The sequence below is a fragment of the Furipterus horrens genome, unplaced genomic scaffold, assembly GCF_987537825.1.
Source record: "Furipterus horrens unplaced genomic scaffold, mFurHor1.1.pri manual_scaffold_5, whole genome shotgun sequence".
In the NCBI taxonomy this organism is placed as follows: Eukaryota; Metazoa; Chordata; class Mammalia; order Chiroptera; family Furipteridae; genus Furipterus; species Furipterus horrens.
In genome coordinates, this window is record NW_028327175.1 from 67,694,127 (window position 1) to 67,766,215 (window position 72,089).

Here is a 72,089-nt window from a genome sequence, read left to right on the forward strand (position 1 = left end):
TTGTAGCTTCTACCTACTCAACTGCCATCTTTGTTCCCTTCCAAATTTTATAGTCAGAGTTTGCTCCATGAGATCTCAACTAACCAGCAGTTCTGAGATGCCCACATGTGATGCTGTATGATCCTCAAGACAGGGGCTACAGACAGGCAGCCTGGATGAAGGCAAAATACTGTGACCAGATCTAGAAGGTACCCAGAGCTACTAAGTGCAGAGGCCCCTTGTCCCCAATCCCCTTACATCAGGATGTAGTAGCATCTGCAGCAAAATGGCTCTACCACCCTAAGCCGTTGTCAAGACTGCTTTTGCAGAACCACAAGGCAGGTGCATAGACCTAATGTGACACAAAATTGTTATATCTGTCTGTCTTAAACCATCCTATTTCACCAGTGTCACATTTAAGTTAAATAATAACTGTGAACTCAACACAAAAATGTTTAACTTCCTTAATACCTTCTTCCATATTAATAAAATGTTTTTAAAGTTTTTATTTTTCTGTTCTTTCTCCCTATATTCTCCCTCAAACTTGAGTACTTTTGGAGGAGCAACACTTTTTTTCGATGTCTCTTTGGTTTGCCTAACCTTTGTATTACAAATTCTAAGCACATAATTATCCTAATATTAATGTGTGCAATTTCAATATTAATACTAAAATTAATAGTACTTTATAATTTAATTTCTTTATTGCCTAATATTAATTTCTATTTCAGATTTCACTTGTTTGGAGCATTTTCTCAAGCACTTTCCTCAAACTGGGTATGTGAAGGTATTGGGTATGTGTTGTTTCTTTTATATTGTCTGTATCTCAGTAAGCTTTTTCAAATGAAAAGTCTACTTTATTTTGGAGAATTTTTAAAATTATTTTTTTATTGTTCTTTCTTATTCAGCTTTTATAACTTCAATTATTCACACACAAGCTCTCTGAATCTAGCTTTTGAATCAGAATTCCCAACCTCTTTGATTTTTCTTTCACGGCATCAGTGGCAAAAGGAGTAGACTTCTCATTATACTAATTGGAATATTGGCCACCAAACATCCTTCACAGTGACCCAGTGCTTGTGGGGAATCAATGTTTTGGCAAGTGTGTACCCCATCAGCTTCTCAACAATCTTACATAGTATCACAATTGGGAAATTCTGCTCTAAAGTTCATAATTTTCATGTTTTATATTTTTTTCACATTGGTGACATTTCTTTCTTGACAGTGCTCATGGTCTCTCTCTCTCTCTCTCTCTCTCTCTTTTTTTTTTGGTATAGTGATTTCTTTTAATTTGAAAATCATTTTCTGATTTCTCAAGAATTTTGGAGAAGGGGTTGACTATAACTGCCTCTCTTTGAACACTATTAATATTTTTCTGGGAATTCTCCCATGTTTCCGTCATCGCATCTGCCTTAGCCGATTCCATTTGCCTAGGTTTTTGGCTTATGCTTTATCTCTCAAGTTAATTTTTTATAATTGGTAATTGTTCTTTATCCACAATTTGTGTTCCCACAGCACTCATTCAGATTGGATGGTTCAGTTCTCTTAAGCAGCAGCAAACCAACAAGTGGAGGGAGCCACATTATTTTGTTCTCATTTGTTAGGAAAGCTGTAAGAAGCACAGAGAGAAGGCCTCTCCAACCTCTCAGGCCCTCCCGTTGCAGTCAGTGCACAGGCAGCTCTCTCCCAGTGGATTGGACCAATTCATGCCAGAGAGCTAGGCAGGCCTCTCTTCTGACCACATTCAGCAAGTTCATGCAAATATCTGCAGCCCCTCAAAGCTTAAAACACACCCATTTATCTCAACTTTTATCTCCTACTCCCGTGATCAGTTTAACTTTTTCTAATGCAGTTGCCTTTTGGGGGCAGTGCCATTGCTAGTGTTTTGTTTCAAGAAGTCCTGGCCCAAATAACTAATAGGTTCTTCCCCACATAAGGATGATGGACAGATACTTTCTGTAAGTTCAGGATCTCAAAAGGGAATCTATATGTAAACAAATAATTCAATTATATGGGGAAAATTACAGTAGAAACATACATAAGAAACAGAGAAGTACTTAAATTTTGTTGTGGATGAACCAGAATACTTCTCTTAATAAAATGACATCTAAATTGGGTTTAGAAGAAAACTAGAGTTTTTGGAGAACAATTAAATGATATTAATATTATGAATTAGTTAGTGATACGTAATATTAAATGATATGTTTTAGATGACAAGAAATTATCAAATATAGGTATCATTTGTGTAACAAATAGTATGGAAAATAATATAATCTGTCTCATTTAAGGTATATTCTCTTTCATAATATATTTTTAAAAGTTACTACATTTCTATTTATTGACTAACACAGTAAATACTTCTATAGTAAGTAACAAATCACTATAAAGTTGACTTAATTCATATTTCTTATATCTCTCTGTGTGGAAATTTTTATGGTAGTCAGGAATACTCTAAATATCCTCCTGTAGAATTCTGTATAATCTATACAATAATAATTATATCAATTATAATAATAAATGAACCATTATCCTTCTATAATAATATCCTGACTGATACAGATAATGAGTTGTTCCCTTTTTTAGGTTATTTTGACTGTTCACTAAATATCTTAATATATTTTAGTTGTTTGGCCTTAAGTAACTACATTAACTTGGAAAACTTATTCTTACACTTAATAGTTAAGTAGATAAGGCATAGTTTAAGTGCACAGAGCAAATTTGATTGCTAGCTTCTCCTCTTATTTCCTCTTACCATTTGGTTTTTGATTCCTTGCTCATTCTGATAATGAGAAAGTATTTCTGCAAACTTAGCAACTGATCCTATTCTTTCTTTAATACAGTGTGGTTCTGGATAAAGTAAATAACCATAGTAAAAATACTCGGGAGGAGCAATAGTGGCATAGGGTGACCTACTTTTGTATATGTTTATGGACCTATAATGTTTAGGATGTAGTTTCTTGGTTATTTTCATTATTACAGACTAGACAGGGGAGAAATTATCTTTAGTGCACAGTTTCAGAGCATGAATAACACTTTACAAGCCATTTTTGTCAGTCTATAATGTAAACTAATCTAATAAGACACTGTGTCCTTCCATATATTTCAGTGAAGTGCATACTTGTTTGAGCATTAATAGGAAATGATTATCTTTTCTTGAGGTAACCTTTTAACCCAAGTAATAGCCCAACTTGATCTGTATTTTTACTTTTATGTCTATTAATGTTGTTTTAAAGGAATAAATAATATTAAACAAAGCATTATTGTGCCAGATTTCCATTATAAAATACCCACAAACAATATTTACAAGTCTTTGACTGCCTTATAGAGCTAACATGAATGACCGAGGGTGAGGTAGCATCTGTCACACCCAGAACACCTGTCTATGCTGTATAGATGCAATAAATAAGACTTTATATTTCCCTTAGTTTTCTATTTTTAAGAAGTAAGCCATTGTAGTTTCTTGAAAATGATGACACTACCCCTCAATATATATGACAAAATATTACCTGTACTCACATATTCTAATTTTGTCTTTTATCTTTTCATTAATCCAATTTGTTATAGGTTGCAGAGCTTTTATTTACAGGAAGTGTAATTTCAGTCAATGTACACACAGACACTTACATGACATTCAAACTCAGCTACACACAGTAGCAGGGAATAGGATATGTAAACAGCATTTAGGAAACATAAAATTTAATTCCTAATTAACACTGAAATGAAATGAAAATAAGTTTCTCAAGTGTTTGATATAGTTTATTCTCTGAAATATTTTAACATATTCTTTAAATTTTTACGTGAATTATTACTGTTATTTAAATCCCATATCCTTAAGTACGGGACTCGTGCCCTGATGTCCAGACCTTTCTGTTATACTAAAAAATTCCCAATTAAGAGTGTGTAAATGATCTTCAGTGGATACTTTGGGGCTGATATGTCACAATATGTATTAGATGACTCCTTTATCTGTTGAAGTTCCAATTTTCTTTATCAGGAACACAGAGAATAGCATGAGAAAAAAGAAAACGACAATAATATAATCTTAAATACTATATAAAGTTTTCACAAAAAATTTACTGTGACTTATTGATTATTTACAACTCAACTTTAGAGAGGCTTTCCTCTTAGGCTTTTATATTTGTTTAAAAAGAAGAATTCTCATTATTGCTGATTGACCTCTGACTACATGTCCCACAGTGATGAGATTTTACTCCTAAATAAATTGCTGGGTGTGTTATAACGAGAGCCTACTTTAAAACAATTAGTTGGCAGAGGATTTAGTGTATCTAATTATAAATAATAGATAAATTAGATTATTTCACTAAAATAACAGACTTTTTTTCTTATAAAAATGCTGATTCTCATATACAGTTGTAAAATAGCTTTGACTGCTTATATTGTTCACTCTGTATACATTTCTTCATTTTAGTTGCCATTGAAGTTGTATTATGTCTGCTCAATACATCTCCTATATCGTGCTATAATTGTTTGAGAAACTCATACCAAAAGAAAAAAGACTCTCTCTGCATAATCTATGCCAATGTAGCTTGATAATCAGACCAATCACCTAATTACAAGTTTGTATTTCTGTTCCCACTGAGATGTGCCAATTAAAGGGATTTGGCTTTAATTACAAACAACATATTAGTCCTAATTACCTGATGCATGAATTGCCTGCTTGAATTTTTTAACCCTTTGTATATTTGCATGTGTGCATGTATGGTTGTGTGTGTGTACATATACCATGGACTGTAAAGTATTGTGAATTACAAAGCATATCTATAGCTTCAGCTGTAGACCATGGTTTTATTTTATTTTTTTTTAAATATATTTTATTGATTATGCTGTTACAGTAGTTCCAATTTTTTCCCCTTTACTCCCCTCCACCCAGTATCTCCCTCCCCCAGCATCCCCCCCCAATTCCATACCCATGGTTCGTAAAAAATAACTATCCCTCCCTCTCAGATATTAAGACCCTTTGTAATCTTGTAAAGGACAATGGGCGAAGGTCTCAAGCTCCTCTAGCTGCTTCAAGCTGGACATGGTCGTCGTCCTACCTAGCCTTGGGTCCAGAAATCCCTAATAAGAGTGGGGGTGTGGAGGGGAGGGTGGCCTTCCCACATGGGGAAGGATCGTGCAGACTCCAGGTCAGTTGGCTGTCTCCGGACAACGGCGTGCTTGGTTTAGCAGGCTGGCATCCTTGTTGTGTTCTGGGGGCAACAGATTTGGCAAAAAGGGTTAAAAAGCATCATTCAATCCATAACTACTAGGTGGCAAAAGGCAGGGATTAATTTTTCAATGTTCCACATTAGGAGAAAAAAAAAAAAAAAAAAAAAAAAAGGGCTTCTTTGGAGGAAGGTGTGCTAGGCACATCTCTCCTGTCCAAAACCCTTTTGCCCATTTTATTTGGTTTGGGCTGAGGGAAATAGTTTCTGTTTCCCCCATCTCAGACCTCTGGGCCCTTTCTGTCCAAGCCATTAGGATAGAAAAGAGAATTCAGTTTTAAAGTGAAGCCCACAGACCACCCCATTCTTCACCAACTCAGCCATTTAGTTCAGCCAAACTGTTGAGTCTCCGGAGGCAGCGCTGCAGAGAGGATTAAGTGAGGCTTATGCATACAGACAATCACTCAGGTAATGCGGTCATAGGCTTATGCCCTTTGAAAACAGAAAACACATGTTAATTTATGTAACATAACCAACAAAAAAGTCTCTAAATCTGTAAGACTGTCTTATTGGGAAGACATACAGTTGCAAGGCACTTGACATTCTACTTGCCTGCAACTTGAATCTCTTTGGTGATATCACAGATATGGTTTAATTTTCAAGTGAAACCATTTTTTAAATGAGAAGAAACTTTTAAGACGGTTAGCTGCCCTACTTTACAGTCTGCCACTGATCATTGTGATTTTCCTTGAATACTGATTTTTCTCCCTAAGATTACTCTCCTTGTCTTTAAAGGGACTACATTAAGTCCATTTTTAATTTATCCTGTTCATTTGCATAAGCATAACAAGAGCAGCAAATGATCACTTATGATCTTTAGTTCTGTTTTGCTGGAACTTACCCAAGGAACATTTAGGGTGGCCCTCAGTCTGCTCTTCAGTGCACAGAAGCTGGGCCACATACCTGGCATTCATCCTTGCCTGTACACACCTGTCCTTTCCAAGTCTTTCTGGTTTTCCATTGTGCCTTAAGGTCCCTTCTAGCCATCTTTCAGGAAAACAACCTTCGTTCCTTCCCTGGAGAGATTGCTGTGGACCGCACAACCAACCATGGCAGCAGGCCTTTTATTTCGCGGGCTTTTATTACCTTTGAAAGTCATTCCCAGTTCCTTAGGGCTTTTTGGTAACAACATGAGCCCAAGCATGTCTCCTTTAGGCTTGACATTCCCGTCAAAGGCTTGTTCAGAAAAAGGAACCTCTATTAACAACTGGTATTATTAGGTCTATGCAAAGAAACTTAAGTCATTACTTACTTGTTTAGAATGCCAAACTCTGGAGAGATCAAATAGGGAGAAAAATATACAATGTGAAGGAAAATCTTTGTCCTAATATTCACTGAACTGGCATTTCCATTCTTCATATTTTCATTTTCCCCCACTAAAAAAAATTTTTTTTTTTTTGTTTTTCCATTACAGTTGACTCTCTCTTTTTTTTTTTTTTTTCCCCTCTTGCTTCCCTGTATCCTGCCCCTCCCTTCCCCCACATTCAGTCCCCACTCAGTTGCCCATGTCTGTGGGTCATTTATACATGTTCTTTGATTTTACACTTCCCCTTCTTACCCCCTTTTCTCCCTCCCCCCTCCCCCCTTGTTACTGTTAGTCTACTCCTTGTTTACATACCTCTGGTTCAATTTTGCTCATTTGTTTGTGTTGTTCATTAGTTTCCTGTAATAGGTGACAGCATAACGTATTTTTCTTTCGTTGCCTGGCTTATTTCGCTAAGCATAATTCTCTCTAGTTCCATCCGTGTTGTTGCAAATGGTAGAAGTTCCTTCTTTCTTTCTGCTACATAGAACTCCATTGTGTAAATGTACCACAGTTTTTTGATCCACTCATCTACAGATGGGCATTTAGGTTGTTTCCAGCACTTGGCTATTGTAAATAGTGCTGCTTTGAACATTGTAGACCATGGTTTTAAAAAGAAAGCTGTTTTTACCTTTTCAAGACAAGCTTGCTTCATTATGCAGGTAACTTGTATTATAAAAATAATTGTCACAGTTCATTGGTCTTGAAGGAATTACTCATTTTCACATGTTAAACAAAATACATAAAACTCTGTTTCAATTCAGGATTGATATCATTGCCTGAAGTAAATTAAGTCATTTGAAATACTAACAAGGTGATTGATGTACATAATGACTACACTCATTTCTCAGCATATTGCAAATTAGTCCCATCACTGCAGAAACTGTCTGTGGGCTTTATTTAGTTTCACACTGAGAAGTGATTGGCAAGTCAAAGTCTAATGGGCAAGTATAAGAAATTTAACTATTAGTTTTATAAGATAGTACTCAAATAAGAACTCCTAGCTTTTCAATTTTCCATTGAATTTAAAATTTGGAAACTTTTCTCTTTGGCTTAGAAATCAGAAAGTGACAACATGTAAGAAATGAAAACAGTGAAAGGAAAGGCAAAGTTTCAAGCAAAGACATATCTCTTGGAGACCTAGTGTCAAAGTTTAGAAAAAATTTAACTATGGGGCAGAGAAGAATAAAGGCCTTAATCAAATGAAATAATGGCTCTAGGATGTGAGAACTAATGACAATTGTAGAAATCAGAGCTGATATTCAGAAGCTGTTAAAAAAAATAATAAAGAAAATGGCATCTCTCCTTTTTCCAGCTGTAGACTTTGAAAAATGAATTTTAAGAGAGAAGACACTGCTCTCTAACATGCTTAATATCCAAGTGTAATTAGATTTTACTCTTTAAGACATTTGCCTTTCCTATTTGACACTTTATTAGATAGTATTGGGTATCATCTTATAAAATGGTTGAATGCAGTTAAAATTTAAAATAAAGAATGCTAAGGAATGGGAAGAAAAGAGAACTGGAAATTATATAAATTTAAACACTGATCATTGAATTAGAAACAGAAATAATAATACATGACAAAAAATACCACAGAGGGAATAAGATACAGAAAAGAAAAAAAAATCTACCTGTTACCACTGCAGATTCTCCCTCTTATCAAGAGATTTGGAAGAAACTCAAGTCCTTCTCCTCTCTGTAATATAGCAGATAAAAACAGTAACTTTTATTTTCCAAGGCAGAGAGCCTCAAGACCAGGTTTGTTATATTTACTCATTTTTATTTATTATTAAAGACTTGGTTTTAGACATCTCAGTACCAGAACACTATAGATAAAAGATATATAAAGGAAGTTCAGAGAAGCATAACAGAAATGATTATGAGAATATAGTCCTTGACACATGAAAGAAGATTAAAGAATCAAAGTCTCTATAACTATGCAACAGGATGACTAAGAGGTGAGATGACAAAATCCTACAAATATTTGAAGTGTGTAAGAACAGGGAGAACAAAGAGTTAATGAATATTTTACTGAGATTATTAAGGTATATAATGAACAAATGGATTGAGTAAAAAATGAGAAAATCTGGGCAACACATCATAAAAATATAATTTCTCAAGTGTGGAATACTTCCTCAAGTCCAGAGAGAATGACATTTACTCGTCGTCGGCAGCCGTCCGTCTCGAGAGACGATGGCGTAGCTTCTTGAGAGTCTATCTGCACCGCCGAGAATGGCTGTGCAGTCCGACTCGGGAGTGACAATCCCTGCCACACTTGTTACAGGTGAAGGCAGATGGCCGTTGTTGCTGCTGCTGACGCTGCTTCTGCCTCGATCTTTTCTGGACCGCCTCCTCGTTGCGCGCAGCCTCTGCACGTGACGTACCTTGCCTGACCACGAGCCTCCAGGCTAGGCGGTCGTCTGCTTGAACTTCCCATGTGTTGAGATTGATGGAGCATTGTGTCATATCCTTTTTGCAGATATCTTTGAACCGCAGTTTTGGGCGCCCTGTCATCCTCTGGCCTTCTGCTAGCTCGCCGTAGAGGAGGTCTTTGGGAATACGGCCTGCATCCATTCTTTTGACATGGCCGAGTCACCTGAGGCGTCTCTCACTAAGAACTGCATGCAAACTGCTCATGTTGGCTCGCTTCAGCACCTCGGTGTTGGGAACCTTATCCTGCCAGGCGACATGCAGGACGCGGCGCAGGCACCTCATGTGGAAGCTGTTGAGTTTCCTTTCGTGCCTTGCGTAGGTGGTCCACGTCTCGCTGCCATAGAGGAGAGTGCTGAGTACGCAGGCTTGGTAGATGCGCAGTCTGGTTTTCTCAGTGAGGCTGGAATTGTTCCACACTCGCCGGTTCAGTTTGGCCATAACTGTGGCTGCCCTGGCGATTCTCCGGTTGACCTCCAAGTTGACTGACAGAGAGCTCGAGATGGTGGACCCGAGGTAAGTGAAGTCGTTGACAACCTCCAGGGTGTATCCGTCGATGGTGATGCATGGGGGAGTCCCTGTGCCTTGAGCCATAACGTTCGTCTTTGTCAGGCTGATGGCTAATCCGAACTCCTTGCATGCGTGGGAAAGGCAAGTGACTAGCTGCTGGAGTCCCTCTTCGGAGTGTGATGTCAAGGCTGCGTCGTCGGCGAAGAGCATCTCACGGATGAGCACCTCTTTGACTTTGGTCTTGGCTCGTAGACGGGCCAGGTTGTAGAGCTTGCCATCGGATCTGGTGTGAATGAAGACACCCTCGCTGCAGTCCTTAAAGGCGTATTGGAGGAGCATGGAGAAGAAGATTCCGAACAACGTAGGCGCGAGGACGCAGCCCTGCTTTACTCCGCTGCTGACTGGGAAGGCCTCAGAGGTTGCGCCGTCGTAGGACACCGTGCTGTGCATGTTGTCGTGAAAGGACATGACCACAGCAAGCAGATGTGGTGGACAGCCAATCTTCCGTAGCAAGCTGAAGAGTCCGCTTCGACTGACCAGATCAAACGCCTTCGTGAGGTCAATAAAGGCGAGGTAGAGTGTTTTATGCTGCTCGTGACACTTCTCCTGCAGCTGGCGTAGGGAGAAGATCATGTCCACTGTTGATCGGCCAGCTCTGAAGCCACACTGGGACTCTGGGTAGACGCGGGAAGCAAGGGTCTGCAGGCGGGCAAGAGCGACCCGGGCGAATACTTTGCCGACGACGCTGAGGAGAGAGATGCCCCGGTAGTTGTTGCAGTCGCTGCGGTCTCCTTTGTTCTTGTACATGGTGATAATGTTGGCGTCTCTCATATCCTGGGGGATGTAACCCTCCTTCCAGCAGAGACAGAGTAGATGGTGGAGCGGCTGTAGCAGGACTGGTTTCCCGCTCTTTAGGATTTCTGGAGGGATTCTGTCGCTTCCTGGTGCTTTCCCGCAAGCGAGGCGGTCGATGGCTTTGCCGAGCTCTGCCGCAGTAGGTGGGGTGTCTAGCTCCTCCATGACTGGTAGGTCTGGGATGGCGTTAAGAGCAGTGTCTGTTACGGTGTTCCTCGTCGCGTACAGCTCGAGGTAGTGCTCGGTCCACCGCCGCATTTGCTGTTCCTGGTCAGTGATGACCTCACCTGTCTTGGACTTAAGGGGGGCGATCTTGGAGGGGATTGGGCCTGTTGCCTTCTTGATACCCTCATACATTCCTCGTGCGTTGCCTATATCGGCGGCTTCCTGGATGCTTCTGCACAGGTTTAGCCAATAGGTGTTGGCACAGTGGCGGGCGGTCTTCTGGACTTTGTTCCTGGCAGCCCGTAGAGCTTGAAGTGTACTGGGAGTTGGCGTGGCCTTGTAAGCCAGTAGGGCCTTCCTCTTAGCCTCGATCACGGGTTCCATTTCTTCCCAGTGAGCCTCGTACCAGTCAGCGTTCTTCCGCTCTTTCTTCCCGTAAGCAATAATGGCGGAGTTGTACATGGCGTCGCGGAGACGTGGCCAATTGGATTCAATAATGTCATCTGCCGCCATTCCCTCGCCGAGTGCATCTTCCATCCTGTTAATGAATTGCTGGGTCTTAACTGGGTTGCTGGCACAACTGGTGTTGATGCGTGGGCGACCCTTCATCTTGGAGTGGTGCAACCTCTTCGGCATTATCCGCACCTTGCTTACCACAAGGGCATGGTCCGTGTTGCAGTCTGTACTGTGGTAGCTGCGGGTGAGGAGGGTGCTGCCAATACCCGTTCTTCTGGTGATGACGAGGTCAAGCTGGTGCCAGGGGCAGAAGCGGGGGTGCCTCCATGACACCTGGTGGATCTCTTTGCACTTGAAGAATGTGTTTGTCACGCACAGGCCGTGGTGACACAAAAGCTCAAGCAGTCGCTGACCATTCTCATTGATCTTTCCTCTCCCAAAGTTTCCGAGGCAGGTGAGCCAGGCCATGTGGTCAGCTCCTACTCTTGCGTTGAAGTCTCCAAGGAGATAAAGAGCGTTACTTCTGGGGATCTTGGATAACGCTTCGTCCAGTGCATGGTAGAACTGTTCTTTCTCTTCAGTGGTTGCGCAGAGGGTTGGGGCATATGCGCTAAGAATGCTGACTGGGCCGAAAGTTGTTGACAATCGGAGGGTAAGTAATCTCTCTGTGCCTCCTGTGGGTGGCTCTATGGAGTTAACAAGCGTGTTCTTCACAGCGAACCCAACACCGTGCATGACATTTACTACTTATTAGATATTCTGCTCCCCTTTTTCATGCCCTACATATGCACACTAATATCAACACATGCAGATGCTAAAAATAAACATATAAGAGAGACTCATTCACAATTGGAAAAATCAGCACAAGATTTTTCATTAAAATTTTTCACACCTCTTTTATCCAGTTTTACGGATAGCTACATTTACCTCTTAATACAAGAGAATTACAATTCTATGTCAAATAACTTCTATGTCACACTCTGATGCTGGATAAAGAGCAGTACTGAGACACACAGAATCATAGAATTTCTGAGCTTAAAGGAAAAGGAACATATATTGCTAAAGAAATGACATCCTGACAGATGACTATGAAGCCTCTGCCTAAACCCTGTCCATAATATAAAATTTTCAAACCCTCGAGCTACTCATGTCATCTACAGACATCTCTGTTACATAGGTACTTCATTCTATGAAGTTCTGCTTCTTCTTCACTCTATGTTATAACCATAGATCATAATTCCACTAATTTGACTCTCACAGTTGTACAAAAATGCATCTGAAATGTCTTACCATGGCACATTCAGACACTCGGATAAAGCATTCCTTTATTCTTCCATTATTTTTTCACGTCACATTATATTGATACATCACTCTACCTTGTCATTATCTCTTGAGTGTATTTTTGTATTTGTTGAGGTCTCTCCTTAAATTCAGTACATGGAGCTAACCAAATTACTGTGAATTTATAGACAAAAACAAGGATAAGCATCTCTATCAGGTGATATATACTATTTCTGTTTACATTCATAAGAGAATATAGCAACAGGAGACTTAGTCTATCTACTTCCAATAATAATTAGTATAAATTACAAAGAAATGGGACAAAAGTATGAGATGCTCTTTGACTTTTAAATTTTGTTACATGACATGGAAGTTTTGAGTTTTGCTACTTTTTAAAACCTCTATAAATGATAGAAGATGCCCACCTCAAATGGGAAAGAAGTTGCAGTTGGAGGTCATCTCAGGAAGGCAGACAAATGGTGAGGGATTTGGGAAAGGCTAGAGAAACTTTGTGTGAGCTAATTCATTTTTATTTTTCCTATAATTCCAAAGATGGTGGGCAGGAGGAGGTATTCTCCCAGTACTGGGGAATGTACATATGAAATAGTTTAATTTCCTAAACTGAAAGCTAATAAAATTGTAAATAATTTATTATGAATTGCAACAATCTTGTTGAAAATCCTTTTTTTATTTGTTCATATCTCTGCATCTTTTGTAACTTTCATTTACTTCTCTGTTAATTAACTGAGGACTTAGCAAAAACCTGCACCAATAATCAATCCACTGAACTGCCCCATATTGAGGTAATTGATGACTGACTAAAATATCTACATTTTTGCATAAATTCTCACACTGATCTTTTTTTTTTTTTTTTTCACTGAAAAATAACCACAGCATTAAATTTAATGATGCCAGTCTAACTCCTTTGACATGAGAGTTGAAAGCAGTTTGAGGGGATCGTCCATGGAAATTAGCACGTGTGAACCTGCAGAGCCTTGAGACCAAGCGACTGGCACCATTGCGGCATGAAGCATGCCAGCAGGGGCAGGACTGTGCACCACAGTGTGCGGGTCCTCAGCCTAATGCGTCCTGAGCACAAACCCTGATTTCCTAGTTGGCAGGTGCTGAAAACAGCCAATGTCACGCTTGCAACGCACTGGATGGAAGAGCTCTGGGTAAAGTCAGCTCAACGCCGGTCCCCAAAAGCAGCTCCGACTTGTGCACCTGGCTTACACCACCACATCCTGAGAACGTCCCGTTCGTCCACTGGCATGCCCGCCCGTTCGGACCTCAGACCCCTCGGACTTGCGCGGGCCCTTCCTCCGCACAGAAGTGGCTACGCGTTTATCTGCACTTGCATTTCTGTGTCAGGCTTAGTTTGATGAAGGGCTTCTGTAAAAAAAGCTAATGGAATTTGTCCAATGAAAAGTCTCAAGTTTTTTTGAAAACCAGTGCTGCTACACTGCTTCCAGATCTGCCTCCAAAGCTGAACTTGGGTGTTGGCAGCTCTTCGAAAAGTTCAAATCCTTCACTGAATTCATTCAGCAACTCTTCCTTGGTCCAATTACATGAGGTTATTAGGAAAAAGCCTTCCACTTTCAACACCCTGGAGAGAGATTTCACATACTGCTTCCTCTTCTCAGTTGCACGGTCAGGATTAAGGCTTATGGCATCAAAAGTCCCCGTGTCGATACAAACATGAAATCCATACAGCTCTGCGGAAAGAGTCAAAAAGTCTTCCGCCTTCAACTTAATGTTAGATAAACCTTCTTTCTCTATAATACTTCCTGAAAGCTGTATTGCAGAAGGAGAGTAATCGATTCCAGTAATATTAGAGAAACCAAGTTTTGCCTAACAGTAAAATATTGAAAGCATCTTCTGGAAGAGGGGAAACGGACGCCTCTGTCACCGTTTCTTTTCGACACTCTACTGGAGGTCACAGCCAGTGTAAAAAAGGAGGGGAAGTCCAACAAGTTCAACCAGGAAAGCACCATTTCCAGTTCCAATATCAAGCACTGAAGCATCCAATGGAATCTTGTGTTTCTGTATCCACCTTATCAGTCGATTTATACTCTCTTCCCCAAACCAGATTTCTCCTCTATCTCCGTATTCTTGGAAATTGTTCAGTTCTCTCTCATAGACAGCATCCCAACTACAGAAATGAGCAAATGCAAAGCAAGAATCTTCAGTTAAACTGCTTTATGAATTAAATGTATGTTTCTGAGACCTTACAGAATGGATGGCAGACGTTTAAGAAACATTAGTGTCATCCGTAAGTGCGCACAGCTCAAACCTCTTAACATCTTCGGGTTCATAAGAATGAAAGACACAGACCAGCAGAACAAGGGTGCGCATGGAAAGCACGTGGAACGACACGCAACACCCAGAAACGCCGTGATGTGGCTTCCAAACACACGCGAAGTGGCTGTTCAAGGGTCCCTCGGTCCCGAACAGGAGTCCAAACGTTTCCGTGTAAGGCGTGCGGAAGCGAGGACTTTCCTACCAACACACCGGCTGCTCACCAGGGAACTCGCCAAAGCTAAGCTCTGCTTCGGGGCCGTGTAAGATTCGCTCTTGCTCCTTGTAAGTAGTCCCGTTCCCCCTCCGCCATCACCGGCCTTCCCGTCCTCCTGCATCGCCCCGGACTCCCTGCCCCGCGCACCCCCGCCCCTGCCCCCAGCCGTTCATCCCTCCGCCTGGCAACTCGCTAAGTCGTCGCTGAGCGTCTGTCGTAGGTCAGATCACTTCACACTGATCTTTATTTAAATTTTTTCAATGCAGATAGAGGTCTTATTTCTGCTATATTTTATTGTACCAAGTGTAGATTATTCCTTCTCTCACTATAGTATTTCTGAATTCTGCCTCTAGTACTAAGAAGTCACTATCATCTTGTAATATATTCTAACAAAATTTGGTATACATTATTCCCTCATTTATTATGGGTATTTTATTCTAGACCTCCACCCCCGCAAAGTAGGAACCTTACATTTATTCAACACTCTTAAACCTACATAACTTTAACAACATACATATACAGTAGCACAAAATCCTGCGATATAGCGAAAAATCCGCGATAAGTAATTAAATATAATATTTTTTTAAATCCCATAGTACAGTGAGGCTGTGATAAGTGAACTGCTATATAGCGAGGGACTACTGTATATGTTTTATAAATTCTCATTCAAATTATTCAGAAAAAAGTAATAAGAGAGCCACAAGTGAAGCATTATACAGTTAGAAGCTTTTTTTTGGGTAGAACATTAGTCGAGAAATTTTGGTTCTCAGTACTTATAACTGATTATTATTAATCAGTTACTAATCCATCTAGTTACCTAGCTGCATATAGGAATTGTTCACCTAATATATAGGATCCTATGAGAAAACTCATTAAAGGAATAGAATAGTCTTACAATATCATTCATCTGTTAAACATATATTTTTGTTTAAATGTATAGTAAATTAAATAGATTTCATAAACATAGACACACATAGTTTATACAATATGTGTATATACAGGTCTGTATTTATAGTAAACAAATACAGATCTGTACTTTTAAATATTGGGCTGGCCAAAAAAGTTCTTTCTTTTTCTCCATAAGATGGCTCTAGTAGCACTTGGTTGTCTTTAACTTCACTTGAAACAATTTTGTTAGATTGTATTGTGACAGCTGTCATATCATTGTGCATATAAAAAAATCAAAATTGGTGAATTTTGGTATAGCCATTTTGATATTAAAGGTGGAAGAATATACACAAAATTTTCATCATATTATGCTTTATTATTTCAAGAAAGGTAAAAATGCAACTGGAATAAAAAATAAAATTGGTGCAGTATATGGAGAAGGTGCTGGGCGATGCTCCATGGTCGGGTAGGCCAGCTGAAACTGATAAGAGATTAGATTGAGACATTGAGATTAATCAACATTATGCCATGTGGGAGATAGCTGACATACTCACAATACCCAAATAATAAAGTTATTGGTGGAAATGAAAAATGTCTATTTTACAAAAAAAAACTAAACAAACTTTTTGGCCAAGCCAATAGGTTATCTCTACAAACTCACAAAACATTGCACATCTATCCTGATATAAATATTAAATTTAGAGCTATAAATTATTCAGTTTTTACATGAGATGATACACTAAGTAATTACTACCACATAATATAGATTAAGAGCATAGATTCAGGTCAGGTGTTTAGAAACCTTGTTCTGATGACATCATTGCAGTTAAGCATAAGTCATTAAATATCCTTTGCCTCAGTTTATTTATTCATAAAATGAGAAAAGTTTATTAGATTATTTCTATATTCTCTTCCTTTTTTACATATTCGATGAGATCTAAGCTTATTTAAATTACACATGTGTCGATGAGTTCCATTCCTCTGAAAAAGACAGTGTTGAAAAACATTACAGCATCATTGATACTCAATATTTTAATGTAAATACCTCCAGTTAAAAACGTTATTGTTTGTTCTTCTCCAATGCATTACCATTTTAGAGTCTTATAGTATTTTTAAATTGAATATGGTGAATTTTAAGTGTTGTAATTTGTTATCATTCCATGAAACCTGAATACAATCTTGTATATAGTTTTCATTTTTGTCTTTTTTTCCTGCAATGGACTTTGTAATACTCAAATTTTAAATCCCTTTGTCTTGAGAAATAATATTTATCAAGTATTAAATTGTGTTGAACTACTGATACTATCTCAATACAGACTTTTTGGCCAACCCAACAGAATCACTGTGATTCCAGTTACAAAGCCAGAAACAGCCTGTCCCCCTGTGGATTCATTTACAGCCCTGTTTGGCCTTGGTCCTGCAGCCGGCACTACCTGCCAAGGGATACAACAGGAGTCACACACACCCTTGCCCCAGTTAACAAATCTTAGGTCCCAACTGTAGACCCTGAAGTGGTCCGAGACCTGACTCCAGCCAGTCGTGGCTTCCAGTCATACCCTCCTAGGGTCCTGCTAGGAGACATGCCCATCCATACCCTGAGGCACACCACAGTCCAAATGCAGATCCTGACACAGTTCTGTAATTTGGCTCCACCTCCTCTCATCCACTGCTGAGAATAACTGCTGCTCACTTAGGGGCCTCCCAGGAGGTAATCCCACCAATCTCAATCAGCTGCAGAACTTCAAACAGTGCTGTGACCTGGCATTATGGAGGTTTCTCAAAAAATTGAAAACAGAAGTACCATATAACCCAGTAATTTTACTTCTGGATATATATCCAGAAAAAAATAAAATTGATTTCTCAAAGAGATATCTGCACCCTCATGTTCATTGCAAATTATTCACAATAGTCAAAATATAAAAACATAAGTGTTCACTGATAGGTGAATAAAGTATTATATATTATATAATAAAGTATTTTTCAGCTATAAATGAAACCCTTTTATTTTGTGACATGGTTAAATCTGAAGCACATAATGCTAAGTAAAAACAAAAACAAAAACAAAAAAACAGATACAGAAAGATAAATACTGTATGATCTTGCTTATTTGTGGAAGTTTAAGAAGTTGAAATCTTAGAACCAGGGTGCTGAATCCTGGGCCCTCAGAGTGGATAAATGAGTAGATGTTGGTCAAAGTGTATAAACTTTCAGTTACAAAATGAATACATTCTGGTTATATATTGTGCAAAACATGGTTTTTGTTAAGAATACTATATTGTATACTTGACATTTGCAAAGAAAATATATTTTCGGTGTTCTTACCACACAAAAAAGTGATAAGTATGTGAGGTGATGGATGTATTAATTAACTTGATTACAACTAATCATTTTAGGATATACATATATAGTAAATAAATGTGTACAGTTATAAAAGGAAATTATTACACTCTACAACAATAAATAAATACTGAAAATAGATAAAAATTTTCATGTTCTAAGGCTGTCTCTTACTGTCTATTCATTAATGCTTTATTTTTCCTCAGAATAACTAAAAGAAAACAGATTTTTTAAAAAAAGATGTATCTTTGTTAAGCTTACTTTTGTTAAGCTCTGCTTATCTCTCCTCTTCTACTATGTATATTATATATGACTTGATTTTGAAATTTCCATTTCAAATGACATCAATTTTGAAAAGTAAAAAATTCAGAAGGAAAGATTTAAAAGGAAGAATAACTAGAAGGTACTTGCAACATTAGTGCTAACAACATTGTTGCCTTTTCCTTTCAAATATTTTCCTTGACATATAATGGGGCTTCTCCTCATTAAAATTACCCTGACATCATTAATTTTAGGGGTATGGTATGCTTTAATATCAAAATCACACTCAAATGATCTTTCACCAGCTTATATTCATTTCATACAACATAAAAATATAGTGCCTATATTTATAGAGGAGGAAAATAAAAATGTCTAGGCCATTTTTCTGTTAAAATAATTTTATACCAGAAATAAAACAAACGTTACTTATAATCAATATATTTTGATAAGTTAAAATGGGAAAATATTCTTCTATAAAGAACCTCAACGTCTGTCCAGAGATTATCCAGCCATGTTCATATTCAAGGTTCTTCTTGTTTTATGTCAACGATACCTGTTCTATTCAACTGTCCAAGGGTGAATTCACTGAAACAAGAACTAGAGCCAGTTTTTGCTATCTGTGGGACATAGGAAAAGAAAAATGTAATACTAAGAGCTCATATGAGTATTTAAGATGGATTCAGTTTAAAGATGTAATTAACTTTGAAAGATTAGACATTGTCAATTAACAGTACTTTAGACAATGCAAATCAAAATGATCATTTCTATCTATTTTGGAAGAAATAAGGATATTACCATATATGTTATATCAGGGATAAACAGTGAACACAATGAGAAAAATTACAATTTTTAAATTGTTTTGACAAAGTCTTCTATTCTGAATACTATTTAAAAAGGATTTCTGCCCTCATCTGAAGTATAATATATGAAAACGTTGACAGTCTAGAAAATATAATGCAAGAAATGCATACATTTTCATTTACTCAGAAAATATAGAGCTATTACTTTTTTGGTAAGCTTTGTGTAAAAAATTAGCCATAAACAAAATAACCAAGGCCAGATTTGTACATTTTTCAATGAGGATGTTAAATGAAGTGGATATTTACATGTATATAAGTTTTCTATTGAAGCATAACAAATTACCAAAAACTGACTTGCACAAAACAACACACATTTATTATATCAGTTTCACTGTCTAGGCACAACTTAATGGGTCTTCTGACAGGGTCCGCTAAGGCTGTATTTAAGATGTCCACTGGGGCATCATTTTCATCTGGAGACTTGAATGGGGATGAACCAATTTCCAAGCTCTGACTAATGGTCCTGTATTCTTGCTGCTGACACCCATCAGCCCCTCAGCTCCTACAGGACATCCACAGTTCCCTGCCATGTTGGCCCTTTTCATGGACAGTTTACTATTCAAGGCCATCAATAGAGTGGGAACAAGACTGCTAGAAAAACAGTCTTATAAAACGTAATGTAATCATGGTAATAACATCACTTTCCCTAGTCTATACATTAGAAGCAAGACATGGGTACAGGGATTATACAAGGCATGAATAATAGAAAGCGGGAACTTGGGGGTCAAGAGGAAGAGTTCAAGTAAGGGTCTGGTTGTAATTGCATGTAGCAAAATCACATATATTTCCAAATTAAAGACAAGTAGGTAAATTAGTAATTAAAAATAATGAGTTCACAAATACAAAGTGCTAGCAAAAGAGGCATATGATATAATGCCATTCTGGCCATATAATTTCTTTCAAATCATGCCATTAGCTTCAGTTAAATCTCCAATCATGAATCAGTGTCTGTACTGTTAAATATTGGAACTATGTTTAGTCATTTACTCTATTAATTTATAGCTAACTAGCTAGGTAGATAGGCACATAGGTATATTATTTATCATAGTATAATGTTTTGGTTAATTGGTGCAATCCTTGCCACTAATTTGTTCATGTCTCTTTGTATCTTTACCCCCTTGAAAAGTCCCATCATACGCTGGCCTTATATTTGGCCACGTGACTTGCTTTGACCATAAAACAGTAGCAAATTTATAACAAATAGAGATTTAAATGGTAATTAAGCATTGAATGTTGTTTTCTCTCTATCTCCGAAATATATTACCATCATGAAAGTAAACTTGGATTAGTCCACTGGAAGATGTGACATTCATAACCTACATGCCTCTGTTACCCCAGCCAATACTTAATAAACACTTAAAAGCAGAAGCCCACATGAACAGTAGCTGACGCAGATGCATGAACAGACCCAAATTAAACCATCATGAGAACTTCCCTGGTGAACGCAAACCTAATTGATGATGCACAGAATTGCGAGCTAAAAAATGTTTAAACTCACTAGATTTTGTGGTTCTTGGTTAAGCAGTAAAATACAGCAATAAATATATCAATTAATTATATTTAATCATTATATTCACACACACATATAGATACACACATGATTGTGTGTGTATGTTTGTGTGTATAAAATACCAGGTCCATAGATATTACTTTGATCTTGCTTGTATTTTAGAAGGAAGCTAATGAAAGGGAATGAATATATTCTTATAAATATTCCTTATGTTAATAAACTATAATTTTGTTCTTTTTTTTTTTAGCAACACAATGACTGTTAGGACTATGCCCAACAAGGATCATTCCCACAAAATAAAATATTTTGAAATAGGTTTTTGTAAATTAAGATATTTTCTTTTTTTCTCGAAAAAGAATAGATGTTGCCTGGTTGCCGTAAGCAAGTCTGTAATCAAATGAATTCTAACAAGAATTACATTATTTCAGGCATTTTTAGAAACCTGGACTTTACAGCTGCATTTACAGTGTGGAAGAAAACAAACATTTAATTAGCTATATAGTGAAAGAGAACACAGATGGAGATATTTAAAAATATGCATGCATCAAAGAAAGAAAAATTGCTGTGGTTTTGCTTTTATGAGAAAAGGAGCAAACATATCTCTCTACTCTGCCAAAAACAAATTTCTACTTCAATTTTTATATTGATTAACTAAAAACAATATGTTTGTGGAATTTTTGAAGTATGTTCTTAAAATAGTGAGAAGGATTTAGAAAGTTTTGCATATCATAAAAACATTGTTTTTCACCTTTAACTTACTTTAGAATTTAAGTATATCCATATTGATTAAGTTTATTTTATTTTTTATTATTATTTTTAAAACTTTATATCACATGGTAATCTTCACTGCTTCCCTCAGTCTACTCATCAATAAAAAAAATGGATGAAAATTGTTTAAATGACAAGTAAATAAATAGAATAAACAGCATGTAAACACTTAACATTTTTGTCATCATAATTTCTGCTATCATATTTATTTAAGAATTCACACAGAGCTTAAAATATGAAGTGCTTAAATTATTCCCTACATCCCAATAATCACCAAATCCTCAAAATTCTGTTTCCTAAACACCCTTTGAATCCATTTTTTCCTCCAATTTTCTACCAATAACATATTTGAGCCTCTTCACTTTTTGCCCTTCTGACTGCACTGGCTTTTTGAATTGTCTTCTTTCTTCATCTGTTGCTGTTTTCTGATCTTTGACATCACATTGCAGCAATATAAAATTACTAGTAATTAGGTGAATACACAACTTTGTCTTATAACCCCATGCCTAATTATGTGCAAAAATGTTATTTATTATTCACTATATGAGTACCTATCTTTAAAAACTTGGCCTAAAATTATAATAAAGGGTCCCAGTGATTTAATAAGTTATGCCTCCCTTCTGCATTTATATATTCTCCACATTTCTGTGTTTGTATATTATATATATTTTTATTGTGATATAGGAGATTATTGATGCTGGCAAAAATATTTCCAAAACTGCAGATAAGCCCAAGCTTCCAGAGATATTAGGAAAAAAACAAAAACAAATTAATAATTTTATCTATTCAATGATCTTGAGTTCACATTTCCTGCATTCTTCTGATAAAATCAGTTGTTGATAAAATCATGTATTTGTCATTCTCAATGAATGAATGATAGCTGCAGTTTTCCTCAGCATCTTCTCCACCTTGTTTTCTGTAGTCTCATTTTTCTTGCTCTGAAACCTCAGTTATTCTAATGTATTCTCATTTAGAAATCGCCCCCTACTAAAAGCAAAAAAAAAAAATCTTTTTTCATGACTTTTCTTTGATCATGACCATGAACACTAGATCCCTACAAATTAACTACGTGATAGTATATTCCTGTGTATTTATTGATTCAATAAATACTTTAGAGTGCCAATAATGTGTGGTAGGTCCCTCAAATTTCTTTACCTTAAGATATTGCTTTTTAATCTCCTAAGTGAAAAAATACTTGAAGGATAACATGTTGCTTTTTATACTTTGAGATACATCTTATACAAGGAGTTCATTATCAAAGTCTAATCTTTATAAATAAGAATTTAAAATATCAATAATTTTCCAGGTAGTATACAGTTACTTTCTGCTCTGCACCCTATTCATTTCTTCCAGTCCCAATAACTGCTATCTTCTCATCATTGCTGATATCTCCATAATATAAAGAATGAACGAATTGCTTTGATCTTTTATACTTTTTCTTTTAAAAATAAAAAAAATTATTTTAATGTCCAAGTAATATGTGATATAAATAAGAAAGAAGCACATAATTATTTTTAGAAGCATGATGCGGATACTCAAAAATCATAAACATTAGTTTTTATTACTATTTCACATTTGTCTTTGTTTAACTTCATGGGATATGATAACTTTTTAAGATATATTTTATTGTTTATGTTGTTACAGTAGTCCCTATTTTTTTTCCTTTGCTCTCCTCTGCACAGTACCCTTCTTCCTTCCAGCAACCCCCCTCTTAGTTCATTTCCATGGGTCATGCATATAAGTTCTTTGGCTTCACCCTTTCCTGTATTATTCTTAACTTTCCCCTGTCTATTTTGTACCAACTGATTATGCTTCTTAGTCCCTGAACCATTTCCCCATTTCTCCCCCTCCCGCCTCCCAGCTGATAACCCTCCAAATGATCCCTATACCTAAGATTCTGTTACTATTTTGTTTTGCTTTGTAGGATTTTGTTTTTATTTTTTAGATTCAGTTGATAATACTTGTGAGTTGGTTATCATTTTATGTTCATAATCTTGATTTGACACTTCATGTAGTAATACCTTGGTGATAATGAACCCCTTTAGCTTTATCTTATCTGGGAAGAACTTCACCTGCCCTTCTATTCTAAATCATAGCTTTGCTATATAGAGTAATCTTGGTTGTAAGTCTTTGCTTTTCATCACCTTGAATACTTCTTGCCAGTCCCTTCTTGCCTGTAAAATTTCTTTGAGAAATCAACTGATAGCCTTTTAGGCACCCTTTTGTAGGTAACTCTCTGCTTTTCTCTTGCTGCTTTTAAGATTCTCTTTATCTTTCACCTGTGGCATTTTAATTATGATGTGTCTTGTGTGGTCCTTTTTGGGTCTAGCTTGTTTGGGACTCTCTGTGCTTCCTGGGCTTATATGTCTATTTCCTTCACCAAATTTGGGGAGTTTTCCTTCATTATTTTCTCACATAAGCTTTCAATTTCTTGCTCTTCCTCTTCATTTTCTGGCACCCCTATGATTCGGATGTTGGCACGTTTAAAGTCGTCCCAGAGGTTCCTAAGCCTGTGCTCATTTTTTTTCAATTCTGTTTCCTCGTTCTGTACTGGTTGACTGTTTTTGTCTTCCTTATGTTCCAAATCATTGATTTGGACCCCAGTTTCTTCCCTTCACCATTGGTTTCGTGTGACTTTTCCTTCATTTCATTTAGCATAGCCTTTAGTTCTTTCCTGATGCGTTTGCTGTACTTAAGCATATCTGTCAAGCCTGTGAGCATCTTTATCACCAGTGTTTTGAATTCTGCATCTGTTAGATTGGCTATCTCTCATCACTTAGGTTGGCTATCTCCTCGTCACTTTGTTCTCCCACTGGAACCTTAATCTGTTTCCCTTTTTGGGCCATATTTCTCTGTCTCCTCATCTTGACAGGCTCCTGTGTCTCTTTGCCTCTGTCTTTTAGGTAGAGCTGTCATTCATGTTATGTTGTAAGGGGCAGAGCCTCAGGTATTTGTCAGTATAGGGTGACCCATAAGGGTGACACGTAAGGACGCTGTGAGGGGACGTGCAGAACTCAGGTCGTGTCTTTGCAACTTTGATTCCCTTTTCTCAGCCTACAGTTATTTCAAAGTTAAAAGTGTTTTATGTAGTATGTAAACGTGCAGCTGAATAGGGTGGTCCTGGTTGCAGGTTATATCTTTGTTTGCTGGACTTCCATGCACTTTGATTTTCTGGGGCTTGTGGTTGTTTTTGGTTTTGAGGTGGTTGTGTTCCTTCTTGGTTGTGGAGGGAGACGCCGCGTGTCTGTCTGTGCCTCCATCTTGGCCAGAAGTCCTCCTAGTGAATATTTTAATTGAATTATTATATTCTTCAATTCCTGAAGTTCTGTTTTTTAAGATATTTTCATTTTGTTCATGCATCATTTTCCTGATTTTCCTTAGTTGTCTGTTTTCTCTCGAAGTTCATTGAACTTATTTAAGATGGTCGTTTTTATTTTTGTCTCATAATTATTAGGTCTTCATTTCTTTAAGGTTGTTTCTGTGCTGGCTTAGGGGAGGGGCTCTCATGGGTGAAATAATTTTTTTAACCATTTTAATGTAGCTGGTTTTGGCTTTGCACTTTCCTGGGATATTATGACTTTTTAACTGGTTTCTGGAGTTCTCTTAAAGCGTTTTTAGACAGTATATTGTTAAGTTCGTGTCTCTGTGGAAGAACAAAGTGTGGGGCTTCCTATTTTTCTAAAGGATTGGGCTGGCCTGGCAGAGGGTCCCTGGTTTATTCTTTGGGTGTTCTAGAGGGAACAGGCTATGAGGCAGAAGACTGTCATTCTTCCAAAGTTGTGTAGTTTTTGTATTTTATGCTGTTTTAGTTTGTAACTAGCCCTATAGAAATAAGGTGATTAAAACAGGGGGAAATGATAGCAGGGCCCAGGTGTTAGAGTTTAGCCTTAATTGATAGGCTTAAGTAATTGAAGCTGTGACTGGATAGACTTTCTTTATCACCAAACCTTTGCTTCTGGAATTTTGCCTAGAGGGTGGCGGCAGGCAGCAGGACCCCAAATTGCTTTTCGGTAGCATAACTACTATTGAATCAAGATTAAAGCATTTCCATCTCCCTAAAAATTATCCTGTGTCTTGTTGTATCATCCTTTCCTCTAGCCCCATAGCCCAAGGCAACCAGTGATCTACTTTCTGTCTCTATAATTTTGCATTTTCTAGAACTTCATGTAGACTTTTATGCTTTGCTTCTTTCACTTAGCGTAATGCTTTTTGAGATTCATTTGTGTTGTTTTGTGTATCAGTATTTTGATCTTTTTTATTGCTGTGGATGTCTGTGACGCGATATTCTAGCGTCTGCATCGTTTAGAGCTGCGACTCAGAACATGGCGCGTTCCTAGAAGCCGCTTTCGGCATCAGTGGGCAGCGGCGCGTGGACTTGCAAGCGTGGGGCGCGGGACCAACCGATGCCGCTTCGTGTTGGACAGTGGAAGCTGGAGAGCCGGGCTATTCGGAATGAGCCAATTGGTTTCCATGGATCTCAATAGTGCCAGCACTGTTGTTCTTCAAGTCTTAACTCAGGCCACCAGTCAGGATACTGCTGTGTTAAAGCCAGCTGAGGAGCAGTTGAAACAGTGGGAAACACAGCCAGGTTTTTATTCAGTGTTGCTGGTAAGTTGCTTAAAAATAGTTATTATTTTTAATAAAATGAGACACTATTCTATTGTTTTAAAAACCTACTTGTGTTGGTGGTTTACTTAGTGAAACTGATCCAAATGTTTGGCTGCCATTGCACTGCCATTTACTAATTCGAGGCATGGCACTTGGAGGACATTTAAGAAATGTTTATTGTCGGGTGAGTATACCCAAGCAGGGTATTGGTAGTATCTGCTTAGAAGGTTACACTGCCAGTTTTCTATTTTAGCCTGTAAATGCTGCCTTCAAGACTGTAAAGGAGGAAAGAGGAAGGACATCTCTAAAATCAGAGAAGGAAAACTCTGACCCCAAAAAAACCTCCGCTGCCTTGCGGCATACCTCTTCAGGGGAAAGGCTAAGGGAGTAAACCCCGACAGAAAATCCGGAGCCGGAGTCCCTAAGGCGGTTTGACATTGTAGTCAACACCGGCAACTCCTGCGGCGCACCTGAAGCCAAGCTGTATTGACTTTGTCTTTCCCTTGGACCCTTCAGCTGCGAAGAGAGGGGGGGTCTGCTGCATGGGCAACAGCAGACCCTCCATATCACCCTGCCCAGGCTCTGTAGCTTCAGTTTCACTGGAGAGGACACTCCAGCGTCATCGCAAGATGTCGACTCAACACGGGAGGAGACAGATACCGGTTATAAGCTCATCCGATTGGCGAAGGAAACGAGCGCCAGGGGTCTCCTCTGACGGTGGGAGAGGTCATCGCACCTCACTGGACAGCTACCGTCTCGCCATGGCTCACCTGCCCCACTGGGTGCGTGGGGATCAGAGAGGCGCCTCTCGAAAAGTGGGCCACAAAACACCCGCACCAGTTAATTCCAAGCAAACAACAAGAAAGAAGCCTCCGGCTCTTCGCCTCGCTAGCTGGAACATCAGGACCATGTGCCCCGGACTTACTGCAGACCTTCCGTGGATCAAGGGTGCCAGGAAAACTGCTGTCATGGATAGGGAACTGGCACGACTAAACATCGACATTGCGGCTCTACAGGAGACCCGGTTGGCTGACAACGGAACTATCAGAGAAACCAACTACACCTTCTACTGGCAAGGGAAGTCTCCGGACCAACCAAGACAGCACGGTGTTGGGTTCGCTGTGAAGAACACGCTTGTTAACTCCATAGAGCCACCCACAGGAGGCACAGAGAGATTACTTACCCTCTGATTGTCAACAACTTTCGGCCCAGTCAGCATTCTTAGAGCGTATGCCCCAACCCTCTGCGCCACCACCGAAGAGAAAGAACAGTTCTACCATGCACTGGACGAAGCGTTATCCAAGATCCCCAGAAGTAACGCTCTTTATCTCCTTGGAGACTTCAACGCAAGAGTAGGAGCCGACCACATGGCCTGGCCCACCTGCCTCGGAAACTTTGGGAGAGGAAAGATCAATGAGAATGGTCAGTGACTGCTTGAGCTTTTGTGTCACCACGGCCTGTGCATGACAAACACATTCTTCAAGTGCAAAGAGATCCACCAGGTGTCATGGAGGCACCCCCGCTCCCGCCATTGGCACCAGCTTGACCTCGTCATCACCAGAAGAACGGATATTGGCAGCACCCTCCTCACCCGCAGCTACCACAGTGCAGACTGCGACACGGACCATGCCCTCGTGGTAAGCAAGGTGCGCATAATGTCGAAGAGGTTGCACCACTCCAAGATGAAGGGTCGCCCACGCATCAACACCAGTTGTGCCAGCAACCCAGTTAAGACCCAACAATTCATCAACAAGATGGAAGATGCACTCGGCGAGGGAGTGGCGGCAGATGACATTATCGAATCCAATTGGCCACGTCTCCGCGACGCCATATACAACTCCGCCATTATTGCTTACGGGAAGAAAGAGCAGAAGAACGCTGACTGGTACGAGGCTCACTGGGAAGAAATGGAACCCGTGATCGAGGCTAAGAGGAAGGCCCTACTGGCTTACAAGGTCACGCCCACTCCCAGTACACTTCAAGCTCTACGGGCTGCCAGGAACAAAGTCCAGAAGACCGCCCGCCACTGTGCCAACACCTATTGGCTAAACCTGTGCAGAAGCATTCAGGAAGCCGCCGATATAGGCAATGCACGAGGAATGTATGAGGGTATCAAGAAGGCAACAGGCCCAATCCCCTCCAAGATAGCCCCCCTTAAGTCCAAGACAGGTGAGGTCATCACTGACCAGGAACAGCAAATGCGGCGGTGGACCGAGCACTACCTCGAGCTGTACGCAACGAAGAACACCGTAACAGACACTGCTCTTAACTCCATCCCAGACCTACCAGTCATGGAGGAGCTAGACACCCCACCTACTGCGGCAGAGCTCGGCAAAGCCATCGACCGCCTCGCTTGCGGGAAAGCACCAGGAAGCGACGGAATCCCTCCAGAAGTCCTAAAGAGTGGGAAACCAGTTCTGCTACAGCCGCTCCACCATCTACTCTGTCGCTGCTGGAAGGAGGGTTACATCCCCCAGGATATGAGAGACGCCAACATTATCACCATGTACAAGAACAAAGGAGACCGCAGCGACTGCAACAACTACCGGGGCATCTCTCTCCTCAGCGTCGTCGGCAAAGTATTCGCCTGGGTCGCTCTTGCCCGCCTGCAGACCCTTGCTTCCCGCGTCTACCCAGAGTCTCAGTGTGGCTTCAGAGCTGGCCAATCAACAGTGGACATGATCTTCTCCCTACGCCAGCTGCAGGAGAAGTGTCACGAGCAGCATAAACCACTCTACCTCGCCTTTATCGACCTCACGAAGGCGTTTGATCTGGTCAGTCGAAGCGGACTCTTCAGCTTGCTACGGAAGATTGGCTGTCCACCACATCTGCTTGCTGTGGTCATGTCCTTTCACGACAACATGCACAGCACGGTGTCCTACAACGGCGCAACCTCTGAGGCCTTCCCAGTCAGCAGCGGAGTAAAGCAGGGCTGCGTCCTCGCGCCTACGCTGTTCGGAATCTTCTTCTCCATGCTCCTCCAATACGCCTTTAAGGACTGCAGCGAGGGTGTCTTCATTCACACCAGATCCGATGGCAAGCTCTACAACCTGGCCCGTCTACGAGCCAAGACCAAAGTCAAAGAGGTGCTCATCCGTGAGATGCTCTTCGCCGACGACGCAGCTTTGACATCACACTCCGAAGAGGGACTCCAGCAGCTAGTCACTTGCTTTTCCCACGCATGCAAGGAGTTCGGACTAGCCATCAGCCTGACGAAGACGAATGTTATGGCTCAAGGCACGGGGACTCCCCCATGCATCACCATCGACGGATACACCCTGGAGGTTGTCAACGACTTCACTTACCTCGGGTCCACCATCTCGAGCTCTCTGTCAGTCGACTTGGAGGTCAACCAGAGAATCGCCAGGGCAGCCACAGTTATGGCCAGACTGAACCGGCGAGCGTGGAACAATTCCAGCCTCACTGAGAAAACCAGACTGAGCATCTACCAAGCCTGCGTACTCAGCACTCTCCTCTATGGCAGCGAGACGTGGACCACCTACGCAAGGCACAAAAGGAAACTCAACAGCTTCCACATGAGGTGCCTGCGACGCGTCCTGCATGTCGCCTGGCAGGATAAGGTCCCCAACACCGAGGTGCTGAAGCGAGCCAATATGAGCAGTTTGCATGCAGTTCTTAGTGAGAGACGCCTCAGGTGGCTCGGCCATGTCAAAAGAATGGATGCAGGCCGTATCCCCAAAGACCTCCTCTACGGCGAGCTAGCAGAAGGCAAGAGGATGACAGGGCGCCCAAAACTGCGGTTCAAAGACATCTGCAAAAAGGACATGACACAATGCTCCATCAATCTCAACACATGGGAAGTACAAGCAGACGACCGCCTAGCCTGGAGGCTCGCGGTCAGGCAAGGTACGTCACGTGCAGAGGCTGCGCGCAACGAGGAGGCGGTCCAGAAAAGATCGAGGCGGAAGCAGTGTCAGCAGCAGCAACAACAGCCATCTGCCTTCACCTGTAACAAGTGCGGCAGGGATTGTCACTCCCGAGTCGGACTGCACAGCCATTCTCGGCGGTGCAGATAGACTCTCAAGAAGCTACGCCATCGTCTCTCAAGACGGACGGCTGCCGACGAGGGTGACCCATTTCACCATGTTATGGCACTGTATGTGGGGAAGGGACCAAAGAGGAACAATGCCACTTGCTCAGCACTTGCCCCTCTTCCAGGAACTTCTCCCACTTCCGTATGGGACTGGCGCCTCTCTAGCTGTTGCCCTGGATGTCATTCCCAGAGTGGGTGGGTCTGCAGACATTCTAGGACTGTGGGGGCCCTTTAAACAAGTGGAGTCTGCTGAGAGACCTGCAGTTTCTTTCTTCACCTCAATCCCCACTGTTTTGCAGTCAGAAGCAATGAAGCCTGCTTTTCCCTGGCTCTGGGACTGTGAGCTTTATGGTCTCTCTGGTCCTGGGAGCACTTCCCAGGTGTCCCTCCTAACTTTTTAAAACATGTGACTGCATTTTCTGCCAGCCTGCCACTGCCACTGCTGCATCTGCTGCAGCCACTCTGCCCCAGCTCTGCCCTGCCTACCTGTCTGGATGAGCATTTCTTCTTTATCTTTGTTTGTTGGACTTCCATGCAGCTCTATTTTCTGGAACTTCTGATTGTCTCTAGTTTTGAGGGAGCTGTATTCCTTGTTAGTTGTGGAAGGAGATGTAGCATGTCTGTCTATGCCTCCATCTTGCTGGAAGTCTGGAATATGGTAATTTAATTGCTATCTTACGTATAACTTATCAATCTGAACCTAAGGTAAAAGATAATGGTTGACAAAGAATCACAGAGTGTTGAAGTTGAAATATATCACCAAGTTCAAGTTCTACATTTTATAGAAAGAAAAAAAGAAGTAGAAGGAGTAACTAACATTCTAATTAACAAATATTCTTAGAGACCCAGGATATAGAAAAAAAAAAATATATATATATATATATTTGCACTTCAATTAATGCCATATATATCATATGACATTTTTTATTTACCATGAATAGGTATTTTAAAATCAACTTTCTTTAAATGAATTAAATGCTAAATCTCAGCCATCCATGCTTTGGGAGATTCCTCTCTACTTTCAAGACTGTGTGCGACCTACTTGCATCATTGGGAATATCTGTTTGCCATACTTCCTGTACCTTGGGAAATCTCTCTCCCCTCGATTACTCTGTCTCAGCCTTTAGAGAGCTGTTGAATTACACTCCCTGAAGGCTCACAGTACCTGGGAGAGATTTTCTTGTTTCATACTTATTCTAAAATATAAAGTTTTAATGATTGATAAAATAATATATTATATCAAATATATGTGTGGCCTGGAGTACAAACCACATCATTGATTGCCTACAATCTCGATAAGAAGAACATAAACTTTTGATTAAACTGACTGAGCTACTTTGACATGTCTCTGACATAGAGCTTATTGTCTAACAAAATTTCTAAAATGAGAAATAAATACAGCTCTTGATCTACAGAAATAAGGTTTTCTTATTTAGAAATTTTGGCTTGATAATATGAATTAAATTAGTACAAAAATCAACACATCCCCATTCTCATAGCAGGCAAAAATATTAGATGTACCTTAGAGAAATTAACAGTATAGTAAGTCTCTATTTAATCTTCAGTTATTTTCTCCTTTTTTTGGTAAAAATAAATTTAAGAGTAAAACCTTAATGGCTGCATAAAAATTCATGTTATTTTATCTAATCATACTTAGATATAGGTAAATATGGCTCTAAAAATTTATGAAGAAGGAAAAATGGAAAGAAAAAAAAAAAGGCCTAGCAGCTTTTATCCACAAAACAGAGTTTTTGCAAGACTAAATATTTTAAGTATTTCCATTATCAATCTAAACTGGTTTTCACAGAAGTTCTTTGCAATATTTTTCAAGGTTATTTTCATTTTCATTCTATATCATTAATTGAGAACTATAATTTTGAAGTAAAGTATCTTTAAATATCTCAAGTAATATAAAACACAATGGACCTTAATTTATTTTTCAATAGTTTATAAATCACTCATAAAGAGTTTAAGGAGGCCAAAATAATGGTGTATCTCAACTCTACCCAATTCCACTAGTTACTATTCTAAATTCCTTTATCCCAGAAGCTTTTGAGTAAAAATTTAATATAAAAGTGAAAATTTTAAATGTACTACCTAAGAAGACCCAAGATAGTGGAGAAGTGGAAGCTTTCACCTGGGACCAATCTGTAATTATGACTAAATTGTAGAGAAATCATCCAAAATAACCAACTGAACAGTAGCTGGAGAGAAGCCTTAGAACTAAAGACAGACAGAAGAAACCACTTCACCACAGCAACACTGGTAGGAAGTGTGGAGGAGGCATGAAAGGGCTGGCTGGGCTCCCACCGGTGCAGGAGGGATATATCAGTGGCCAGAAGTTCCCCCTGTTAAATATGGGGTCTAAATTGCAATGTGGGCTCCCCCACCCTACAGCACCAGAGCCAGGACAAGAACTTAGATAACAGCCAGCTATGGAAAGAAGCAGGGTTTCTGTCTTGCCAGGGAGAGACAACTGCAGACTCTGGGAGTCTCTTAAAGGGTCAGCACACACAATTTTGTTTGCAGCCATTTATTCTGGGCTCTGGCAAAGGGGAGACAGTGAACTAGAGACATTTGAGGGGAGTCTGGGGCAGGTGGCTTTGGGGACAGAATTGAAAGAACAGCCGCCAGGACTCCTGTGCTGAGTCATTACCCATACTGCAGAGGCCATCTTTCAATGGCAGAGTACTCCCCTCCCCACCAAGTGGCATCTGCCTGAGTGAAAGCGATAGACCTGCCCACAGGAATCATACTGTCCTACACTGTGGAGCTGAAGCCTGGCTGCTGAGTTCAGCTTGAGGCTGTATCAGTAATTAATTTAACAACTAAGGCATATCTCTGGGAGCTCTGAGATTTTAGATGACTCTCCCCCAGGCCCAGTGCTGGTAAAAGCCAGCCTTAGTGTGCAGCCTTTTTCTTTCTGCACAGAAAGAGACCCAGCAGAGGGAACCCTAAATTATAGATTGCTGATAGCTTCAAACAGGTTGCCCAGGGCCAGTCACAAGGAGTATCTGACAATGGCCTACATCAGAGTCTTTGCAAATCTTCTAAATACTTAGAAACAAATAAAAAGAAGCAGCCAAATGGGAAGACAATGAAACAGACCCCAAATTTAAAAAGCAAGCAAATTCTCAGAAAAACAACTAGATGAAATGGAGGCAAACATTTATCAGATAGAAAGTTTAGAGTGACGATTATAAGGATAATCAACAACATGAAAAAAAGAGAAGACATGGAAACCATAAAAAAGGACCAATCAGAAATGAAGAATGCAATATCTGAAATAAATGATACACTGGAAGGAATAAACAGAAAGTTAGATGAAGCAGAGGATCAAATCTGTGATTTGGAAAACAAGGTAGAAAAAAACACCCAGTCAGAGCAGCAGAAAGAAAAATAAAAATAAAAATTAGGAGAGCTTAAGAAACATGTTGGACAACTTGAAGCATAACAACATCCACATCGTGGGAATACCAGAAGGAGAAGAGAGCAAGCAAGGGAGGTAGAACATATCTGAAGAAATAATCACTGAAAATGTCCCTAGCCTGGTGAACGAAAAAGACACACAAGTCTAAGAAGGTCAGAGAGTCCCAAACAGGTTGGATCCAAAGAGGCCTCCACTGAGACACATCATAACTAAAATGACAAGGCTTAAAGACAAAGAGAGGATTCTAAAAGATGTAAGAGAAAAGCAGGTAGTTACCTAAAAGGGAGCACCTATTAGCCTCTCATCTGATGACTCAACAGAAACATTTCAGGCCAGAAGAGAGTTATGTGAAATATTCAAGGTATGAAAAGCAAGGACCTACAACCAAGGCTACTTTACCCAGCAAGCCTATCATTTAAAATTGAAGAAGAAATAAGGAACTTCCCAGACCCCCCCCCCCAAAAAAAAAAGCTAAGGAGTTTGGTAACACCAAAACAGTACTGCAACAAATGTTAAAGGGCTTGCTTTAAGAATAAGAGGAAGAAAAAGAGATAGAAAAAAAAAAAAAAAGCAGGAATATTGCCTAACAAAAAATGGCACTAAATACATATCTACCAAAAATCACTTTAAATTAAGTAGCTTAAATGCTTCAACCAAAAGACAGGATAGCTGAATGGATAAGTAAACAAGACCCATATATATGCTGCTTCCAAGAGACCCATCTCAGATCAAAAGTAAAGGGATGATAAAAGATATTTCATGCAAATAGGAGGGGATAAAAGCTGGGGTAGTGGTACGTATATTTGACAAAATAGACTTTAAAACAAAGGCTATAGTACGAGACACAGAAGGACAATACATAATGATAAATGGAACAAATGAACAAGAGGATATAACCCTAGTAAACATTTACACAACCAACATAAAAGCACCTATATATGTAAAGCAAATCTTGATGGACATAAAGGAGGAGATGACAGAAATACAGCCATAGTCAGGGATTTTAACACTGCTTGACTTTAGTGGAGAGATCTTCCACAAGGAAATCAACAAGGAGACAGCAGCCTTAAATGATACTCTAGATCAAATGGATTTAATTGATATCTTCAGAGCATTTTACCCCAAAGCAGCAGATATACATTGCTTTCAAGTGCATAGGTGAAGCTGACCTGCCCTACATGTGGGTGCCAGATGAAGCTGAGCTGCCTTCAATGCCCTGGCTTCATTGGAAACTTCTCTGTCCAGCAGAGGTTTCATGACCATGGTGAAACAAATTTATCCAGGACACTGTATTTTGTCTGGGGGGTGGGGAAGGGGGAAAGGATCTGTCTGTTCCCTCTAGTGGAGAAAGGTGCAAGATCTCCATTTCTCATGCCTTTCATTCAGAAAAATATGCATGGGAGATACAAGGTCAAAATTCATAAATCATCAATTAGCTTTTAGGCACCTACCTGGATTACAGTTGACAGATACAGATTACAGGTATCAATATAGAGGGCACAGTGACCAGTCTATGTTAGGGTCTATTAAATATCTTGATGCCACACTGGCATTAGGTGCAAGGTTTCATACATTCTTTGCTACAGATTGTTTATAGTTAACTAAGAGATGAGAAAAGCAGAGCAAGCTCTAAAGCATAATATGCATTCTTTAAACCCAATACCCACGGAAACCCTCTGAGTGGCCTTCGATCCTGTCTGCCATACAGCCTTTTGGTTTTCCCCTGAGACTTAGAGGCTTCCCAGGGTGGGGGGAGGCTGCCTGGCTCAAAGCTTGGGCTCCAGCTCCCAAAACCATAAGGATCAGTCCCTCACACACAGGGAACATTTTCTAAGATAGAACACATGTTAGGTCACAGAACAAGTCTCAATATATTTAAGAAGGTTGAAATCATATCAAGCATTATCTCTGACCACACTACTATGAAACTAGAAATCAATCACACTAAGAACACTGAAAAAATGCAAAGACATGGCAGCTAAATAACATGTTATTATACAATGAATGGATTAACAATGGGGTCAAGGAAAAATATCAAATCATACCCTGAAACAAATGAAAATGTGGACACAGCCATACAATTTCTGTGGGACACAGAGAAAGCAATCCTAAGAGGCAGATTCATAGATTACAGGCCTATCTCAAACAAAAACACAAACAAACAAACCAAAAACCCTCACATAAATAATCTAATTTTACACTTAAAGAAACTTGAAAAAGAACAACAAACAAAGTCCAAAGTGAGTATAAGGAAGGAAATAATAAAAATCAGAACATAAATAAGTGAAATAGACTAAAGGAAAACAATACAAATGGATCAATGAATTTGAGAGCTGTTCTTTTTTTTTAAGATAATCAAAATTGACAAACCTTTAATCTGACTCACTGAGGAAAAAAAAAAAAAAAAAAAACAGAGGACCCAAATAAATAAAAATCATAAATGAAAGAAAAGAAATAACAACTGACACCAAAGAAATACAAAGGATTGTAAGAAAATATTATGAACAACTACATGCCAACAAAATGGACATCCTGGATGAAATGGATAAATTCCTAGAGACATACAATCTTTCAAAACTATATCAGGAATAATCAATAATTTTGAATAAACATATTATATTTTGTGAAATTGAAGCAGTAATCAAAAAAATTCCAACAAACAAAAGCCCTGGACCAGATGGCCTCACAGGTGAATTTTACCAAACTTTCTGGGAGGAATTAACACCTCTCCTTCTCAAACTATTTCATAAGGTTCAAGAGGAGGGGAGGTTCCCAAACTCACTTTACAAGGGTAGCCTTATCCTAATTCCAAAACCAGATTAAGACACTAGAAAGAAAGAAAATTATAGACCAATGTCCCTGATGAACATAAATGCTGAAATCCTTAACAAAATAGTAGCAAACTGAATACAGCAATGCATCGAAAATATCATACATTATGACCCAGTGAGATATGTTCTGGGAATGCAAGGTTGGCACAATATTCTCAAATCAAAAATGTGATTCACAACATAAATAAAGTGAAGGATAAAACAATATGATCATATCAACAACAGACAGAAAAAGCATTTAATAAAATCCATGCTACCTAAGATGAAACAATACCATAAGGCTATAGTAATCAAAACAGCATGGAACTGGCTTAAAAGCAGGTATATAGATTAATGGAACAGAACAGAGCACCCAGAAATAAACCCATACCCTTATAGTTAATTAATATTCAACAGAGGAAGCAAGCAGATACACTTGGCTAAAGATAGTTTATTCAATAAATGGTATTGAAAAAATTGAACAGATACATGTATAAAAATGAAACTAGACCACTTTTTTCCCCTACAGGCAAGAATAAACTCAAAGTGGATTAAAGTCTAAAGTGTTAGATCTGAAACCATAAAAATCATAGAAGACAAAATTCAGCAAATCCTTGGACATGCTTGTAGCAATATTTTATCAATATATCTCCCCAGACAAGGGAAACAATCAAACAAAAACAAATGGCACTACGTCAAACTAAAAATTTTTGCACAGCAAAGGAAATCAGCAGCAAAATAAGAAGACATCCTACAAAATGAGAACATATTTGCTGATACAGCTGATAAGGGGTTAATATCCAAAATGCATAAAGAACTTACAAAACTCAAATGCCAAAAAAATAAACAACCCAATTTAAAAATGGACAAAGGACCTGAATAGACATTTCTCCAAAGAGACATATAGATGGCAATATATATGAAAAGATGCTCAATGTCACTGATCATCAGAGAAATGCAAATTTAAACCACGCTGAGATACCATTTCACACCTGTCAGAATGCCCACCATCAGTAAATCAACAAACAAGTGCTGGTGAGAATGTGGAGCCCTTTTGCACTGTTGGTGGGAAATGCAGTCTGGTGCAGCCATTGTGGAAAGTAGTATGTAGATACCTCAAAAAATTAAAAATGGAGCTGCCTTTTCACCCAGTGATCCCATTTTGGGGAATATATCTAAAGGAACCTAAAACACTAATTCAAAAAAACATAAACACCCCTATGTTCATTGCAATGTTCTTTACAGTTGCCAAGATATGGAAGCAGCTCCAGTGTCCATCGGTAGATGAGTGGATAAAACAACTATGGGACAATTGCACAATGGAATACTACTTGGACATAAAAAGGGAAAACATTTTACCCTTTGCAACAGTATGGATGGACCTGGAGAACATTATGCTAAGTGAAATAAGCCAGTCAGAGAAAGGCAAATATCGTATGATTTCACTCATATGTGGAATCTAATGAACAAACTGAACTAACAAGCAAAGTAGAGAGAGACTCAGAGAGCAGGATGAGAGGTAAAGTGGGGGAGAAAGTACGAGGGTGGAGGAAGGAAAAAGGACTCAAGATATGGACAATGGTGTCTTGATTGCAGGGTGGGGACAAGATGGGTAAAAGGGGACTAAATAGTAACGGAAAAAATACAAAAAGCATTTTTTAAAATATACTACCTGTATTATGAATCTGTAAATGAGTATGATTTTGCCATACAAATGGAATTACATATTAAACATTGTAACAACCTCAGAGACTAAAACCAAAGTTTATGATTGACATATAATCATTTTTAAAATTGACAATATTAAGGGTTACTGGTGTCATTTCTTTGCGAGCAAAACTGCTTACATTTAAATAATTTAAGTATTTTGGCAAGTACTTTTTTCTTCCTTATCTGACTTGTCATATATGTCATGCGATGATTGATTATCAAGCAGCCATGAGTGAATAAAATGCTATACCAAGAAGCCTGTGGCAGAGACTTATTACCACATGAATATATGATTTGACAAATGCAAATGAATTATGTATCTGTCTTATTTATTTATTCATTTATTTAGCCTTCATCTAGTATTCATGGTTTAAGTTTGTGGCTTTCAGAGTCAAAGATGTATTAGTTTCACTTATTTAATTTTCAGATTCCATTCTTATTAATATTAATATGAATAAACTTACATTACTTTGTATTGAAATGAATACCCTGTCATAAAATTCTTTCGACCATCTTAAAATATTTTCCATAAGATAAATTAAGGACAATATTTTCAGTAATCTGCTCATAGTTTACATTCAGCTGTGGATTATGATAAATAAAGAAAATAAAATCCTGGGAACAAATACCAAGAAACTTGTATTGTAACACAGAAATAGACAAATCAACAAGAAACTTAGGAATTATTATTTTAAAATTCTTTTTAACCAGATAAGAAAACAGATCTAGAGAGATGGAGTAACTTGACCAAAATCACCCAACTAGTAAATTCTTAAATTGTTGCTTTAAATTGATTCTTTCATTTCCAAATCTTGCATTTTTTCTTCTTGAAAATTTGTTTGATTCCTAAGCTGAATAATGTTTTAATATGCTGTGGCACACAAAAGGAGTAAGTAATTGTTAATATTTTTATTAGTTTCAACTACCCAGAAAAACCTTATTGGATATTACATTATTCATCAAAACATATAACTGTACGTATGACACTTGTAAATGTGAACAACAGAAAGCCTGTTTTGCTCAGTTGTGCTACCCTGTGCTGTTTTCACATGTGCTACTTCGTGGGGCTGCATCTAGCTAAGAAACTGTCTGGGGTGCATTCAGTTGTAGTTTCTGGAGTGTCTGGGCCTCTCCCCAGGTACATTTCATCCTCAAGGAGGCTAGATCAGGCTGGACTCCCTCACCTGTGATGCCCACATTACAAGATAGTGCAATATCTGTCCATTGGCTCAGAAGTTAAATAGCATTATTTCTACCACATTCTATTGCAAAACACAAGGCCGTATTTAAAGGGGTAGAGAAGTAGGAATCCACCTCTCAATGGGAAGAACAGCAACAGCGCATTGTGCTTGGGCTTTCAAACAGGGACAAAATTATTCCAAACCAATAATAACAACATCTGCTTTACAGCATGAATGCAAATGTATTAATAAAACTCTGTTTCAAACTGGGTTTTTATGACTTATTTCTCTTAAATGTGAGATGCCTTCAAGACTTAAACTTAGCTCTTTGTTTCCCTTTACTTTTTTATTTCTTTGGAACCCCCTTTCATATATTCTTTCCTTGGAAATCTATAAGAATAACATCAACATTTTATAATGTAAGTTAATGTCACTACATCATACTTTAAATATCTAAAATTAGACTTCAGACAATTCCTGCAAGTCAATGTTATGTCTATTTTCAGGTTCCCTTTTAGTCTGTATTTTAGAACAGTACTTTTAAATGTTGTTAGCAAATAAGCACTATTTTTCTCAAACAAAATTGTATATAAGAATGTAAGTAAAATTATAATCATTGTTATTAGTATAAATTTATGTTATGTACCATTTGTAACATTTATTTATCATTCAATCAGTGAGAAAAATAAAGGTGTTTAGATTTTTAAGTTTGAATACAAAAATTATGGTTGTTATTGTACAGTAGCATATCATCTAATGACTTTCTGTTTGTTTTGATTATATAATATAGACAAAATCCTGATTCAAACAGATAAGCAGGTAAAACTGTTAATTTAAAAATCTCAAGACATTCTTTAACCTGAAAAAAATGCTTATAAAAAGTATAAAAGAAAAATGTGTACCTCAAAGCTGAATCTTGCAATATTCAAACTACTGGCACTTCTATAATACATTCAAAAGGTAAACAGTACCCTAAAGTTATAATAATACAAAATATCCAGACACTCTTTTCAGGGTGTGGCTTGTATTCATTTATTGTTGATAATGATTATTCTTTGACATAGGTAATCCTGAGCCTTGACTAGAAGTCATTCCACTAATTTGCCTAGATGTAAAAATCATAAGTAATTGAGAAAATAGTTTTTTCTTCCCTGTATTGTGCTCAGAATATTACAAATTTCCTTAATTGTATAGTTCTTTTAATGTGATAATATGCACACACATGAGTATATATGCACACATGGCAAGTATTCTTTCCTAATCTGCAACAATGGTGACAGGTTTTCAACTATCCAGTATAAAAGTTTTCAAACATATCACATATAAAAATTGGATATATATTTTCTGAATTCCTACTGTGCTTGGAGCCAATTTTGAACCCAACAATGTGGTTTCAAAATCCATATCAACTGGCTCCTTAATAACTCTTTTACCACATTTCCTCTTGTTTGAAATACAGTATACTCCTATACAACCTGTTTTATAGAAGAGGTCAATTTTCTATCTACCCTCTATTCTGATGTTTCTCCTATGTAGAATGTTCTCAAGTTCCCCTCTCAGTTAAAAAATATATTTTCGTATGTATAATTTAATGCATTGTTTGTTTATATTTATTATGTACTTATTGAGTGAATGTGAGGTTGGGAAAAGTTGCATCTCAATGGGAAGTTAAATTTTAAAGTCAAAATTGCCCTTTAAATTTGTTTTTTTTAATTTAACTAATTTTTAATAGCTATTATAAAGTCATCTGCTAATTCTGACATCTCTGTCATTTTAATTCTTTGCATGTCTCCTGGTTATGGGTCTCATTAACTGCTTTTTACCTATTTTTTACTGTATACTAGACATGATAGATATTATATTATTGCTATTTAGGTGTGATTTCTTCTTTTTTATTATATCTGAACTGTATTTATTTTTTACTTTTAGATTGAAATAGAGCTTAACAGATGAACTATAACTTTTCTTTGTTATTGAATTTATTAATGGGGTGACACTGGTTAACAAAATCATACAGGTCTCAGGTGCACAATTCTACAACACATCATCTGTATAGTGCATTGTGTGTTCACCACTCCAAGGCAAGTCTCCACCCATCATCATTTATCACTCCACACCACCCTCCACATTGTTGTTTGTGTTCATGAGGTTTTTTCTCTTCTTTTCCTCTTTACTTTGTTTTATCTGACAATTTATTTACATATTGTTCACCATGCCAAAGCTTAAAAAAAAAGAAAAGAACTTCATTATTTATAATAGAAAGTAGCCTTTACTTCAGGGCTATAATAGCCCTACTACTAAAACATGGCCACTTTGCTACCTGTCATATTAAATAAAGTGTCTTCCCACTGTCTAGTTGGAAGCAGAACATCTGTTCTGTGCAATCTACAGTAGTTGTTCAGCTCAAGGTTCCCTAATAGTTGTGTATCTTTTGGTGGTCATTAAGTCTCCTCTTGAAATATCAGTTTGCACATGTTCAACCTGGAATTCAGCCAAGGACACAAGGCAAATTATATATAGAATTCTGAACCCCCTTTTTTACATAGATATTCCTTTCTCTGGCACCCTGCTTTGAAAATTCTAGCACCCTCAATAGCCTGATCATTTTCTCCTTAGCTTGATGAGACTACTTTTGGGCTTCCTCTCTCTAAACTGTAGTCAAGAACATGCTCAGGCAGAAAACCAGAGTGATCATGTGGCTAATCTCATTTGTTGTCTTTCTCTCAATGACCACAGTACCATGATACCTGTTACATAAGGTCTTAAAACAGCTCATATATTTTGTCCAATTTTGCAGTCATTTATGATGGCAGAAGCAGTTACAAGAATTTGAACAGAATAGCATATAAGCACTCATTGTTAAACCTAATTTTACTTATTTATTTACTTATTTATATAATACAATGTTTCAAAAATAATTTACAATTGTTTATGTAGGTGTCAATAAAGCATAATTAGAGCAACAAATTATGGTAGATAAGAAAACATATATTGAAATATAAAAAATAAAATATAGATTGATACCATTGTCAAAATTAAAACCTCATTATACCAGGAATCTACAAAGGTTGCAATACATCAGTAAAGAGCATCATGCTTTAGAGAAAGAGACATTGTTTTGTGCCTAGAAATTAAATCCTTCATTTACTTGCTAAACCAAGCAGAGTTCTTACAGGTTTGCATGTAATTGTCTCAACTTGGAATAAGAAAAACAAATGTCATCTGTTCATGAACTAAAGTAGTGTGATAAGTACATAAAAGTAATAACTTTGTACCAACCAGTAACTGCTGGCCAGAAAAACATGTTTTAGCTTTGGGTGTTACTAAGCTTTATCTCACTAAGCAAGATAAAAGAGTTGAGTCAACAAATATTATTCCCTGTCTCTATAAAGCAGATGTTACAAACAAATATTGTGAAAGTAAGCCTTCCTGCTTCTAAAGTAACAGTCTTTGGGGAGAAGGATAAATGTGCAATTGATACCTGTACCTGATGACAGAAAAGGAACAACACAGAAGAAAAATGAAACTCTGGTAACAACCTGAATTAACCGCAGTACACACTGCTATGATGACTTGATAAAAACCAAAACTTGTTTCTCCCTTTAACTACAGCAGGAGACCATGAATCAATGGTTTAAGATTCAAATTATCACCTTCATTCCAACAACATGCATGCAAATGGAAGTTACCTAAATCACAATATCTTCCACAAAGAACAAAAATTGGGGATTATTGGGCTGGCTGATTGATGAACCCAAATAAATAGTCCTTTCTTTTGATGGGCTTGATGTGAGGTCTTCATTATATTAACACATGTCAGTACATTAGGGGGATTTGAGGTACACTAATACATTTTATTCCTACCCTCCTGTTCCCTAACTTAGTTGTTCCCAAAGTAGTCTATGAAGCCAAAAACAGCCAGTATGACCTTTTCAGGGGTCAATTAAGTCAAAACTATTTCCTAATAACACCAAGACATAATTTGGCTTTCTTACTGGGTTGACATGTGCATTGCTGGTGCAAAAACAATGATGGTAAAACCGCTGTCACCTTAACATTAATTAAGGTAGTAACCCCAAGTTATATCACTAGTCTAGTACTCATTGCATTCTTTATTGTCATGCACTTATAACCAAGTTTTTAAATAAGAAACATATTGAATTTCACATAACAGCATTCTTGATGAAGAGTAATTATTACTTTAATTAAACTTGACCTTTACATATAACTCTTTAATAATGTATATGACAAAATGAAGATATAGATAAAACACTTCTGCTATGCTCTGAACTATGACTGCTGTCTCAACTAAAAGCATTTGTGCAATTGTTTCAGATTCAAGCTCAATTGGCTGCCTTTTTAGTGGAACACCATTTTTACTTGAAAACGCAACTGACAGACCTACTATAATTATTCAGACATGTTTTGACAGACATTTTTTTTAATTAATGAAATGAACCAGTCATTTCAAGGAAAACAACTGACAATATTTGTTGCAACAATAAATTTTAAGCTTTCTAGGAAAATTAGAATCTTAGAAAATGTAGTTCTGCCACAGTGAGCTTGACAGTTTTCCAATACTTAAGTAATATTTTGATGAGAACACCAGTAATGCTAACAAATGTGATGAATTGTAAAGTTTTGGAAGACATACATAGCTCAGTTAACTGATATTTTCCAAATAGTCAATGCATGTTATTACAAAATTACACCTGGGTAAAAGTAATTAAAGTGCAAGATCACATTTGTTGCAGTGAAATATTTTGTTGTTATGGATCAAGATTCTATATTAAAATTAACTTAAAAAGAAGCAAAAATTGATAACTATTTATGGAGTCAGATGGGTACTAGATGTATCAGGGTGATCACTTAGTAAGTTATATAACATCTAACCATTGGTTTTTACACCTAAAGCGAATATAATGCTGTATGTCAACCATAACTGAAGAATTAAAAATTAATAAGTGCTCATTTTGTATTTTACCCTAATGTTCCTGTTATTACCCAATGTGTCTCACCATTCCTGTCCTTGTGTTTCAAGAACCCGTCTTTCACAAACCCTCCCAACCTAAGCTCTGACCTATAACACAGACACTTAACCAATAGACCAATAGGTACTTTGACCTGGGATGTTCCTTATTACCAGCAGTAGCAGTTTTTTGTTTTTGTTTTTGTAGATGAGTATATAGTAGGTTGTATTCTCATTACTTTACCTCTCATTTTGTTTAATCTTCACAATTCCTTGAGGTAGATTTGTGTATTACTTAGAATGATTTTAGTTCTAACTAAATAAAACAAGAGTTTGTTTGATATATAGGGAGCAGTTGTATATTTAACAACAAAAAAATCTGTAAGAAAGAGTTCGGCGATAGTTCAGCAGCTGAAAGGTGTCATCCAGAACTTTCTTTTGTTCTTTTGCTCCTTCGTTTGACATTCTTGTGCTCCCCATCCTCAGTCTGTTGGTTTCCTTTTACAAACTTGTTTTAATGGTCACAATTTGTCTGCTGCATTCCATGCACCACATTCTCACATGACAAGCTCCAAAATACAAGTAATTGAGAGGGAAAGGGGATTCTGTTAATATGGCACTCTTTCTTACTAATGAGGAAAATCTTCTACACAATCACTATTGAATTGGCCAACTTCTTTAATCTTTTTGGCTATAGTTCACCTATCTCTTAATTTACAAGGGGAAAAGGGGACTCATCTACCTTAAGCCCATGCTATCAATAGAAACATGTATCATCCTCTAGGGTTTGGCACATTGCTACTGAGTAAAATTTACATACTCTTAGCTAGGAAATAGCAAACAACTGTGAGAGAGTAAATATGTCAGGTTGGTGCAAAAGTAATGTCCGACTTTTTAAAAAGAACATTTTAGATAGTATTTATTAAATTTGTTCCTCTTCTTATAATTTTTTGATGTCACAGTAACCACTTTATACTTTATTTTTTCAGATTATCAATGTATTATTTCTAATCATCCACAATATTTGCACCCATGTTCGTCCCATCTAAAGACCAACTAGAAATGTTTCACTCTATGAGTTTCATAAAGGTTTCAATGCAAGTATAGCAGCAAAGTCTATTCAGAGCAGTTATGGGGATGACGCAGTGACTGAAAGAAGTTGCAGAGGTGGTTTTCCCATTTCCGAAGTGGGGATTTCAGTTCAAAAAATGAGCCAAAAGAGGGTCACCCAAAAAAACTTGATTCTGAAGTGTTGAAGCTGTTGTCACAGAAAACCCCACCATTACCTCTAGGGAACTTGCAGAGCAATTTAACATAGCCCATACAACCATGCTATGCCAACTGAAAATGATTGGAAAGGTTTCAATAGTTGGAAAATGGGTCTCACATGAACTGTCTCCAGAGAATTTGCAACAGCGTGTTTCTTGTTCTGAATTATTGCTTTCACAACACCTTCAGGCACCATTTTTAGGTAGACTTGTTACAGATGCTGAGAAACATCATAACATTAGATGTCACTGATTGTGGACCAGTCGAGGAGGAAGAAGAGTTCAACAACCAAGAGGACTTCATCCAAAGAGGATCATGTTCAGTGTATGGTGGGATATGGAAGGGATTGTCCATTACAAACTGTTAGACAACAATCAGACAATTACTGCTTATCTGTACTGTGAACAACTTTGTAATTTGAAAGCTTTGAACCAAAAGCAACCCTCCTTAGTCAACAGAAAGGGTGTCACCTTCCACCATGATAATGCTCATACTCACAAAGCTCGACCACCCAAAATTTCTCAAAAGAGCTTAGTTGGGAAATATTGCTTCATCCTATATATTCTCCTGACCTTGATCCTTCTTTTTTTTTTAAGTATATTTTATTGATTATTTTGTTTCAGTAGTTCCCAGTACCCCCCTTCCCTCCAGTAATCCCATGCCCCTTAGTTCATGTCCATGGGTCATATAAGTTCTTTGGCTTCACCTTTTCCTATACTATTTTTAACTTCCTCCTGTTTATTTTGTACCAAGCAAATATGTTTTTTAATCCCTGCACCATTTCCCCATTTCTCCCCCTTCCCCTCCCAGCTGATAACCCTCCAAATTATCCCATACCTATGATGCTGTATCTATTCTGGTTTGCCTAGTTGGATTTTGTTTTTAATTTTTCAATTCAGTTGCTGATAGTTATGAGTTTGTTGTCATTTTAATGTTCAAAGTTTTGGTCTTTTTCTTAAGGAAGTCCCTTTGACAATTCATATAATAATAGCTTGGTGATAATGAACTCCTTTAGCTTTACCTTGTCTAAGAAGCATTTTCTCTGCCCTTCCATTCTAAATGATAGCTTTGCTGAATAGAGTAATCTTGGTTGTAAGTCCTTGCTTTTCATCACCTTAAATACTTCTTCCCAGTCCCTTCTTGCCTGCAAAGTTCCTCTTGAGAAATCAGCTGATAGTCTTATAGGAACTCCTTTGTAGGAAACTCTCTGCTTATCTCTTGCTGCTTTTAAGATTCTCTCTTTATCTTTCACCTTTAGCATTTTAATTATGATGTGTCTTGGTGTGATACTCTTTGGATTTAGCTTGTTTGCGATTATCTGTGCTTCCTGGATTTGTATGTCCATTTCCTTCACCAAATTTGCGGAGTTTTTCTTATTTTCTCACATAAGCTTTTAATTTCTTGTTCTTCTCCTTCTCCTTATGGCACCCATATGGTTTGGATATTGGGACGTTTAAAGTTGTCCCAGAGGTTCCTATACCTCTCCTCATTTTTTTTTTTCAATTATTGTTTCCTCATTCTGAACTGTTTGACTGTTTTTTTCTTTCTTATGTTCCAAATCGTTGACCGGAACCCTGGTTTAAGTCCCTTCACCATTGGTTTTGTATCTATTTTTCTTCGTTTCACTTAGCACAGCCTTCACTTCTTCCCTTATGCATCTGCCATGCTTAAGCATATCTGTAAAGCCTGGGAGCATCTTTATCACCAGTGTTTTGAACTCTGTGACTGTTAGGTTGGCTATCTCCTCATCTGTTAGATTGACTTTCTACTCGACGCTTAGTTCTCCCACTGGAACCTTGATCCGTTCCCTCTTTTGGGCCATACTTCTCTGTCTCCTCATTTTGCCAGTCTCCTGTGTTTGTTCACCAGTGTGTCTTAGATAGAACTCTCACTCCTGTTACATTGTGAGGGGCAGAGTCTTAGGTATTTGTCATTACAGGGCAACCCATTTCACCATGTTGTGGCGCTGTTTGTGGGAGAGCGGTCTGAGAGGAAAAAAATGCCACTTGCACAGCACTCGCCCCTTTTCCAGGCACTTCTCTCAATTCGTATGGAACTGGCACCACTCTAGCTGTTGCCGTGGCTGTTGTTCCCAGAGTGGGTGGCTCCGCGAATATTCTAGGACCATGGGTCTCTTTAAATAAGCAGACTCTGCTGAGAGATTGGTAGGTTCTTCCCCCACCCCAACCCCCACTGGTTTGCAGAGTCAAAAGCAGTGAGGCTTTATTTTCCCCAGTGATGGGACCATAAACTGCATGGTCTGGTCTGGTGCTGGGAGCACTCCCCAGGTGTCCCTCCCTAGTTTTTCAAATGTGTGACTGCACTTTCTGCTGGACTGCCACTGCTGCTGCTGGTGCTGCCACCACCACACCGCATCCTCTCTGCCCTGGCTCCACCCCTCCTACCTGTCTGGATGAATATTTCTTCTTTATATCTTTGTTTATTGGATTTCCATGCCGCTTGATTTCCTGGAACTTCTGGTTATCTCTTGTTTTGAGGTAGTTGTATTCCTTCTTCGTTGTGGAGGGAAGTGCAGCATGTCTGTCTAGGTCTCCATCTTGGCTGGAAGTCTGTTCCTTCTGATTATCACTTGTTTCGGGGATTACAAAACCATTTTGATGGTCTTAGGTTCACATCAAGAGAAGAGGTTGAAAATGAGTTGGATTTATATTTTTCTTCAAAACCTAAAGAATTTTACAAGTGTGGCATTTATAAGCTCCTCCTCATCAACCTTGCAGCTCATGGTCCCAGCACCAGGGAAAATCAAGCATCATTGCTTTTGACTGTGCAGACCTGTGGGGGTTGGGGTGGGGGCAGAAACTGCTGGTCTCAGCAGAGTTCACTTGTTTAAAGGGACCCCACAGTCCTAGAACATCTGAAGACCCACCCACTCTGGGAAGAACAGCTAGAAGGGCAGCAGCTAGAAGGGCACCAGTTCGGTGCAGAAGTGGGATAGGTGCCTTCAAAAGGGGCAAGTGCTAGGTTGGCAGCATTGTTCCCTCTCAGACCCCTACCCCACATACAGCGCCACAACATGGTGAAACAGGTCGCCCTGCACTGATGAATCCCTAATGCTCTGCCCCTTACAACATAACAGGTGTGACAGCTCCACCTGGAATGCGGAGGCAAACAAACACAGGAGCCTGACAGAATGAAGAGACAGAGAAGTATGGCCCCAAAAGGGGAAATGGATCAAGGTTCCAGTGGGAGAACTAAGCGGCAAGGAGATAGCCAACCTAATAGATGAGGAGGTAGACAACCTAACAGATGCAGAATACAAAACACTGGTGATAAAGATGCTCACAGGCTTGACAGATATGCTTGAGTATGGCAAATGCATGAGAAGAAGTGAAGGCTATGCTAAGTGAAACGAAGGAAAATTCACACAAAACCAATGGTGAAGGAAAGAAAACCAGGGTTCAGATCAATGATTTGTAACATAAGGAAGAAAAAACAGTCAACCAGTGCAGAATGAGGAAGCAAGAATTGAAAATAATGAGGAAAACTTCCCAAATTTTGCGAAGGAGATGGACATACAGGTCCAGGAAGCACGAAGGGTCCCGGGTGAGCTGGATCCAGAGGGGACCACACCAGGATGCAACGGGACTGAGATGCCAAAGGTGAAAGATAAAGACAGAGTCCTGGCGGCAGCAAGAGAGAGGCCAAGAGTTGCCTACAGGGGTTGCCTATAGGACTATCAGCTGATTTCTCAGAGGACACTTTGCAGGCAGGAAGGGACTGGCAAGCAGTATTCAATGTGATGAAAGGCAACCTACAACCAGGATTACTCTATCCAGCAAAGCTATCATTTGGAATGGAAGGGCAGATGAAGTGCTTCCCAGACAATGTGAAGCTAAAGGAGTTCATCATCACAAGGCATTATTATATGAAATGTCAAAGGGACTTACTTAAGAAAAAGAAGATCAAAACTATGAACACTAAAATGACAACAAACTCACAAGTATCAACAAACGATTCTAAAAAATAAGAACAAAATCCAGCTAAGCAAACCAGAATAGGAACAGAATCATAGGTATGGGGATCATTTGGAGGGTTATCAGCTGGTAGGAGGGAGGGGGAGAAATGGGGAAATGGCTCAGGGACTAAGAAGCGTAACCGGTCGATATGAAATAGTCAGGGTGATGTTAAGTATAATATAGGAAAGGGTGAAGCCAAAGAACTTATATGCACGACCCATGGACATGCACTAAGGGAGGTGAGACTGCTGGAGGGAAGGGGGTTACTGGGAAGAGGGGAGCAAAGGGGGGAAAATTGGGACTACTATAACAACATAATCAATAAAATATACTTAAAAAAAAGCAATGTATATCGTGCTGCTTTAGAATGAAATGCTCTGAAGATATCAGTTAAATCCATCTGATGTAGTGTGTCATTTAAGGCTCCTATTTCCTTGCTGATTTTCTGTCTGGAAGATCTATCCATTGATGTCAATGGAGTGTTAAAATCCCTGACTACTACTGTCAATCTCCTCCTTTTTGTTCACCAAAATTTACTATATATTTAGATGCTCCTATGTTGAGTGCATAAATATTTACCAGGCTTATATCCTCTAATTGCATTGCTCCCTTTATCATCCTGTAGGATCCTTCTTTGTCTCTTATAATGGCCTTTAAAAAAAAAAAAAACTTTATTTAGACGGATGTAAGTATTGCTACCCCAGCCCTTTTTCTTTCCATTTGCATAAAATATATTTTTCCATCCTTTACTTCTAGTCTATGTGTATCTTTTATTCTGAGGTGGGTCTCTTGTAGACAGCAAATATGGCTCTTATTTTCTTATCCATTCAGCTACCCTATATCTTTTAATTAGAGCATTTAAGCCAATGTATTTTAAGTATTGATAGGTACAGAATTATTGCTCTGTTTTTTTTTTTTTTCTTAGCTATATTCCTGTTATTTTTTCCTTCTTCTTAAAAAAAAAAAAACCCTTTAACACTTCTTGTAATACTGTTTTGGTGATAACAAACTTCTTTAGCTTTTCCTTGCTTGGGAAGTTCTATATTTCTCTTTCAGTTTTAAAATAATAGCCTTTCTGGTTAAAGTAGTCTTGGTTATAGATCCTTGCTTTTCCTCAGTTTGAATATTTCACGCTAGTCCATTCTGGCCCAAAATGTTTCTATTAAGAAATCAGATGACAGTCTAATGGGAGCTCCTTTGTAGGTTATTAACTGCTTTTCTCTTGTAGCTTTTAAGATTCTCTTTGTCTTTAAACTTTGTGATGTTAATTATGGTATGTCTTGGTGTGGGCCTCCTTGAGTTCTTTTCTTGTTTAGGACTCTCTGTGCTTTTTGAACTTGTGTCTTTTCTCTTTACCAAGTTCAGGAAGTTTCATTCATTATTTCTCAAATAGCTTCTCAAACCTTTGATATCACTTTATTCCTTCTGGCATCTTTATGATGTCCCAAAGGTCCCTTAAACTATCCTCATATTTTAAAATTCACTTTTATTTTTGTTGCTCTGATTTGGTGTTTTCTGTGACCTAGTATTGCAAATTGCTGATTCAATTCTTTCCTTCATGCAACCTAGTATTTATTCTAGGGTATTCTTCATTTCACATATTTTATTTTTCATTAATGAATGATTCTTTTTCATAATTTATATGCCCTTTTTCATGCTGTTGAAGTTCTCACTAATATAGTAGGCATCCTTATAACCATTTTTTTTTTTGAATTCTATATCTCATACGTTGTTTTTCTTATTTCATTTATCTTCTTTTTGGTGATTTCTCCTGTTCTTTTAATTGGGGCATATTTATTTTTCTCCCCATTTTGGCTGCCTCTTTATTTTTGTGTATATATATTAGGTAGATCTCCTATGACTCCCAGTATTAGCATGGTGGCCCTAGGTAGTAGGTGTCCTGTTGAATCCAGTGGCACACTCTCATTGATCACCTGAGCTGGGTGCTCCAGGAATATCCCTTGTGTGTGTTATTTAGACCCTTCTGTTGTAATTAAGTCTGATTGCTATTGGCCCATTCATGCCTGGAGTCCACCCTCAGGCTGGCTGACTGTGAAGATCAATGCCAATCACCTGTAAGAGGTGTTGTGCAGGTGGTAACCACAACAAAGCAGAATTTACCTCAGTAGCGTCTGTTGCCTGATGAGATCTCCCTGTGGATATACCTCTTGTGAAGCTAATTGGATTCTGCTCTGATGTCTGAAGCTGGCCAGTGGGTGTGTTGTTTCTGAGCCACTTGGGAGGGAATCTGGTGGTGGCCAATGTCAGATGCTGTGGGCAACCTGTTTGGAGTTACAAAGCAATCTATGTTTTGTGGCTCACTCTGCTGGGCCTGGGTGTGTGCAGGAAAGACCAAATTCCACATCAACGCTGGTTTTCACTAGCACCAAGCCTGGTGGCAGGTCAGCAAAAGTACCAATGCATCTCAAGATCCACCTACATCTACCTTCATCTGTTGGCTGTCTGTTAGACTCAGTTACTGAAAGATCCTCTGGTGATACTCAAGTTGTATGTGGTAAGTTCTCAGTGAGTCACCAGGTATGGGCAAGTGATATTCATCAGATTGATATAGGTTCAAACTAAATGTCAGTCCTGGGCCTGAGACCATTCAGCATATATCCTGGGGTATACCAAATCTAGCTGCCACCTACTGACTGCTTACACGCCTTTTTGGTGGGACAGAGTCTCAAGGCATTGTCATGATGAGGCCAGCAGAGTTTGTAAGGCTCAAACATACCAAAATTTTGCCATGTGAAGGTAGGCTATAGACTGCTCAGACATGTGAGGGAAAAATGGCCCTGGTCCTAGAACTACACAAATCAATCTGTCTAAGATTCTGACAGAAGTCTGATTGCAGCAGGTGAGGGCTGCTGGGAGTAGATCTCCTGTGAGAAAAAGGTCCTAGACAGGTTTGGAAGAAGGTGGGGTAGGAGTGGCTCCTGTCCTACAGCTACACAACTCAGTCTGTCCCTGACCTCGGCAGGGCAGATCCACCACAGGTCAGGATGGTGGGGCTAGTGGATCTCTCATGAGGAGTAGTATCAGTCAGGTTCATGGGAAAGTAGTGGAAATGATCCTCACCCCAAAGCCATATAACTCAATGACACCACCTGAGTCTTCCCAGACCTCTACACCCTGGCCCAGGCAGCTTACTCCTCAACAGGGCACAGGCTTCACAAGGTGGGGCTACAGGGAGTCTAAATAGTGGGGCTATTACATTCCCTCATGATGTTACTGTATAAAGGGGTTGCTCCACCCAAGAAAGATGGCATGTGCAGTGTGGGAGAGTGACTTAGCTGAGGTATGATGGTAGTTGTCCCTTCAGTTCTTTTCTCAGAGACACAAACCCCAGTCTCTCCTCACACAACTCTAGTCCTCTCTGTCCTACCTCCACTGGAGCCCAGGGTGAGTGTGAACAAGATTTTGTGTGTTGGTCCTTCAAGATAGTGCCTGTGACTCTAACAGGCTCTTACCTCTCCATGATGGACAGAATCCCTGCTAATTCTCACATCCAGATGCTATGTGGGTACCTCTTGCTGGCTGTGGTGACCTGGACTAGGGAGCTCAGCATGGAGTTGAGACCCCTCAGTCCTGAGGGGATGCCTTTGCAAGTGAGATATTTCTCTGAAATCTGAGCCACAGCTCGTGGGAGCCAGATCAGCCCTTTTCATGTCCTCACTTTTCCTACTGGTCTCAATTTAGGTTCTTCTGTAACTCCTTCGTTATAAGACCTCCTCAGCTAGCCTTTAGTTATTCAGCTTGATTGTTTTATATTTTAGTTGTAATTATCATTTGGTCCTGGGAGGAGGTGAGTGTAAATTCCACTTACCCTGCTGCCATCTTGAATCCAGATTTTACTCTTCATATTTCAGTTTGTGCCTCACTGACACTTTTTATGTTAAAATATGTTGTTTAACTTAATATCAAATATTGTATGAGAGTACTTTGTCAAAATTACTATAGTGATTACTATACTGTTATAAATATGACAAGTATGAAATAACAAAACTACAAAGTTGGAAGAAGGAAAAAAAATGCAAATAAATTACCATAAAGTTGTATACACCTTTTCACTTTCTTTTTCGGCTTAAGTACCCAGAATGAATCAAATGGGCTTTATGTATAGTTGGTTAAAAGAGATTGTCTTACTAGTTATATGTATATTTTTAGTAGCCGCCTTTTAGAAGATTGCTGTAATTTTAATAATCAAACTGGCTGTTGATGGATGATTCTTTTGATCACTCACATTGAAGAAATTCTTCCCTGTTTATTTTTTAACTGAAAATTTCTATCCATTGGGTCCATGTTGGCATGCAAGTTACGTTTATTGTCACTTACAAATCTAATATAAGCCACTGAGTAAATTTATTCTGACTTATCTGACAACTTAGTTTATCTGAAGAACCCTATGGCCAAGAACATTTGCATAAGTGCAGATGAAAATTCTAAGGAATATTCATCATTTATTTCTGATTTTTCTGGGACTGTTTGCTTCACTCTATAAAGTAACTGAATAAAACCAGATTAATTCACTATATATACACAGTCCCTTACATATTGAAATTGAAATATAGCTTGCATAACAAACATTTTATAAAAGAAGAAAAAAGAAAACTTTAAAAAATTAATTAGAAAACACAAATACAGTTCAACTTATTATTTGGTCTCTTTATTTGTTTTAGATTCTATCTGGAACCAAATCATGATTTCTAGCATTGGATATATGTAAAAAATGTATTTCTGATAGCAACCAACCAGACTATAAGTGAACTTTGTAAAACATCCGTATTTTGTTGTTGTTTTTTAAATTAAAGTATTTTTGGCATACAACATTACATTAGTTTCAGGTATACAACATAGTGATTCAACATTTATGTATCTTATGACATGCTCAGCACACCAAGTCCAGTAACTACCTGTCACCATGGAAAGTTATCACACTCTGATTAACTATATTCCCGTTTATTTTTTTCACCCATCTCTTCACCTCCTGCCCCCCTCTGGCATCCCTCAGATTGTTCTTTGTTTCACTGAATCTGGTTTTGTTTTGTTTTTTGCTGTTTGTTTGTTTTGATTCTTTTTAATTCCACATATAAGTGACATGTGGTATTTTATCTTTGTCTGAATAACTACTACTGCTAAATATTTTTATATAAAATGGGCAATGCATATTTGTGTGGTATATATAATTGTATGACATATCATATATATCATATATCATATGTCATAGATTAATTGGATTTCATTTTTAATTATAAAATCTCTAGGAGAATATTTTAGAACAATTCTCTTTGAGAAGGTCTTTTTTCATCTTGATAAGTTTAAAAATGATGCTTTATCAAAACCCAGATTTTCATATTTCTTAGACTGTAAATTTTTTTTTAAAAAAGAAAATTTATTCAACTGTAAAAACAAAAGAAGCGAGAAACTCAGAGACTTTTATTTTGTCATGGCCATGTTTTAAAAGCTGTATGCATTGTATTTCGGAGGTCTTAAACTGTGTATTTTACTAAGACAGAAATTCAAACATTGCCAAGTCTGGCCTTTAAATTTGTTGCTCCTAATACTAAAGAATATGTTTCAAGTTTTCAATTTCTTTTTTGATCAGTCTTAATTTAAGCACCTAATGATTCTGTTATAACCACCATCATCTTAGAATCTGGACTTTTCCCTAAAAAGAAATAAAATTAGGCTCCTACAGAGCAAGATAGGTGTTTGATATGCTTGCCAATGTTCTTGTGGAACAAGTAAGTGGCAGGATATCGAAGACATTCAAATTTAAATCCAGAAATAAAAAAAAATTCTTGACATTTCATAAAATTGAAAGGGCTGATCATGGTTTCATAAAATTCACCGATTTTTTTATAGTACTCTCAGCTTTTCTAAAATCTCCCTACTAAATTTACTGGTAATGGTTCCTTGTGGACTACTCAGTACAGTATCCTCAGTGAAGATATTGTGGTTTTATTGTTTATATCCTGCTGAAACTTTCTTAAAATTTTACTTTCTTTTGCAATGTTAACAACGTTGTTTTAAGTTAAAATCTTCAAAGCAATATTATCTATAAGTTTTTTATCTTGAACTTTCTTACAAATTGTCTTTACTGAATTATTACATACAACAGAGCTACCTTCAGAGACAAGTGTTACTTATTTTGAATGCAACTGTTTAGTTATGCTTTGAAAGTGGTGCTTTGTCTTCCCCTAGTTTGGCTTTCATACAACTTGGTGGGAGTCAGAAAAAGCATAGAAATACTACTGAGTTTCTGATTAACAGCCTACAAATGACTCCTACACTAATTTGCTATGCCCTTGGGGTTACTGCTATGGTAGCTATGATTAAGGCAGCTAGAGAAAAATCAACCCTAGCCCTTAGCTGCTTGACTACCTTCAACCTACTGTCCTAAGTTTCTACTAGGATCTGCCTTGAATTAGCATTGTCCTACTCAGAGAATACATACTACTGTAGGTAGGTTCCCTGGGAAAGGATCTGAGTACTTTGGCTGAGAAGTGTGTTGGATTGTGTGGAATTGTGTTGGCTACTCTGTTCTTTGATGATAGAAGTTGGAAGCCTGGGAACCATGTTTCCCAGACTACCTACCAGTATGGTCCTAGGTTAGATTCTGCCAACGGGAAGAGGTAGTATGATTCTGAAGGCATAGGAAAAACAAAAGTATTTATTATTCTCAAGGCTGTGGCTGACAATTACTGAGGCTTCAGCATCAAGCTTTTTCCAGCAGCTTCCTGGTATCCCCTAAAAAATTAGCTGCTTTAGTACAGTGGACAGTAAAATGAATTACACTGGTTTCCTATAATTTGACCATTTCCTGATTTCCTGAATGGTCCTATGGCCTCCCTAATATTTTTGTTCCCAGATTTTATTCATCCCTCTACTAAGCTATTTATTATTTGAAGTATCTGGAGTTACTTCCAGTTTCCTGACTGAACCCCCTCTAGAAAAAAAGGAATCCAGAATTCATCTCTTTCTTTTTAAAGCTCATTGGTGGTCCTGACTTAGGAAAGGAATGCAGGACCCTAGAGAGAAACTCACTAAGAGGAAAAGGAGAGAATGTGCTGGTTCTCTGTGATTAACTCCAGGTTGTCAGGATGAGGAAGATTTTCTTGGTAATGCATAAGTAGGGATGAAAAACTATCTGTCCTAGGCAACTGGGTACAATGATCATGCTTCAGAATTTGTAGCTGGGCATGCAGACAACTAAAAGTGGTAATTCTAAAGCCATGTAAGGTAGCACCTCTGCTTGTGCAGATATGTATTAGGCTCAGCAAGAGCCATTGCAGCGTTAAAGACAAACAAATCATATCTTATCTCCATGTTTCACAGAGACAGAAGAGTCATTGTCAACCAAGATCCTCCCAAATCTTCCAACAGATCTGCAACTAGAACTGCAAATGCAGCCTTTCCTTCTCTTTGTTTTAATAGAAGAATTCTTTATGAAACAATTCAAGACCAGTACCTACCCCTGCCTTCTCAGCGACCTCTAGCTTTTAGTTATCCTGTCTCTTTCTGTCTTCAGCCTCTTTGTCAGTAACAACGATGTTAATAACTAAGCAACTGTGCCCCAGGAACTGACAACTTTTCAAAAAAGATATTTAGTTATACTGTCTCTTTTTCCCCCCAAACGCATGTCAATTCATTCCACTTTAGCTTCAGATCTTCACTGTTCCAAATAAACAAACAAACAAAAAAAACAAAAATCTCTGGCTATAACCATTCACTTATTCATGCATTAAAAAAGTTTTTTTCCCTAAAAAATACCTATATAACACTATGTTAGGAACTGGAGAAAAAATATATAGTATATTGAGTGAAAGGGAAATTGTCCCTGCCTTGATTAATATTTACATTGCAAGTGCAATTAGCATCTTTTCTTTAATCAATTTGTACTTTGTAAAAAGAAATACTGTAATACAAATTAGTGATGTTAATAGTTTAATGTAGGTTTTTCTACACATCTTTCTATACTTAATTAGTAATACATGCACTCAATAATATGTAACATGTGAACTTTCTGATATTTAACTGTGTTTCACTTACAAAACAACAGTATCAAATGATTTAACCTAACACATATACATGTATAGAGGCTTTTATTTATTTTATTTTATAGCTTTAGAGCAATGTTTAAATAATATTTTAAAATTATAAATGGCTTAATGAGTGAATAATATCTACCTCTTCACAAAAGTAGAAGGAAAACAGTTTTATTACTGAATAAGTATCAAACCAGAACATGATGAGCATTATAGTCTACCCACTAAGAGATTGCAGTGGCAGAAAGAAATCTCACTCTTTTATACGGCCAAGCAGGTACAACCAATTCCACATATGTTGTCAAGGTAAATGATGACTGTTGTCACACACTTCATTCTAAATTCACCTGATAATTGAGATGACCCATAGTCATAGTGTTAATTAATTGGATTTACCATAAGGCAAATTAAATTTTACCTTTACTACAGGTGATTGTTTTGCAACTTGGCCAAGGATGGGCTCCTACTTGCCCACAGAAACTGGAAGATAGGTGTGCTGTCTTCCTTGATGATACATTACAAAGAGTTTGAAACATATCTCCAGGTCCTAGAGAAAGATATTACTGGATTTTAAAACTGACAAGAGGCTTATTTAGACTTTAAAAAGATTTATATATATTTCAAAGACAGGAAAATAACTTATAATTACAAGTTTTCTAAAGTAAATATCTAAAAAAAGGATAGGCCATCTCTTTATTTTTACAGAGAGAATTAAGCCTCTTATTTTAAAATTTTATTTGCCCTTACATATTACAAATCAAGAACCAAATCAATTATATAAAATTAACCTTCTTTCTCTTTATCACAAAATGTTATCTCCTAATATTTGAATGGTTGGTTTCTTAAGGAAAACTATCTACTTTTTTTTATCTTTAGAGAGATGGTGTTTGTTTGGGTAAGGTGACCCCAGAATGTGCCATTTGGCATGTGAATTATTTCCAGCTGAAGACAGTCAAGGCCAAGGGGACTCAAGAAGAGATTTTACCTCTCTCTTAACTGCCTAACTGAATTTAGTTAGTGGGCCTTCACCAAGAACAGAGCTATTACCAGAGAGAACTTTTTACAGCAGAAAGGCTTATTTGTATGGTCTGGCTAATATCTGTCTACCAAATAGCTGCTCTTACCATCTTCCTGTGAATTGTGTCCTCCTCTTTGAAGTCCCAGACTCATCCTCTTTTCCTGTGGCATTTACGCTTAAATTGTCCAACTGTTGGAGAGCCTCTCATGTCTTTTTGAGGTTTCTGTACATACAGAATTAAATTTATTCTTCTCCTATTACTCTGTCTTACATCAATTTAATTATTAGGATAGCCAAAGAACCTAGAGGGGAAGAAAAGTTTTTCTCCCCTACAAGAGGAACACTAAACTTTCAAAATAAGCCCCAAAATGGTTATTTAATTTGGTGAATATTATTTTTTTACAGTATGGGAACTGGCATGGAATCTTATTTATAAATTTAGTTGACATTTATGCATGTTCAACAGCATGTCAATCATAGCTAATGGTTACCATTTATAGAGTACTTACTGTACACTTGGCAAACATTTTATACTTATTATCATTCTTAAATTTTACAACCCTGTAAAGTGTTTGCTAATTTTATCTTTACAATTGGTGAAAGTGAAGATTAGAAAAAGTGAGTAAGTTAGCCAGGGTGATACAGCTAGAAAATGGTAGATCCAAGTGTAAACTTATGTCAGTCTGAGTACACAGTTCTTGCTCCAAGGTCTCTGCTGTTTTGCCAACATATAACTCTGCCTCTCTAACTAGTCATGTGTGCCCAGACTGCATGGCAAGCAGTCTACACAGTATCTATCAAAGGAAGTGGCAAATTCTGGCTTGTTCCAACCATTGTTAATATTCTAGATGGCCTAATTCCCTACATTAGGAAATGAGTTGGGTGATCCTAGCAATAAACTTTCTCAGTTAATAATGTCATGGTTTGTACAGCCAAGCAGATACAACCAATCCCATGTATGTTGTCAAGGCAAATGATGACTGTTCACTTATAACAAAATGAAAGTGGGCATTTCAGATGGGACTCATGCGGGAAACTGACATAGAGGCAGCAGAGTTCCGAACTTGTGAAAGGGCTTTCAGCAGGTATGCAGATCATTGTGGTTCAGGAGAATCTCCCCAGCATTACCAGTAAGGCCTGACATGATAAAATGCAATCAAGGACTTAGAGAAAAGGTAAAGCTTCATTATATTTCACTGAACACTATGTGGCAGAGTTAATTCAGGAAGCTCCAGAGCCTTCCTGCTTCTGGAGTTTGAGCCAGTGTCTGGAATTGTATAGTCACATTTGAGAGCTATGAAAGGCGACATATTCAAGGAGGGAGGGATAATTGTGATGGGGTAGATGGAAGGGGGAAAATGGCCTTTGCGGGTTTCATATATTTGTAGATTTTATGTTTGCCTGTGAAAACCTGATTCTCTTTATTTAAGATGCAGCTCAATGGAGGGCAAGTCCTCAGCTTCTATTCATCAGGTTTTAAACAACTCTTTCTCTAATAGTTTATGATATGCTTTGCTTTTCTTATTGCCCTCAAGTTCCAAAGGAAATTGTGATATGACTGCACCATCTTGTCATCTTTTAATTACTACTTTTCTCAGTTACTTAAAACTTGTATCGTTATTTAATTATTTATTTGTTCATAACATTTTTCCTGAACTCAATGGCAAAACCCTTGAAGACAGGAATATGGCTTAGAGAGAAGCTATTTACTACAAGGGACAGTACCTGCCAATTTGATCTGGCAGAGGATTCAGACATATTGATCTTCTTTGTTGCAACAATAGCCTATAGGAGACATATGGCTTTGTGGCAAAAAGGCTCCTCCTTAATTCAAGGATTGTTTTCACAACAAGTGAATGAAACACATCTTAGTTCTTATTAATTGAGGATAATTAGTTTGTTTCATGGACACAAATTATAAGACAGCAAGGATGAAACCTGCCTTGCACATTTAGAACAAATAAATAAAATATTACCACAACTCTTCAATCTGACAGCAGAGAGAGCTGTAGAAACTTAATTTTCATATTTCTAAAACATTGGAACCAAAGGGAAAAGACTACCTGTCTCTCATCAATATTTTTAAAATCCCAGGGAAAAACTCTCAAGCCCATTAACAGCTGTGACTAAAATGGCAGGATCCCAACATTTCCCCTCAGATCTTGTGGTTAGAATGTTGAGAGAAGGTGCAGTTCCTCAAAAGAATGAGAAGGCCAGTGGGTGAATATTCGTGAGCTGGAAAGCCATCATATTTTATACCTAATGTAGAATGTGATAAAAGGAGAGCAATTATGTATTTCAATGAGTAGCATACTTACTATGTGCCTTATAAACTTTTTATACATCATAAACTCATCCAAATATCCATAAAGGAAATTAAGTATGAGGATAAATGGGATGATTCTTGGCAGTACCTTTATACTATATATTTAAAACAGAGTGAAACATTTAAGATATAACGTATGTAAAATAACATATTTTTAAACCATTAACACTAAGGTTTAAGCTTGCTGTTGATTTTAGGATTACTTCTTTGCCCTAACAAAACTAGATAATTCAAAAATTCAGTCTGCAGGAGAGCTGTTACTTGCTGAGTGCCACATGCAAGCTTTTTGCATACACTATATCATTTAACCCTCATAAAAGTACTGGAATGTAGGTATTTACATTTGTTAGGATATAGGCTAAGCTACCTTAGGAAAGAGTCCCAAATAAACACTGATTTATGAAAAATACAGTTTCTTTCTTTCTTAAGGACACTTAGATACAGAGGGTGACGGAGAATGGGTTATCCCAATAGGGCTCTGCTAGACTCCAGGTAGAGCTTCCATCCCAGAGTCCAAGAGGGTGGCATTTCCCAAGTCCAGCTATTGCCATTTCCCAGCCAGTGGAAAATGGGGAAAAAAAAAAAGAAAGACATGTGGGTTTTTTTAAGGGCATAAAATGAAAGTGGCATATATCATTTGTGTTGTGCTAGCAGAACTGGGTCAGATGGTCACAATTAGGGACAGGCAGGCAAGAAATATAGTCTCTAGCTGGGAGAACAAGAGCCCTACTAAACAACGTGTGTCTGTGGTAGAGTTCGTTAAGGTAGCTTTACTCTGAAATTATTGTGATATAATCTTTAGAGCTTCATACTTGCACGGGCTTCTTCCAAGGCCCAGGGAAAGAAAGAGCTATAAACTTACTTATTTTATGTACTTTTATTCTTGACACACACAAAAGATAGCTCTTCCCCAGGTAGGCAGGATCTTGTCTGTTAAAGAAATACAGGGAGAATAAATTCTGGAGGAAAATTCACTGCCTTTTCCCCAAAATAACTTCCTTTATTTTACCAATGAGACCCAGAGAAGTTAAGTATCTTGAAAGAAGTCACATAGAGTCAGAGCAGAAATTAGAACCTGGGTCTCAATATACTCATACTTTTTTAGAATTTTATTTCCTTCTGGAACTACCTCAGGACAATTGGCTACATGGCTTTGTCCCTATCTGTTCAGGTGTTCTGGGGACAAAGTGAAAGTGAAAGAGGACATGTGAAGCCCAGCTGTCAGGTTGACATGACAGCCACTTAGCTCTGGCAATGCCATTTTCAGATCAACCCAAAGGTTAATAAAACAGATGCAGTCAAAGATCTGATGGATAGAGGCTGTGAACTCCATATCAATAACTTACAGCAAATGCCTGAAGGTGGCAGATGAAGAGGCCTGTCATCAATTAAGCATGGCAGCCCATTTTTATAAAATTGTCTAAAGGGATTATTAAATTTTACATCTTAGTTTGCTTAGGGTAAAAAATTAAATAACATTAAAGGTTGCATTTTAAAAACATTTAGTGTAAACTCTTGCTTCTGGCCTTATGTCAAACTGTCAAAGAGGTGCTACACAATTTGCTCCATGCTTTTTATTTTTCCATTTCTGAGCCAAGGCATTTTTTCATACTTATTAATCACACAAGTTTAAAAAAAATCTGATTAATAAATAATTTGTAGCTTAAGAATTTCATAACTTAGAGAACTATTTAATTACCAAGAAGACAACCTCAAAATCTGAATATAAGTGCAAGGGGAATACTTATTCATTGTATCAATTTGAAATACACAGTCCTCAAAATAAAATACCATAACAGAACATTAAGTGAAACCTTTGCTTTTTAAAAAATTTCCTCATTTACAGTAAATTTAGAAAAACATGCTGCACTAAGTCATAGTGGACTTAGAGCAGTCTTTCTCTAGATATGCTTTTGTTTTTTTTAATTTCAAAACTTGATTCAGAGGTTTTCATCCAACTTGAGTTGTATTTACTGGATCAGTTTAATTATCCAAACTTCTATAGTAAATCTTAAGCTTCTTGTACTTATAAAACCCCTATGAATGCTAGAATTATTTGATAGCACACTGGAAAAATTAAAAAACCCAATATGACATTTTAAAAAGGTACATATAATTGTGATAAGTCATTTATAAAGTAGTCATATAACAAGTTCTCACAGTATTCAGAAAATCATTAAGTTATTCTGCCACCCACATTTTCACACTTAACAATGTGATGCTTTTTCAATAATTGTATACTATCTCAATTTTTTTCCTCACCCAAGGATAATGTTCTTTTGATATTTGAGAAAGAGGGAAAGAGAGAGAGAGAGAAAAAGGGAGCAAGGGGGCAGTGGGGGGTGGGGGAGACATTGATGTGAGAGAGAAACATCAATTGGTTGTTTCCCCTATGTGCTCTGACCAGGGATCGAATGCACAACCAACCCAGGTATATGCCCTTCCACCACAGGGAATTGAACCTGTAACCATTTTTATGTACAGAATGATGCTCCAAGCAACCATGCCACCTGGCCAGGGCTGTATGTTATCTTAATTTGACTGGCATAATATCCTCTTAAGGAAATTATTTTTCTTTATCACTGGATTAATAGTATCCTATTCTTCTTACTTTTTATTTGTAGAAAGTTATACCAATTCCATACCACAATCCCCTCAATTTAGTGATCCATTTGATTGAACATTACTAAAACTGTAAACCTAATGGTAACAAAATAAAGTGTTTACACAATGATCAACTGGAAGTGGTTCATGAAAAAGAGCTCCTAACACACTGAAAAGCTGTGTGAAATTGTTGAGAATCACTATTTTATTAAATATATATACAAATGAAGAAAAAGATCATAGACTGTTAGGTTTATGAGGCATAGGAGCTATTTAGGCCAGGATTCTAATTAAACAGACCGTGGACTAAAAAACTAGATTAGGTAAAAACCTTAAAATGAATTGGTTAGCTGAACCACACTTTGGACCTAGTGTTGTATACACCATGCCCTATCGCCTTGCCTAAGATCACATAGTTCCCAAAATGTCATGAACATGACAAAAGCAGTACTTGAATTTACTTACTTGAATCAAGATTACAGTGTTCATTGCTTCTTTGTCTTCCCTCATGTTCCCTATATCTCAGCCTAGATGAAGGATTAAATCATGTGATTGTGGTGCTGAGAAAGTTGCACTCTCTTTTAGGTTCCAAAATGTTCCACCTTCTAGCAACTAAATACAGGGTGAGACAAAAGTAGTTGTTCATATGGAAAATAATACAGTAATTAATAAATGATACAAGAACAAACTGTTTTCCATGTATGACCACTGTAAACCTACTTTAAATGAATTGGTTGACTGACTGACTGACTGACTGGCTGGTTGGCTGGCTGATTGACTGAATTATAGACTAACTGGTTGACTGTCTAACAAATAAGGGCTTCCCAGGAAAGGTCAAGTCACCATTCCCTACAGACTCCTCAAGTAAACTTCCAATGTCAAACAACTGAAAAACCTAAGATTTGGAGTACCAAGTTACTGCCTAGCTTTTGGGAATACATTTCTAAGTGTAACTGAAAGGTCTTCAAATTTCTTAATTCCTCATAATTTTGTTCTGTTTTACACAAAATTACTAATTAAAAATTAAAGTATGTTCAATGACTAAGAATGAAATTATGTAGTAATTCAACATCAATACCTAAATTATGTGATAGACCTAATAGATATGCTATTGTGATATTACGATACTCCTAAAAATAACATAGCATTTATATTTCAAGTTTGGATATAATGCAATACCTTTCAAAAGGCAAATTTTCAATACAAATATTAAAATTAATATTATCAACTTTATCTAAAACTTACTATATAGAAAGTTGATGGACTTTGTTCTGGCATTCTGGTTTAGGAAAATACTTTTTGCAAAATTCATAGAAAAACATTTGGACAAATTACAAATCATTGCAGCAATATACATAGATCTGATATTTCTTCAAATTTCTCCTTCTTTTCTAGTTGCCACATCTTTTATATTACAAGAAGACATTACTAAAGAAAAGATGATAAATTGCTATAAAATACAACATTGGTTCTTAGGGACAATGAATGGTGAGAATCATCTCTTTCATATGTCCAAAGACTCTCTCTTTTTTTTTTAGTGTCTTTATTAATGTGAACTGAACCTAAAAGTGTGAACATGTAGGTGTATAGATTGCTTGAGTTCAGTTTCACCTGTATTAGGTAATCTTCATCTTGTAAATTCCTTTCTTACGTAGTAATTTTTGTATGTCCATTTCTTTTCCTCAGTTTCTTACTAAATTTCCAATTATTTTAGAATAAATGTTACAGCAACGCACTGTATAAATGTGAAAAAGTTTAAGTTCTACAGTCAGGCATTATATAAATATGAAAAATTTAAAATTTATATAATGCTTTGTCCTTCATTTTAGAAATTCTAAATTAATATGCAAACATAAATGCTAAGACTGAAAGGCCTAGGCTTTGTTCTGTTATTACATGAGAGAGTACTGACAGTATCAAGTTCTAAGTTAACCAAAATTGAACTAAAATGAAAAGCCTCATTGTAATCAGTTGTATTACTGCTTCATGCTAAACTGTTGTTGTTGTTGTTTTTTTAAGAGCCAGACTCCAACATTCCTCTCTAAAGGAAGAATAAAAACAGCAGTACTACTGTGTACATCAAAGCTACATTGCTCAGCCAGTCATTGTATTAGCTGTGCTAAATTTTTAAACAGCATAGTACAGTAAAACACAGGTCATCTAGATGACTATACATGGATGGTCTTATGTGAGCAAGGATCAATCTGGTAGACTTTGTAGAGATCGCTACAAAACACAACATTAATTCTGGAGGATTCCTTTCATGTGACCAGTGAATCTTCTTTTAATGTTACCTCTGCTGACACAGATCCTAAAACTGTAAGAGAAAGATTCCATTTCACTGTATTGAATATTATCCTCTTGGAAATCCACTTTTAATCTAAAAGTATCCTCAGAAAGAATTCTATTTCTTGAAACTAACTGTGGTTCAATTACAGATCATGTTTTAGTAGATTTTTAAAAATATATTTTTGAGAAGTTTTTAATGCTCTGTAGACAGCTTTAGAGTGTGAGAGGAAGTATAGGAGTAAGCTGATAAAATGCTGTTATTGAAGAACTTAAGGCTAATCAGCTACTTCTACAGGTTATGGACATCATAGGTTTGGCAGAAGTAAAAGACAGGTGTGGGTCTCCATTTGGTTTCATGGGTTCAGTCTGTCCTCATAGATTCCAGTTTTTCTATTCTCCCCTACTGCACACCCAGCTTTCCTTCAGGGCTGCTGACCTATCCAACCATTCGAGACGTGAGGCCCTAGCACAAGATGCACAGCAACAGCTTTGTGTACACTTCTGCACCTGCTCCCACAGCGGTGGGAGGTGGAAGTCTCTAGAATAAATATCTAATCTACGTCAATTATACTTATTCTACTTTCTCAGGCCAAATCCTGAGAGATAAAGCAGTAATGCAGAGGCATAAGAAATTAATCAAAGAGATTAATGCCCAAACCCTCTTAAAAGGAGTTAGTAGAACCTGGAAGCATGTCTTCACCTTCTTTGATTTCATTTCATATCCTTGAAAGCATAACTCTATAGTACTTATTTTTATTTTAGAGACTATTTTACACAATAACACTTTAGAATTTCTCCAAAGGTAGAAAGAAAATGGCATCTAGTAGCTTCTCCTTCAAATATTCACTCTCAGGCTCACTAGAGTCTTCAGTCTGAAGTAACTTTGTTCTACTTTTCCCTACCATTTTGATGACTACTTGGAGAGTGTGTCCCTAGATATGTTAGCTGCCTGTAGAAACACTATCACAGGTTTTACTCTGTGTGTGTTAAGAGTAAAGTCTTCACAGTATACCAGCTCTCTACAAACATGAATAAAGTGATGCTCGCATTTTTTTTTCTTTCCTTCTGTAAGGACTAGCCTTGCTCTGACACTTCTAGCACAAGCTGAGGACAGCAAAGAGCATATCCTCTAGCCTGACATTAAAACACCCATAATGTGAAAAGAGCTGTGCATGCCAGCTCTCTGACTAGGAGCTACCAAACAGCCACTTCTTTTTAGTCCAGCAAACTTGGCTTTTGGCAACCTGGGCATTTAATTTTTTTCTTCCCTGAAAGCCATTTCTGAGTCCCAGGTCCACTGTATAGGGCCTTTCTTTTTCTTTCAACTGTTGTCATGTGTTCTATATGTACTTACTGAGCACTTAAAATGCACCAAGTGAAGAACTAAACTTAGGCCTGGACAAGGATTAAATATGTGATGAAGGAAGTCTCTGCAGTTTGTCTGTGGACATAGCATATGCTTGTGCATACCTGCTGTAGGGGACAGTGAAAGCGGAAGTTACAAAAGGAAGGCCTACTTGCTTGGCCAGGATCAGGTTTTTGCAAGGTCTTGCCTGATTGTCTGCATGTGCTGATAGGGTCAGGTATTTGCAAGGTCTTGTCTGACTGAATACGTCTGCAACATGCAGCCTTTTGATAACAAAGCTGGAGCAAGGGGGCTGGAAACAGAGCAGGAGCTGGAACATCCTGACCTTTTAGATTAGAGCAGAAGCTACTTGCAAGACATCTGAGAACACTCTGCCTACAACTTTCTCAGGAGTTTCTCATCAGTTTCGTTTCTTAGACGTTTCACTTGTAGTTTTACCTTCTGACTGCTGATGTCAGTAGCTGATGTAATGGAAGATTATAAATAAGCGTGGTGGACTCAGGCTGGTGGCATTGACTCTCCACCCAAGGGCAATGGACCATCTGTCCCCTGCTTTGCATTAGTTTTGTGTCTATGTTTTTCTTTTAATCTTGAGGTTGTCCCCCTCTCTAGTACCTTAGGTTTCAACATCGAGCTGGGTGGGTCACGGCACCTGCTACTCAAAAAGAAGAGTTGTAGTAGCTTTCGCTAGCTGGAACATCAGGACCATGTGTCCCGGACTTACTGCAGACCTTCTGTGGATCAATGGTGCCAGGAAAACCGCCGTCATCGACAGGGAACTGGCACGACTAAACATCGACATTGCGGCTCTACAGGAGACCCGGTTGGCCGACAACGGAACTATCAGAGAAACCAACTACACCTTCTACTGGCAAGGGAAGTCTCCGGACCAACCAAGACAGCACGGTGTTGGGTTCGCTGTGAAGAACACGCTTGTTAACTCCATAGAGCCACCCACAGGAGGCACAGAGAGATTACTTACCCTCCGATTGTCAACAACTTTCGGCCCAGTCAGCATTCTTAGCGCATATGCCCCAACCCTCTGCGCCACCACTGAAGAGAAAGAACAGTTCTACCATGCACTGGACGAAGCGTTATCCAAGATCCCCAGAAGTAACGCTCTTTATCTCCTTGGAGACTTCAACGCAAGAGTAGGAGCCGACCACATGGCCTGGCCCACCTGCCTCGGAAACTTTGGGAGAGGAAAGATCAATGAGGATGGTCAGCGACTGCTTGAGCTTTTGTGTCACCACGGCCTGTGCATGACAAACACATTCTTCAAGTGCAAAGAGATCCACCAGGTGTCATGGAGGCACCCCCGCTCCCGCCACTGGCACCAGCTTGACCTCGTCATCACCAGAAGAACGGATATTGGCAGCACCCTCCTCACCCGCAGCTACCACAGTGCAGACTGCAACATGGACCATGCCCCCATGGTAAGCAAGGTGCGCATAACGTCGAAGAGGTTGCACCAGTCCAAGATGAAGGGTCGCCCATGCATCAACACCAGTTGTGCCAGCAACCCAGTTAAGACCCAGCAATTCATCAATAGGATGGAAGATGCACTCGGCGAGGGAATGGCGGCAGATGACATTATCGAATCCAATTGGCCACGTCTCCGCGACGCCATATACAACTCCGCCATTATTGCTTACGGGAAGAAAGAGCGGAAGAACGCTGACTGGTACGAGGCTCACTCGGAAGAAATGGAACCCGTGATCAAGGCTAAGAGGAAGGCCCTACTGGCTTACAAGGCCACGCCCACTCCCAGTACACTTCAAGCTCTACGGGCTGCCAGGAACAAAGTCCAGAGGACCGCCCGCCACTGTGCCAACACCTATTGGCTAAACCTGTGCAGAAGCATTCAGGAAGCCACCGATATAGGCAACGCACGAGGAATGTATGAGGGTATCAAGAAGGCAACAGGCCCAATCCCCTCCAAGATCGCCCCCCTTAAGTCCAAGACAGGTGAGGTCATCACTGACCAGGAACAGCAAATGCGGCGGTGGACCGAGCACTACCTCGAGCTGTACGCGACGAGGAACACCGTAACAGACACTGCTCTTAAAGCCATCCCAGACCTACCAGTCATGGAGGAGCTAGACACCCCACCTACTGCGGCAGAGCTCGGCAAAGCCATCGACCGCCTCGCTTGCGGGAAAGCACCAGGAAGCGACGGAATCCCTCCAGAAATCCTAAAGAGTGGGAAACCAGTCCTGCTACAGCCGCTCCACCATCTACTCTGTCTCTGCTGGAAGGAGGGTTACATCCCCCAGGATATGAGAGATGCCAACATTATCACCATGTACAAGAACAAAGGAGACCGCAGCGACTGCAACAACTACTGGGGCATCTCTCTCCTCAGCGTCGTCGGCAAAGTATTCGCCCGGGTCGCCCTTGCCCGCCTGCAGACCCTTGCTTCCCGCGTCTACCCAGAGTCCCAGTGTGGCTTCAGAGCTGGCCGATCAACAGTGGACATGATCTTCTCCCTACGCCAGCTGCAGAAGTGTCACGAGCAGCATAAAACACTCTACCTCGCCTTTATCGACCTCACAAAGGCGTTTGATCTGGTCAGTCGAAGCGGACTCTTCAGCTTGCTACGGAAGATTGGCTGTCCACCACATCTGCTTGCTGTGGTCATGTCCTTTCACGACAACATGCACAGCACAGTGTCCTACGATGGCGCAACCTCTGAGGCCTTCCCAGTCAGCAGCGGAGTAAAGCAGGGCTGCGTCCTCGCGCCTACGCTGTTCGGAATCTTCTTCTCCATGCTCCTCCAATACGCCTTTAAGGACTGCAGCGAGGGTGTCTTCATTCACACCAGATCCGATGGCAAGCTCTACAACCTGGCCCGTCTACGAGCCAAGACCAAAGTCAAAGAGGTGCTCATCCGTGAGATGCTCTTCGCCGACGACGCAGCCTTGACATCACACTCCGAAGAGGGACTCCAGCAGCTAGTCACTTGCCTTTCCCACGCATGCAAGGAGTTCGGACTAGCCATCAGCCTGACGAAGACGAATGTTATGGCTCAAGGCACGGGGACTCCCCCATGCATCACCATCGACGGATACACCCTGGAGGTTGTCAACGACTTCACTTACCTCGGGTCCACCATCTCAAGCTCTCTGTCAGTTGACTTGGAGGTCAACCGGAGAATCGCCAGGGCAGCCACAGTTATGGCCAAACTGAACTGGCGAGTGTGGAACAATTCCAGCCTCACTGAGAAAACCAGACTGCGCATCTACCAAGCCTGCTTACTCAGCACTCTCCTCTATGGCAGCGAGACGTGGACCACCTACGCAAGGCACGAAAGGAAACTCAACAGCTTCCACATGAGGTGCCTGCGACGCGTCCTGCATGTCGCCTGGCAGGATAAGGTTCCCAACACCGAGGTGCTGAAGCGAGCCAATATGAGCAGTTTGCATGCAGTTCTTAGTGAGAGACGCCTCAGGTGGCTCGGCCATGTCAAAAGAATGGATGCAGGCCGTATTCCCAAAGACCTCCTCTACGGCGAGCTAGCAGAAGGCCAGAGGATGACAGGGCGCCCAAAACTGCGGTTCAAAGACATCTGCAAAAAGGACATGACACAATGCTCCATCAATCTCAACACATGGGAAGTACAAGCAGACGACCGCCTAGCCTGGAGGCTCGCGGTCAGGCAAGGTACGTCACGTGCAGAGGCTGCGCGCAACGAGGAGGCGGTCCAGAAAAGATCGAGGCGGAAGCAGCGTCAACAGCAGCAACAACAGCCATCTGCCTTCACCTGTAACAAGTGCGGCAGGGATTGTCACTCCCGAGTCAGACTGCACAGCCATTCTCGGCGGTGCAGATAGACTCTCAAGAAGCTACGCCATCGTCTCTCGAGACGGACGGCTGCCGATGCCGATGCCGATGAGATAGATATGGATATAGATATATAGATATAATGGGACTTTTAAAATTTTACCTAACATGTCACTGCCAGAGTTTTGCATATAGAATTCTGATTCTTTTCTCTTGATTAACACTCAATGTTTCCATTACATCACAATTAATATATGACCTGGAAGATAGTTCACAGCAGATCTCTAGGGTTTGTTTATTTGATATGTGATGCCCGAACCTTGGGCTTTCATCTTACCCACTAACTGTACATTAAAATGATTATTCTATAGGTCACATTATATATTGGGGACTCCTACTTAGGAAGTAAAATGAAAAATCTATTTCCATTTTTACTTTTCCAATTACCAGTATATCCTACCACAATACAATAATAATTGGCAACCCATCTGTACCAAACAGCAACAAAAGAAGCAGTATCTATAGTTAACTTTTTACAAATGCAATTTTAAAACTAAAAGAAGTAAAAATGAGGACTATATAATGCCTGCAAAGTTACTAAAAGACAAAACTTGGTTACACAGACACACACATCAAGTACACAGATTTGCAATAAAATACATTCCAAAGCAGAAACTCATTATGTTTATAAACAGAAAACAGAGTAGATATGTTTTTAGTAGTACACTCAATTTTGTGAGATTTTCTAAACAAACGACTGCAAAATAGTACATATACCAAAAGTACCAATGCCTAAAATATGTTTTTAAACCTAAGGGGAGAAGAGAAATTCCCTGCTTCACCATTCAGGTTGAAATACTTTGAATTCATTTTCAGTGTTGGCCCCTTTTCTCTTACTGCTTCATTAAGGATACATTAGTAGCTTTAAATTTTTAATATAAATAATTACAATAAACACTACAAAAAATAAGTTATTAAAAATATTTCTGGAAGCACTTTAAAACTGTGGACCATGTGGAAAAAAATGTATAAAACAAACAAGAAGATTTATATGCTACCTTAGTCACTACTATTCTTTATTCATTTATATTTATATACTCAGTGTTTTTTAAACAATTTGGGGAAACATAAAACTACATAGTATAACAAAATGCATATCAGAGAGAAGTCAATAATCTGTAGCTCAGGTAAATAAGAATAGAGACAGTAGAATGAATTCAAAAGTTACACAAAATGCATTGCAGGCAGTGCAATGTCTGTAACAGTAAAGCCAGAGGAAGTAACTGGTCATTTGCCCCATA

At 38.6% G+C, this 72,089-nt stretch overlaps 1 protein-coding gene across 1 annotated transcript; it reads right to left on the minus strand.

The window, feature by feature from the left end:
- Positions 1-13,089: 13,089 nt before the first annotated feature.
- Positions 13,090-14,559, minus strand: LOC150008755 (EEF1A lysine methyltransferase 2-like). Its single transcript, XM_090279322.1, has 3 exons — positions 14,498-14,559; positions 14,176-14,401; positions 13,090-14,055 (listed from the first exon to the last, which is right to left on the minus strand). The coding sequence occupies exons 1-3, from the start codon at positions 14,557-14,559 to the stop codon at positions 13,636-13,638; spliced, it is 708 nt and encodes a 235-aa protein (XP_090135448.1). The 3' UTR covers positions 13,090-13,635.
- Between the last annotated feature and the right edge of the window lie 57,530 nt (positions 14,560-72,089).

Excerpts from the sequence above, each read along its gene's own strand:
- LOC150008755 (XM_090279322.1), bottom strand. The coding sequence starts at position 14,559 with ATGCGCACCCTTGTTCTGCTGGTCTGTGTCTTTCATTCTTATGAACCC. Across the intron at positions 14,402-14,497 it reads GAACCCGAAGATGTTAAGAG|CAGTTTAACTGAAGATTCTT; the intron begins GTTTGAGCTGTG and ends TAATTCATAAAG. Across the intron at positions 14,056-14,175 it reads GTGCTTTCCTGGTTGAACTT|GCAAAACTTGGTTTCTCTAA; the intron begins GTTGGACTTCCC and ends TTTTACTGTTAG.